This window comes from Natrix helvetica (assembly GCF_964273705.1).
Source record: "Natrix helvetica genome assembly, chromosome: 3".
Classification (NCBI taxonomy): Eukaryota; Metazoa; Chordata; class Lepidosauria; order Squamata; family Natricidae; genus Natrix; species Natrix helvetica.
Window position 1 is genome coordinate 117,616,861 of NC_138549.1, and position 72,089 is coordinate 117,688,949.

Consider the following 72,089-nt stretch of genomic DNA (forward strand, 5'->3'; position numbering starts at 1 on the left):
GTCATGCACTATTGATTCCTAGTTGCACTTGAGGGGAAAAGGAGGCAAGCACATGAGTTAGGCCTGACAGCTGCAGGCCAGGGGTGTCATAGTCCTCTTTTGACATGTATCTGAAAGAAGATGAATATTCAAAAGGGGAGGGGAGGAAGCAGCTTTCTATGTAGCAACAGGGACCTCAAACCATTAAAGAGTCAGAAAGTTGGAGCTAGCTTTTCGGGCATAGCAAACTTTTCCCTTTTCGGGAATAGCTTATAGTGTTGATTTATTACTAAATAGTCTATAGTTTGATTTATTACTAAATATTTGACTTTCGTATTGCCAAGGACTAAATCACAATCGTGAGTTCCTCCATTTCCAAAGAATATTCTGAGTATATTCTGTGTTGGTAACAAACTAGAATTCTTTGATCCATATATATTATGCATAAATACAGGTGTTTTCTATTTTGCATAATTTATTCTACTAAGAAAATACCATTAGTAGTTTTTCAAAAAACTTCTCTGATAACGCAACTTCTTATTCTATATACATTTCTGGCTTGGAGGTCTCACCTCAGTTAATTCTCCCAACCAAATCTACTCCCAGCTATGGGATAATAATGCTTTTTTAAAATAACCAGCATTTATTTAGCTCGTTGCTTCAAATGTTCAATGGAACTGACACAACTGTCATATCAGACAGCCCTTCTAGATGGTACAAAAACTGGGCCATCAACAGCATTACAATAAAAATGAGATCTTCACATTTCTCAATATCTATGCAGAACACGGGATTTGCTTCTAAGCAAATAGGAAGGATTGTGCTATGAGGATCCTTAAGAACAATTATTTTATACTGACTGGAAATCCCAACCCACTTGGAGTTAGAAATGGCTGAGCCAGTGTTTTACTAAAGGTACTTATACACTAATCTGACAGATAGTAGGTGCTATAATAGCAAAAGGAGTCTCTCTCAGTCCAGCAGAGAATGATCTTAAAAATAATTGTTATTGCAATGTATATTTGCCTCACCTAACTGTCAAGGGGGTAAAAATTCCTTGCTTTGAAACAGTAATTTCTTTAACAAGTTGAAACCTTGGGAGAACAATTTAGGTTGTGAGTATCCCGTAAACTGCCTTGCTAAGCCACAGCGAAACATATGCCAACTTTATGAGAATGGGAGGAGGCAGTTGGAATTACTGCTCAACCAGAGATCAGTTTTCTCCACTGATAACGTGGTGCACAGCCCAGGCCCATTCTAGCACAAAATGCAACCCCAATTCCTGTTGACACAGGAGTCTATCCTCCTGCCCTTCCCTCTCAATGACTATGATTCTGGAACAAGAGATTGTGGATTCTATATTTACATCATTTACAAAACTCAGGAATAGGCAAAATATACAATAAAATCACAGCAACAATCAATTCAGGATTTTGAGCTTGACTCTTCTGTACAATGGCAGTAACCACCGTTCTTCCTGATGTAAGTAAGGGCAAATTAAGTCCTTCAACATAATGGTCCCAACTACAGTATGGGGAGACATATCCTCCTTGCACCTCCTTCAGTCAATAACTTGATCCTCCAAGATCCTGAATTTGGAGCATCATGCTACTTATGGCTTCTTCACCTTCTTGACAGATGAGGAACTGGAAGCAGATTCCCTGCGCTTTCTCTGTTCCAAAAAGAAACAAGAAGAGGAGTCAATTTCTCAGACAAAAATCCCTGATTCAATTAAAAACCTTGCAAAGCACATATATTCAGGTAGAAAATACAGGAGAAAGCCTTACAAATCCTAAGTAGTTAAAAGAACATAACAGATGGAATACATGCTTACTTGAGCCCAAGAACAGGGAATTGTTCATTACAATGACATGAAAAAAGGACAAGTACAATTCTGATAGACAAAGCCATAGCACAAAAAGATGTTTACTTGTGGCTTGTACATACTGGATAATGGAAGGCACATATGACATCAACTTGCTTAAGGGCGGAACACGATACATCTGGAAGGCACATAATTTCCTTGGCTGATCCATGTTCTCCCCCTTAAGCAAACTGCATTTCCAAAGGATACAGGAATTCTACATCCACTGCCCTAGCAAGGGCTTGTAGATATTTCATTTGGACTACCAAATGCCTCAAATAATATTTCAATAGCTCATTACCGTGAAGTCAAGAGGCCAGTGGGAAGAAACTGAATAATTTACTGATATGACCAAGAATTATAGAGCATGTTAAAGAATGAATGAAAATCATTTTCTAAAGAAAATCAGTGATTGTAATCAAGGAGAGAAGAAATTTATAATTGGGTCCTTGGATCAATCATTCATTCATTCCTACCTAGGATTCTTTTAAATGTCTGCAATATAAATGATTAAGAACTTCAGTAAATAAATCCCATCCTCTCCCAATTTTTTCTTCCATTCAGTCATGCCTGATTCTTGGAGACTGCTTTGACAAATCCCTGTAGTTTTTCTTACGTAGTTGGCCTCTGTCTCCTTTCTAGGGCTGAGAGAAACTGACCAGCCCAAAGTCAAACAGTTGGCTTTATGCCTAAAATGGAACTAGAACTCACAGCCTCCTGCTTTCCACCCTGATCCTGTAACCACTACACCAAACTAGCTCTATCCTACCTCTTAGGAATGCACAAGCAGGCTCCTGGTGGTCTCACAAAGCAGCCTTTTATTATTTTGTTGTCTAAGCGGTACCTGCTAGTATTTGAGGAAATGAGGTCAAAAGATAGGCTTTAAATAGCCAGCACAACCTGAAAACAAAGGAATGGAAACTTCAGAGCTATTCAGTGAGGCTGCTGAATTAATGGGGATGAGTGCATGTGTTTGATAATCTTGATGTGGCAAAAGAGCGATCTTTCAAATATGTCACAAATTCATATCAATCACCTTCTCTAGCTTGGCTTTTCCTATCGCTATGGGCGAAAACGAAAAGCGCTTAGAAAAAAAAAGTTCTACGTTATAATTTTAAAGAATCTGGGAGCCTGCCTCGCTGTTAATGGAAAGGAATTATTTTAAAATGAGAACACATACATTCCCCCCTCCCGCCATGACAGAGACACACGTTTTATAGAGACACACGAGTGAGCTTTTCTAACTCCATCCTTAAAGGAAAGATTTTTGATGTTAACAATGTAACTTTGCACTTTCAAGTAGGCTCAGAAAACAAGGAGCCAGCAGGAGTTCAGATAAAGGCAGCTTAAAAGTCAAATGATTCTGACTCTGAACCCAAGACTTCTTACAGACAAGGTCTTTTCGTTTCCCCATTAATAGGCTGACTTGTGAGCCTAGGAACAAAGAGTGCTGATGTGAGGAATTCTGAGGAGAGTCAACTCATTATGAATGGGCAAGTAGAGTCTGAGTTGTGCAAATCAAAGGCCCTAATCTGGAGTAACTGGCTGTACTTGTGCTTGGAACTAATTTGTTCCAAGTTATAGCTCACCTTTTGCCCCTTCAAGGCCCAGAGCAACATCCTTTCCTGGGTCAGCCGGAATGAGGGAGAAAAAGACCATCATTGGGGACCACCAATAGTGGACCTTGCTCCCAACTAAAATATCTGAATTGTTCTGGGGAGGCAAAAGTCACCCTCAAAATGTTGACCTCCAGCCAACTAAAATCACTGACTGCAACCATGTATGGCTAAATTTGAGAATGCATCTCACCTATTGGTTAGGCACAATTTCTTTCAAAAGTTTTAGGTTGGAAAGGAAGTCTTGTCAAATGAAGAGAACAAGAAAAGATATAAACCAGAACTTTTAGACAATATAATCCAGATAAATTCAAGTGCCTACTTCAGATATTGTGTGCACCAGGATGTCTCCACTGCACGCATCTGATGAAGCAGACTAATCCATGGATATATGTAGCAATAAATATCTTTGATAAAAGAAGGGGTTTTGCCATGTTTTCCTCAGAAGACAAACAGCTAAACATCTGGAATCCCAATGATGCTATACGTAGATGTAAAAGACTCATAGTTTATAGCCACCATCTGTCACTGAACGTTTAGCAATATGAACTATATACTTTACTTCTACTACTTAAATTCATTCCAGAGACTCATCTGGAATCACAACCAGGATAAGAACCTACTACCATGGCCATCATACTCTAACCATAACTACGTAGGTCCCATGTAAACAGGGCAAAACATTTGGGGGTTTGGCAGTGAGACTATCATCGGTAACTGAGTTAAGGGATAAACACATGACCATCTTCCAACAAAAAATAAAATAAAAATAATAAAAAATAATAACTAAATAAATACATCAAAAAGAAAACAAATAACAAAACTCAAAGGGCAGACTTGGTGGATCACTAGTTCCTTTTCTACCATTGGTTTTCTATGTTTCTATTTGCTCATTGAGATCTATTTCAGTCAAATGTCTATTTATTCACTCAAATCTTATGAAATTATACTGTCATTATTCAGGTAATCCTCATTTAGCAACACTAACTGAGACTGGAATCTGTCATTAAGTGATATGATAGTTAATTCAAAAAGCCATGTGACCTCACTGCTTAGAGTTCCAACAGTCCAAGCTGCCATTGTTAAACAAAGACCTTATGGGTCGCTAAGTGAGGATCTCGTATAACTACAATTTTCAATTTCCTGCTAGTTTCCTATTGACTTTACTTCTGGGAATCCCATGGAGAAAGTCATAAATTGCTATCACGTGACACAGGACATTACAGATGTTACAACATCTGTAATATGAGGTTGTAACTATCACCTGTAGTAACTTTCTCCCACACTAATCCATATTCTTTCTACAAGAAAAAATCAACCTGGTTTTCGATATTAGGAATTGGCCATCTCCTCAACCAGACGTGGTGCCAATCCAGATTAGGTGCCAATTTTACCGAAATGGGTAGTCCAAACAATTGGACTCATGGTGCTTACCTAAAGTAAAATATGGTAACTCTCGGCAACATGCTATCTAAATAGTAGAATGGACATCATTGCAGCATTCTTTCCCCCAAATTCATAAAGGAGAATTCCTCTCTACCCTCCAACCAATGTATGCCCCTCCTCTCCATCCTAAAAATAACAGCGAACCTTCCTGAGCTGCCCCCTCTTTTTGGGTGGAATTTCTTTCCTTTCCAAAGACAGTGTAAAGGGGTCACAGTGTGAATGCGCTTGACCTTTTGTCTTGAACTAATCTAATTGTGTCGTCTTTGTGTAACCAGCTGGTAAAGGTCAGAGCTGTATTTAACAGGGGGGGCCCTTTAGGTACCAAACTTGCCTTGCAGTGAATTAACTGGATTATATTTCTTTCAAATACATCACAGTCCAGATCATGTTAACCCTCTTGGTGCTATTCTCTCTGTACCTATTCCAAGTCCAGAATGAGAAAATACAGCGCCATGCAAGACACCAACATTTTGTAATAGAAAATTGCTATACAGAAAAATGGCTCAGTACTGGATAATGGGAACTGATTATGAGATTGGCTAAAACCCAGACGTGGATGGGATTTAGAGTTTCCCCAAAAGGGCACGGCAGGGCAGTGGTGCTCAGCGTGACGACCATTCCCAGTAGTGACTTCTATCCTCCCCTTAAGAATGGGCTGCTACATAAAATTCCAATTTAATCTCCAACATTTTACAAAGACTGTGCATGCCATTATGCCAACACCCTGGATAGCTGCACTACAATGAGCAAGAAGGGAGTAATGGCTAGCTGACTAATAGCCTGATCACAAATGTAATTAATAACTCACTGACCTGATTACGACAAAGTTTGTATCTTAGAATTTAAACTTAGCAGTTGGAGATTTAACAAAATGTCAGTTTAAAGAGCAAGGTGATGAGGCCATAGATTGAATTGGTGGCATGGGGGGGATTGTATATACTGAGTGAAACATCCTGGAAGTCTGCCCTTGAGAAAAACTTCCATGTCTCTCTATGATGCCATCGGGTGAACCTGGTTCCAGGGGTTCGTGACTGCATGAACAAATTCCTTCTTCCTTAAAGTTCAGCAAGCAGTTCTTGGGTAGACAAGAAACAATAGATGGAAACTATTCAAGGAGAGAAGCAACCTGGAATTAAGGAGAAACTTCCTAACAGTGAGGACAATTAAACCAGTGCAATGGCTTGCTTTCAGAAATTCTGGGTGCTCCATCCCTGGAGGTTTTTAAGACGAGACCAGACTGCCTCTTGCCTGAAATGGTTTGGGGTCTCCTGCTTGAGCAGGGGATTGGACTAGAAGACCTCACGTTCCCTTCCAGCTCTATTCTGATTGATTGTATATTGCCTGAGAGGGAAAATAAGCTTCTTTCCCAAAGGCCCCCAAGCATCCTGTTATTTCAAGTAGCTCCCCAAAGGCTGTAGCTTCATGTGCTAAAAACCAAGCAATGGCAAAAAAAAATCTTCCGAATTAATACTCACCGAATTAGGTGTGAGGGGTGCTCCCACCACATCAATGATCTGCTCCTTGCTGTCACCTTTGCCTTCTTCTGTGCACAAGCCTGACTGTCCATCGGGATGTGAGCCACCGTCTGTGCTAGGTCCTGTGCTACCTGCTTTGGCTAGTGCCTCATAGCGGTGGCGCAACATCTGCAGCTCATATTCACAGTTTGCAAAGGCTTGCTTGAGCTCGTATAGTAGCACCAGATCACTGCGCAACTCGTTGAACATCTGAACAATTTCTTCTGTCGGCATCGGGTTCAAATCTGGAGAAAGCAAGGGAAGAAAACTACATGAGGGAGACCCAGAACCTGTGGTCAGCTGTGGGGTTGCTGTAATCCTACTTCATTCCCAGTCAGATACAGAAATAAACCCAAACTCTTGCCCAGGTCATTGGACATTCAAGGAATTTGCCTTCAGATTCCATCCAAGCCTCAACAGTATGAGAAGAAGGTTTGGATATTGGTCCATCTTGCAAGGAAGGTACTAACTCAAACACTCAGATAGCTCATTATTCAAGATAACTGCTAGAGCCAAAGGTTCCTTAGACTCAAGGAGGTTGCTATTCTCTGGATGTAAAGGTGGCAAAATCCAGATACAGCCTTGCCACTTTGTGCTTTGGAGGAATTGGCAACATGACAGAAAGACCCTCGTGCTGACCATGTATGATCTGTCCAAAATGAGAGCTGCAAGGTACCAAAAGGGGGTCAGAGATTTTTGGACAATGGTCACTCAACTCTTTCTTAAGTACTTCTCCCTACATGATGAGACTTACCTCCTCAATACTATTGCAGGGCTTCTGATGCCTTAAAAGTACCCACCCAAGAGAGAAAACGACAAAGACTGTTCAAATACTTTTCTATTGGAAAGATTTTTTTTTTTAATCCTATGCATCATCTTTTGGGTTTTTTTTTACCCCTTCTTTTTTTCCTTAAACAAAATAAGTATTATTTTCAAACCCATTCGCATATAGTGTTATTGAAGGAACTGGCTGTATTACTAGGGGGAAAAAATAGCCCATCTTGACTACAAAGGCACTGCTCCATGGGTCTCTCCCTCTCCCTGCCCTCTTTACTCACCTACTCCGAGTTCCATCAGCATCTGCTCCAAGGCTTTAATCTTCTTCTGTCCCACGGAGCTTGGCAGTTTCATCTGGAATACAAAGGTAAGAGCCACACAGCTCTGAGCTAGCCCTCACTCACAGCCGCCTAGTTCAAACGGCATGGGAGCTTTGCTTTTTATAGTGCGCGGGGGAAGAAAGCCAGCCAAAGAAAGAAAGAGAAAAGGGAAATCAAGTGCTGAGAACCGGAGGCAGAGAGAAGGCCTGAAAGTTTGCAGACTAGGGCCAAGGGCAGGGACTGAAAAGGCTGCTTGCAAGGGCTTTTCAGTTCTCTAGGCACCAAGATGCAGAGATGTACAGCTTTACAGCTTCCATGGGTGACTGAATTAACAACAAAAGTTCTGCTCCGCTTGGCACCTTCTCCTGCAGTGCCCTGACCATCAAAGAGCTCAATTACACAGTAGCTAATGTGTGATGCTGCCCTACTTTACTGGCTCTTGCCAGCCTGATTAGGCTCACGCACTAACAGACTTCCTTCTTCCTTTACCTGCTGAGCCCAGAGCCGTGGGATTCATTTACAGAGCCAGTTTCCTAACAAAAGATGCAAAGAGTCACAAAGCATGTACACTCTTACTCAATTCATAGAAGTGTGAACATACATTCACGCTGGAGCCAAAGAGGGCACAAAGTAGGGGCTGGAAACCTACGCTTGACATGAGATCATACTTAGCAGGACCCTCATGCTACAATTCAATGGATAGAGGCTCCGAAAAAATGTTGAAGATAAGAACCTAAGTATAAAAGCAATTGCAGACGACTGAACGGCTCATTTTATGATGGTTTATTTTTAGATGTTAATCATTACTGCCTCTTTTTCACCCAAATCTCACAAAGTGGCATAGTTGTTCCTTTGGAAGTTAATAATTTTATAGCTTAAAATTTGGGAAGGCTCTGGAAGCAAGTTTTCTACCACCCAGTTTACTAAAACCTAAAAGATCAGTGGACTTCAATATGGTCTACCTTTCTATCATAAAGCTCACATCCCATGAACTATAGCCTGACATTTGTCAAGTATTAACCAATCAGCCTGTTGAGTATTCTCAGCAAACTACACTACATATTGTTTTATGGCAGGGGTGTCCAAACTTGGGAACTTTAAGACTTGTGGACTTCAACTCCCAGAATTCCCCAGCCAGCCATGCTGGCTGGGGAATTCTGGGAGTTGAAGTCCACAAGTCTTAAAGTTCCCAAGTTTGGACACCCCTGTTTTATGGAAACTACTGGACTGGTCAAGATGCCAATAAAGTCTTGAAAAAAAGATGACTGGATTCTAACCATGTCAGTCCACCTGGAATTGGTATTGTAATTATCATAAAAATACAAAGGCTTGCCTGAGTTTTCCTATAAGTAGAATACATGGATTTTAAATCAGTCTTTTATTCCATCTCTACAGAGATTCTCTAGAACAGTGGGTCTCAACCTTCCTAATGCCGCGACCCTTTAATACAGGTCCTCATGTTGTGGTGACCCCCAACCATAAAATTATTTTACGTTTTCCATATTTTTTTGAAAATATGTATTTTCTGATGGTCTTAGGCAACCCCTGTGAAAGGGTCGTTCGACCCCCAAAGGAGTCCCGACCCACAGGTTGACAACCACTGCTCTAGATGATGGTACCGTCTTTGGTACCTTCTCCATTAAGCCATAATTACTTCTGCTTTTAAAGCAGCTTTATAGTAACATTTTTATGGTCAGATGTAACTTTCAGGAACTGCTATCTGATATAATACAGACAGCAGAATAGTCTAATCTTGATGTGTTCTAACTCCATAATTGTTTAAGGTTTGCATTTATTCATCAGTTGCAGACTTTAATACTTTTCAATTTGATTTCCCCAAAATAGCCAGCCAATATATTTCAACTTCAAATTTCAAATATCATTTCAGAATTGGGAAGATATATTATTATTATTATTATTATTATTATTATTATTATTATTATTACTACTACTACTACTACTACTACTACTACTACTACTACTACTACTACTACTATACGATTGTATCACAGCAGCCAGTTGATTCGCCGGATTTGGCATTGATTACTAGTTGGGCCCCACCCAGGGGCCTAGGATGTCGTAACATATTTTCGTAATATACGTGCAGATCCAAGCAGTGCAGCTTTTTGCATTTGACTGATGGTGATTTTGTCAATTTTTAACTGTTTTAAATGTAATTCCAGTGCTTTTGGAATAGCACCCAGTGTGCCGATTACCACTGGAATTACCACTGCTGGTTTGTGCCATAATCGTTGGATTTCAATTTTTAAGTCCTGGTATTTCGCGACTTTTTCATGTTCCTTCTCCTCAACCCTGCTATTATTATTATTATTATTATTATTATTATTATTATTATTATTATTATTATTATTATTATTATTATTATTATTATTTTATTCCAAAGTTTTATAGCAATAAGAAGAGTAATCTCAATCTTAGTTTTGTATGATAGGCAGGAATTTCTGCCCAATAATTAAAACAATACCAAAGTGAAGAAAATGTCATACACATGGAATGTCACAGACCCAGTTGCAAATATTTGCAAGGAATTATATTCTTTGCAACAGATTTATGGAGGGCAAAAGAATGCCTGTTGAAGTACAATAGCCACAGTTACATTTTCTTAAGTAAAGGTGAACATTATATTACAGCAGCTATCAAAACTATAAAACTCCAGCTCAATTGCTATCTCGGGTCTGTTCTTTCCAAAGGTCTAATCAAAATTTCTCTAGGCTGTTTCAGTAGCTTCCTGTGTGACAAATTCAGCATCACAACTGGAAGCAGAACTGGGGATGAACCTAGAGCTTTGCCTTTTTTTAAAATCAACTACTGATTTAAGCTAAGCTTATTATTCGTAAGGTTCATAATTTCTCATCTTGCTAGATTTATTATCATTCCACGTGGCACAGCAATGTAACATCTAACTGTGTTTCATATAGAGTTTCATCCAATGCTTTATTACCTCTGAGGTTTGAAAAGGCTAAACAGAACATTAGAGAAAAGAACATTTCCGTAAGATCATCAACCAAATTTAGCTAAGTTAAAAGGTATCGCCTATCCCAGTGGAGTTTTGAATCTTTCCCAACCAAGCACATACCTAAGTTATTTAATTACTCGAAGGCAGCATAGGGCCTGTATTAACATGCCTTGATATTGTGCAATTGGCAATCTAAGAAAGCAGATATAGTAATATATGGAGGATATTATGTCACTTGTCGTTATAGGGCAAGAGAAATTGAGATTTTAATATATATTTTATTGTAGTATTTATTTTAGGAAGGTCATTTTGCTGGCTGTATTATAATATAATGTGCAGTCCTGGTTGTGTTCTGCATTCTGGGAGCTTTTAGCCTTTTGTATTCTTCTTATGTTAGTGCAGCAGTTTGAGTTTTGCATATACTCAGATAGTACCCACTATTAGGATAGAGATAGCCCTGCTGTGTCCCCAGCCCCCCAAATTTTGGGGAGAAAGAATCTGAAAAATTTTGCAACTCATCTCAACCTCTCGAAAGAGATATATTTTAGAACTGATTCACAATTGCATCTTTCATAGTTATTCTTGGAACATAAACAAAAGCTCTACTGTCCCCACATTGCACAGGTTTCATATGAATGGACCAGTACATAATAGTTACATCATCCTGAGAAAGGAGTGTGAAAGCCTCCTAAGTCCTATGTGGGTTCACACAAGCACACAATTACTATCACATAACACCAAAAATGAGGCCAAGTCCTTGGGATTTATGCTCAACCTCACAATGTGACTGCTGCCACTTTGACTTAAGAAGCTCCGTCTACAAACAGGATTCTCATGTTCTAGGATTCCAAATCGACATACTGAGAAGGGCCTTTTAATGCAAATCATTTTTCCCACAACGTAGACACAATGCAAGTAGAAATGGGAAACTGGGGAGTAGAGCCAGAAGCCAATGAGTTTATTCTTGTTCTGCCTTCAGACGAGATGGGGCATAGAAGCAGTTAATTTAATTTGGCAAAAGATGCAGTTACAGATATGTATAGCTCAGTCCTATGATCAGCTGCAGCAACAGAACGAAATTTCACTTCTATTGGCTGCCAAAGAAGAATTTATGTAGATTTTATATCTATGTCACCGTGAAAGACCGAAATTGGTGAATGTCGACATTCACCGGTGAATGTTGGTGAATGTCGACATTCACCGGTGAATGTCGATACATACCAATTTCGGTCTTTCACGGTGACATATATATAACGAGTCAGCGTAACGCTTTACTTTTGCTTTTCAATTCGCGGTCCTGGAAACTACTCGTTCTAACCGCGCAGGATCGCAGGTTTTTAAAAAAAAGAAGTCCGCGAATAGAAGACGCTTAAAAGGAAGCGAGGAGCCAGGGTATTAGGGTAAGGGTATTAGGGTAAGGGTGTCGAGAGGATAAGGGTATTTAGCAAATATTTCGAACATACACCAAGCGACTATGTGAATGTCGACATTCACCGGTGAATGTCGACATTCACCAGATTTCGGACTTTCACAGTAACATCTACACTCTTAAAACTCAAGCTTGCTACTTTCTAGCCAAACCTTAGGAGGTAGGAAATAATATCCTCCTGGTATGTGGTCTTCTGTCTCCCTCTGTGTCCATCAATCTCTCTTTTTTTCTGCCAGGCTCTCTTGTAGAGTACCTTGAACTTTGTGAGATTCTCCAATCTTCTCTAAACTAAATGAGAGTATACTGAAGACGCCAGCAAAAGTCAACAACGCACTGTGAGAGCTTCACTTTGTATTGCTTTGTTTGGTTATATTGTTCCTAACCACTTAAATATGGAAATACTGGTATTCTTTTAAGGAAATGCCATAGCCTCATAAAAACATTACAGGTAGTCCTCGACTTACAACAATTTATTTAGTGATGGTTCAAAGTCAAACCAGCACTGAAAAAAGTGACTTATGGCCGTTTTTCATACTTATTGCAGCATCCCAATGGTCACGTGATCAAAATCCAGACACTTTGCAACTGACTCGTTTTTATAACGGTTGCAATGTCCCGGGGTCATGTGATTCCGTGGGGAAGCCAGACTCACTTAACAACCGTGTTAGTAAATGAACATCCGCAGCAGTTCACTTCACAACTGTGACAAGAAAGGTCATACAATGGGGCCAAACTCACTTTAAAATGCCTTACTTAAGAACAGAAATGTTGGGCTCAATTATGGTCGTAAGTCAAGGACTACCTGTATTTGATCTTCATATCCTGATTGAAGGTCTTGCCGTGCACTGACCCATTTGTCTTCTTTTGCTTCCAATGCTAGGGCCCACTTTCATTATGTAGCCCTCTGGCTCAAACAGGAGTTTAGAGCATTGGTGTATCAAAGCCACTACAAGAGTGAGTTACAAATCAGGAAGTTTCAAATGCAGAAGTTAGTGATGTCATAGAACCATGATGGCGAACCTGTGGCACATGTGCCACAGGTGGCACGCAGAGCCATTTCTGAGGGCACGCGAAGTGTTGCCCTGTCAGCTCCTGTGCGCATGCATGTGCTGGCCAGCTGATGTGCGGCCATTTTTCGCCTCCAGAGGCTTCCCTAAGCCTCCTGAGGGCAAAAAACTGCCCAACGCAAAAACCGGAAATTCAGGAACAGACTTCTGATTTGCGCGTTGGGCTGTTTTTCACCCTCCAGAGGCTTCAGGGAAGCCTCTCTGCCCTCTGGGGGGGGGGGGACATTTTCACCCTTCCCAAGCTCCTAGAAAGCCTTTGAAGCCTGGGGAGGGTGAAAAACAGACCTACTGGGCCCACTGGAAGTCGGAAAACGGCTATTTCTGGCTTCCGGGGGGCGGGGGAGGACATTCTCGCCCTCCCGAGGCTCCAAGAAAGCCATGCATACATGCGGGGGCAGCGGGGGATCAAGTGCACATGCGCAGGGGGCATGGCACGGGGGGCATTAAATTATGGGGGTGGGCACGCAATAGCGCACATGCTTTTGGCACCTGAGGCGAAAAAGGTTTGCCATCACTGCCATAGAATGTTAATTAGGCTTTTATCTTACTTTTTCCACAACTTTGGATATGTTCCCTCTTGTAATTTTTTCAAATGTACTAAAATAAAATGGAGAACGGCACAGGAAAGATGCCCCTCCTAGGCCAAGCAGAGATTTGTCAATGGTAAATGATTTCCCTTATCTAGGCAATAAAATGAAAGACTGACAGCCCAGGAAAGACACTTGCATATTGCTTTCATGCTGGCAAAGAGTAGAAGTGATATGGATGGATTTATACATGTTAATAGAACACAGAAGATATATAGGGACAACGGAGAAGAAATGTTACTGTTTGGGTTGGCTTTGGAAAACATCAATTAAGCTTCCCTTTAATTTTGGGGGAGGATTTGGCCTGTGAATATTAAAGCTCCATTGGCTTCTTCAAGCAAGAGTATATTTTAATTTTACCATCATTAAGAAAACGTTATGATTTATGTGACTGCTGTTGGACTAATATCTTTAAAATTTAGCTGGCTAAGCCAATTTATCTTTAAGACTGATGAAGGTTGATTGCTCTCTATGCAAAATGTATTAAAACTAAATGAGGAGTCTATTACTCACAGGGCGCTGATAATCTGTTAGGTAGGCTCCGTTAGCCTGGCGCTCTCAATGGCAGGGAAGGCCTGATGTTCCATTTGCCTCAATACCAGAAAGCACAACGCAGCTTAGACAGCTGCTGTTCGGAAAAAGCAAATCTGACAAAAACAATAAGGCTTCTCGCCGATAAGCCTACGGGCTTGTATGTTATACCATTAAGGTGTTTTTGTACTGCTTTGAGAGTTGGGGGTGTTTGCCTGCTTGCTTTAGAAACATATTAGTGTTTGAGGGTGGGGGCAGCATCCAATATCACTTTCTGTATAAAACAACTCGGAATAATTTTGCAAACAGCACTTCCATTCTGATATCTATGGAGTTCATTAAAACGCTCTGGAGTACTGTATGTGGACCAAATTATAAAATCTGTTATAACTGAAAAGAAAGGAATGATCTTATATTGAATTAAATTAACTACCAGACACAGACCTACTGGATAAACTGAAATACCCATCCAACGTAACAGTAGGAGAAAATCTTGTGCCCTGACTGAATTTCAACAAAGGGGAAGAGTATGGCATTAAATCATTATCAGTGAAGAGCATGTACCTCATCATATTTTGATCAAGTCTCACATCATGATATGTAGCTATTAAGGTCTTCCAGAAAATCAAAGTACCAAATCACAAAAATTACTTCAATTCCTCTGGGAAACCAAAAATGTCTAATAATTTAAGTAACAACACCGGAGACAGAGGTAGAAGCATTCTTGGTATGTAGTATCTACGTAAAAAAAAATCCAACTGGTAGCCTCAACTATGCAATTAAATCTCCATCTCATTTTAAGTGGGAGCAGAGTTCTGATTATCCACCCGTGGCTGTGATCTTGCCTTTTTGACCAGCTCCCTCTGGATCAGGGGTGTCAAACTCAAGGCCTGGGGACCAGATCTGGCCTGTGGGATGCTTAGATCTGGAAACAGCAAAGGACCTAGAAACAGTTGGCCCGCAGTGCCTCTGCCAGTGAAAATGGAGCTTCGTTTTCCCTGGCAGAGGCACTGCAGGCCTCTGAGGGTTGCATGAGGCCGTTGCAGCAAAAAAAGGGAGCTCACAAGCCCGCTTTCGCTGACAGAGTACTCAGGCCTCCATAACGAGTGTCATCAAGCTGGCCTTGCCCACTCAGGCCTCACCGAGGTCAAACTCAACCCTTGAATTGGAAGTCAATGAAATCAAGTTTGACACCCCTGCTCTAGACGCACTGGGCAAAAGTCACATCAGCCAAAGTGATAGCCTAGCACATCTATTGAAGGTAATCCAATACAATTACTTTAACAATTCAACCTGAATAATCTCCCAAAAGAAAAAGAAAATTAAAAATCCAGGTGATAAGAAACTAGTCCAGTAGTTTTAACTTAGAATAGCACTCCATTCTTGACATGCTAGTTTACTAATAGCCAGAAGCAACCCCAGAGGAGTCAGAAAACAAGAAAATGGTAGCTGCCGTCAAAACCTCATTTCCCCTTTAATGTGCCCTTAAAAATGATGGGGTTTCTATTGTATGATCATAGTGCCATACTGACCACTCTTATAGAGAGTCCTGCTATTAGCTATCATTTTGATCTGTGGAGCATTCAATTTGATGATCTTTAGATTAGATAAGAGCAGTCATAGCACATAAAATTTCTGAATGAATGGTTTGACCCTAAGAACCCCCCAAAACATGAGATAGATTAGTGGAAAAGAAAAACTTATAATAAAGATAATGCAATTTTTTTAATGCTTATATGCCAAATCTTAACTTGATCAAAGGTATGTTAAGGTATTCTACATGAATATTTCAGTAGATACAGTATCTTTCGTCAATTAAAAAGAAAGATCCAGCTTTATTCTGTTCTCATGTCTTGAGCTTCTGTTTTGGTAACTTTGAATGTTTGCTCATTCATATGAAGAACGGCACTACACTGTGACTGTAAAGGCTTGTCCACATCCTGTAATCTCTGGTTTTAATTCTAAAATCTTATGGGCTATAGGCAAGCCTTCACAGTTACAACGTAGTACAGTTCTTCATTCTTTTTCAGGGCAAGACAGGGTCAGATTAATATAATCTTTCAGCTGGCTCATAGTGGGGGGGAAATGAAATATGAAGCAGAATTGAAAATATAAATCAATTTGGTCAAAGATCTGTCTAAAAATGTTAACAGAAACCAAAAGACAAGTCCGTGGCCTCTCGGATGGAATCAACTGATGACATGTCTGTATCCTGATCCCTTATCGTTCAACTCACAAAGGCCATTAGAGAATGTGGTCTAATAGTACTTAACCTTATTGTGTTTGATTAACAACTACTACTTTTTTCACCATGTAACAAAAGCACTTCTTGACAGCAGTTCAGTACAACGTACGGAATACTTTCATTCTAAGTAAGTGCAATAGCCAACAGCTAACCTTCAGTCCTTCTTCTTTGTAACAATCTACCAGAATTATTTATTATTGCTCAGGTCCCCAAATAACCATATGTCAAATTTTTAAAAAATGGATTGCTCAAGCTGAAGAAGTGATTAGCTAAGATCTTTTGGGTTAATATATTGTGGGTGCTTTCTTCCACTGACAACCTCTCCCTGCAGCCCTCTTTGCAACGCCAGCTTGTGCTTATAATTATGCCAACATCGCTTTTGATTTAAGGACTCGGAGTCTTTGTCCTCACTATAAACAACCAGTAAATGTATGAACTGTGCAGCAAGAGAAAAATAAATAAAAGGACAACACATCAATATATGAGTCAAAGCCACATGACTAGATGAGCAGAGAGATTTGCAGAATGGCAGCAATCTGGAGGTTTCTCTTGCTTAGCTACTAGTGAAATACAAGCTGTCCAGTAAGCAAAAACTTGAATGGTGGTCCTAGGTTGACCCTAAGAATAATAAAGACTTGTGTTTGATTCACTTCCATAACCCCTTCTCCATCCCTGAAACTGAAAATGCTTGCAGTACCAGATCACATGGTCAGGAAAGGTAACACTACCCATCTCAACTCTAAACATTCATCTCTTAGAAATAGATTTCATGGGTAAGAACAGATAAGTTTCTAGTTGAACGGTTGTCGTTTCTAACATTTGACTTGCATTCAACATTGTATCAGAAATTCTTTCCTAGTAAGTAATCCCATCACTTTATTTTGTAAACCGGTGTTATGTAGGAAGTAAATAAAATAAGACCTGTTTCTCTGAGGATTTTCCCAGCAAGAAGTCATACTTAATTTTCATATCCCAATGGACAAGCTATTTTCCAAATACTAACAATCAGAGCACGCTTCAGAATAACATAGAACTGCCATATTTACAAAGCCCAATGTTTGGCTAATAAGAGATGCAAGCAAATAATTACTATAAATGAATGGCATTAACAACAACTATTTATCTTAAGTCTATCCTACATTTAGATATACTGCAAGTCATTGCCTGTACTCGTGAAACTCTCCAAGAGGAATACCAATCTGAGTTGAGTAAAAGCCACTAGGAAAGAGCCAGATTCTTCTTACAAGGTCATTGGTCCACATTTCTACATCATTCGGAGACAGTAATAATCTCCTCAGGGTTGGATTTTTATACCCTATTACTTATCCAGTTAGTTGAATTGCTCTTCATTAAAAGAAATTCTCAACTATGGTTTAAATTCCACAAAACAATCTGTGTCTCCCTTATGCTGGAGGACATGAACAAAAAAAAGGTACACGGAGATGATCTACAAAAGTCAAACCTAACCTTTTTGGTATTCAATGTCATCATCTAAGACTGACTCTCAAAGCATGATTTTTAAAAATCCACCAGGTCCTACCCCAGATTCCACACATTTACCCGCCAGAACTCACTTGCCATCTCTTCATGTGAGCTGATGGTCAGCTGGCAAAAACCTTATTAATCCATAGCCCTCCATGTACCCTGATACTTGACCAATATCCCTAAACTTCTGCTTCTTCATACACAGTTGACTGTCAGCTGATAAGAAAACATCTGCTGCTTCAATCAACACAAAACAGACAGCAATATAAGATCTAACTTTCAAAATTCTGAGGAATGTGAACAGGTCTTAATCGTGATTAACCAACTGTGATCAGCATGTGCTGTATTAAGTGAACTTGTAATCTTGCACAAATAATTCACTCATCTCTCACCTCTTCAGGCCCAGATATTTCTACAGAAGGATATTCTTACATTGGCAAGTCTATGTTAAAATGCCACAAGTTACATAAAATAATTCAAGTTAATAAATCAATAAATACATGTAGGAACAACCAAATTGTGGCACCTCAATTTCAACAATCCTAAAATGCTTATGAAACTTCCAACACATTTTAAAGTGTCACACTCCAGTCAAGTAATTTCCTTTGAAACGTAAAGTAAGTGGTGACACAGTCTGTATTCAGATATGGGAATAAAATAATTAACAACATTAGGATATTTTTCCTTCCTTTATGTAATCCAACATCTGCTTGGCATTTCCTAATCACAGGTGCAGGTTCAGTACAGTTCTTTTAAAGTTGGAACATGCACAACTATGCAAAGTATTTACCCTATCCAGCTGTTCTTTCTCAAGTCTGGAATCTAGAATGTTATTTTTATAATAATGTTTTTAAGGATTTTCTTTCATTCACACCTGATTTTAATGATATGTAACTCTTGATACCGTTACAAAAGTGATTTCAAGGACTTGTTAAGCTGAAGTAATTCTGGCAGACAATCCTCTCCTACGATGGTTTTGTCATTAAATATGCCCCAACTGTTGAGCCAAATCCAAATGAAGTTATTCAGAGCTTCCCTTGCTTAAAAATCAAACCTCACAACTGCACTGTAAGCAGAATTTATGAAACAAATGTAAACAATGCTTGGTAATAAATTTGACTGTTTTTCCTTCATTATCAAAGACTCACTGAAATCAAAGTTCATAATCATGTCCTAAGTAGCAACATCATGTCAATCATTGAAAGATCCTATTCCAGTCCATTTCTATGCCAATTTTTTTTTAAAAAGAAGACGACGTAGTAATCAAGAGCAATCCAGTCATTTAACTCTCAATCATTATAGACAGATGAATATACTTAATCCCTTAATACCTGGGGGGAAAACCTGGTCTTCCAGGCCTTATAAAAGGCCAACAGGGTTTTGGAGCCATAGAAATATTGAGGATTATCCAGAGGACAAGCGCTGTGGCAGGGCAGGCATTCCTGCCAAAATCTATCAAATGAAAATGTTTTATTAAGGAGACTCAGAGCATTCCGTGTAGAATGTGTAAGTTCAATTGGAGATAGGCAGTCTTTTAGTAATATAGCCCTATGCCTGTGATGCAAACCTATGGCCTGCGAACCTATGACCTGCGTGTCACAGGTGGCACTTAGAGCCCTCTCTGCAGGCATGCCAGACGTCACCCAAGCCCAGCTCCACCACGCATGTGTGCGCGCCACCCCTGGCCAGCTTGTGTTCGGATCTCTGCCATGCATACATGGGAAGCACATGTGGGGGGGGGATTTTGGAGCCCTGTGTGGCCCCCACACCATGTTTTGACTTCAGGTTGGTGCAGGAGGTCTTACAGGCCCAAAACAGGGTGCGGGGGGCGCATGCAGTAATCCTGTTTTGGGCCTGGAAGGCCTCCTGCACCAACCTGGAAGCCAAAAATGGGAGGGGGGTGCATGCGGGGGTGGGGTCATGTGCACATGTGGGGGGCACGTGCAGGGGGCACACGTGCAATGTATTATGGGTGAAAGTGAGTGCTTTCAGCACCTGATGACAAAAAGGTTAGCCATCACTGCCCTATGCCATGAAGGACTTCATAGGTAACAACCAGCACCTTGAATCACACCCAGTAGCTACTGGAAATCAATTTAGCTTGTGAAAGATTGGGGTTACACGAAGGTACTATTGTGCATTCAAAACTATCTATATTGCTGCATTCTGGACCAGTTTTAGCTTGCAGAGCCTCTTCAAAGACCGCCATATGTAGAAAGTATTATGATAGTAGAATAGGAGTGGCCATGATAATGGTTATGACAGTAGAATAGAAGTGAGTAATGCCTTACAACTCAGGAAATAGTGCAATTAGTGCACCTGATTGATTTAGGTAGCCTCTTGGCCACAACTGCCACCTGCTTTTAAATAGGAGCCAAAAGTCCAAGAGGGCTTCCAAATCGGGCAATAATGCCGTATCCAGAAGCAAAGATAGGAACTCCCTTAATGCAGGAGCCCTAACATACACAAACTACTTGGTCTTCCTGGATATAGCTGGTTCTTCTCCAACCTGACCCATATAACCTCCAGAAATTGGGAAGGAGCTTTGTCAGCATCATTTGGTCAGCCAGTGATAGAGATATATAGTTAAGTGTCATCAGCATACTGGTGGTATTTAACCTCATAGTGATAGATAATCTCACCCAGTGGCTTCATGCAGATGTTAGATAGAAGCAGAGAGAGGAAAGAGCACTGAGGGACTCCACAAGGCAGAACTTTAGGGCTTGATAAATTTATTTCTTAAACTTATACTCCGCTGCAATCTAATAAATCTCAGTTGCTTGCGTAACTTTAAAACATCTACTGTATGATTATTGTGATGACAAATAATATCATAAAATCCTCCAAGTAAAAGAACGCAAGTGAAAAATAAAAAGTAAAAGTTGGTACAGTGCTGAGTAGAGAGAATGACCTCTGAAATATTTCCATTTTTAATGTTAACAATGGAAGTCTATATAAGTGTGGTAAAAAGCTATCTCCATTATGACCAATATTTAAGTCCAAATAAGTACACACATGCTAAAATATGCATCCTGACTGCATAATGATGCTAACAGAAAGGAGAAAAAGCTATGATTTATGGGGTACTACCAAGTAGAAGAAATAAGAACAAGAAAATTAACTACCACTGTTCCTCTCAAAAAAAAAAAAAACCCTCAGGAACCCAGAGACATTGCCTTCCTTTTTATAAAGCTTACCTATGTTATTGTAAGGTTAAAATGAATTCAATTTATTTTTTAAGATGAATAACAACTCTGTGCTCAAAGGCATATAGATGGATAAAATTTATAGTAATTAAAATAATTATAATAATACTAAATGTATTCACTGGCTGTAATTTAATCTATCAGAAAATAGCTTTTTAAAAATAATTATAATTATTTATAATTGGCTTTAATATTTAAAATATATGAATATATGAGCATATTAAATTATACCTATAAAGAAATTAGAGCTTGCCAATACAACAACATTTGACATAATCTTTTCCATGCATGTCTCTCTACCACATAAAAATTCATAATCGGTCACCTTTACTAAAAGGCTAGAGGGCCACTGCATTATGAGCTGATGAACTGGAAACCAACCCCTTTTATTGGATTGCATCAAGGCTTACTACTTGTGAGTAACTCAGATGACATTCCATTTATGCATATCTCCCCATCTAGCCACATGCTGTCCCCCTAGCTTCATTAATATAGTGGACTCTGGCTCTCACTACAGTTACTACACGAACATGACAGTAAAAACAACTAAAGCACTTCGTCTTTCTATCCATCAGAAGGTTCCCCCCCATAACAATGCACAATTTCCAGCTAATAAAGAGGTGCCGATTACCATTAGCTTATCTCACCAAAATGCCTTGTAACACCATCAATACTACAGAGATAAATTATTAATTGTCCCAAGTCATTAAATTTATCAAATCCAAATAAATATTACTGGTATTTTATGTAACTGCTTTGAAGGCTCAGCTTCTGAAGGGACAGTATTGATCAAGCGAAGAAAGACAGATGTTTCCCCTGTTAGCAGCTGATGAGGTCTGGCTTTGCATTAATGTCAGAGGGAAGGCAGCTGACAAAGAGCCTCTGCAGAAGAGCAAACAGGCATCCCATCTAGCCATTTCATGGGGGGACAAGTCAAATATTGAGAAGGCACATTTAATACATACACATATTCAAGTGACCCCCTTCCCTTGTGCCTAAACACAGGCAGAAATGCACTTTTATCTTGAATAGTCCTAGTCCGCACCTTCCTTCCCTGTGCTCAGAGAAAGCAAGCACCACAGTGGATTGTACCTCATTAATCAATGCTAAAAAAGTGCTCGGTTGGCTAGTAAATATTTAAAAGCCAGTGAGGCTGGATATGTGAATCAATGGGAACGAAAGCTCCCTCTCCCCCCATTTCTTTTTAATTGGTCTGACCACCAATTTGTCTACAAGATCCTAGTTAGCAGGTAACAAGTAACACTACCAGCTGGAAGCCTTTCTTGGTGGAAGGTGTCCAGCTGTGAACTAAACAATTGCACCTCAGCATTCCCCAGTGTGCTCCATGGATCTGAGATTGCTAAGAACTTTCTTTCATCCTACTGTTTTTCCTTCATTATCAAAGACTTAGCAGGTTAGAATCCAGCCCTCTTGTCGCATGCCATACAAGAGATCCATACAATGATGCAACTTTGAAACAGAACACACACACACACACACACACACACACACACACGCAAACACACACCCAAACATACTTTTTCTCTGATAGTCTCTTCAGAAGGGTGACAGAGAATCGCCTGACAATATACATTTACACAGGGGAAATCATGTCTTAATAAAAAGATAAAAAATAAAATAAACAAATTTATGAACTCCTAACATGAAGCAATTGCATGTTTTCATTCTAGTTTGAGCTGATACTAATGAGAATCAAAGGAACACCATTTTAAAAGCACCTCTAGCTTTTTAAAGATTTTAAGTAAATTTTGCATTTAAAAAAAATTATCAAAGTTGGCACACAGGAAGCTATACAAACGTTTTACAAAATGGCTGCTATATCTTACTATCGCAAAGAGAAATAAAAGACAAAGTGCCTAAAGGGGAAATGTAAGTAATCTACACAGGAATAGCACCCAAATTTTGTTCTTTAACAGTCAAAGGCAGCAGTTAAATTTTAATTGGAAATTGGCTGCAGCAAAAAATACTCATCTCTCTTCAAATTTCTCTAGGCAGCACATTTCCACCACAAATGAAATGTCTGTATTATAATATTACTGTTGCCCTGGAAGTGAGACTAGCATGCATTTCTCCAAAACAGAAGGTCCTTGACCGGTGCAGCTTCACCAAACCTGAATTCAGCTCTGCACATAAGAAATGTTTCAACATGTATGCTGATCTTACTTGGGAAGGGTTTTACTAGAGTGCACCATAGTTGCATAAAATATGCTGTGTTTTATAGTAAATACACCTATTAAATTCTATAATCACCATGAGCCCAAAAAGTAAAAAGCATGATGGAGGGGCAGGAAGCCTAGGCATTTTTTAAAAAAATGTTCCTTCTTCTTAAGAAATACACCTCATGCTGATTTCTCTACTGCATTAAATGGAAAGATGGAATATGAACTTAAAGAGGATTTAATTTAGGCAATTAATAAATCGCCCGATTGTTCTCCAGAGCTTCCATATCTATCTAACTTTGCATGTGTTCCACAATATTTCTAAATCTTGCCAATAAGGAACAGAAATAGAAAGAGGCTAATATAGGTGACATGTTAGCAGAAATGGGAGTCCAATAAGCTGAATTCATGCTGAATTATCCAAATATGCTAGATAAACTGGCTGGACATGACAGAAACAGTGTAAAACCTGTGCATGAAACCAGTCAGACAAAGCCTAAGAGCAATGTTTTTCAACATTGGCAACTTTAAAATATGTGGATTTCATAGAAACTCTCCTATGAAGTTAGAAAACCAACAGTATCGTTTCAAAATTCTAAGCAGGTCTCCTACCCTAAAGTTGACTGTAAATAAATTTACCTAAATACATTTAATTAGGATAACAAAACATCAGTTTCAATTTCAGTTCAGAAGGAGAAGCTTATTAGTAAAAGTCCTAAGATTGCCATAAACTTAAATCTGGACTGCCCACTTGGACTAATCAAAATCCTTGCCACATTATACGCTGATGGTGGAGGCATCAGACAGACATCTAAATTAGGCCGCATATGTGAACCATAGGTGATTCATGATGTTGTGACACGTGCAATGTCACTTGTTATCTCTTGTTGGATGCCCATTGTGAGAGGGGAAAGATGTTGGCTTTACCTGAACATCTAGATATATTAGGCCAGTGGTTCTCAACCTGTGGGTCGGAACCCCTTTGGGGGTTGAATGACCCTTTCACGGGGTCGCCTAAGACCATTGGAAAGCACATTTTTTTGAAAAAATATGGAAAACATAAAATAATCTTACGGTTGGGGGTCACCCCAACATGAGGAACTGTATTAAAGGGTCGCGGCATTAGAAAGGTTGAGAACCACTGTATTAGGCTGATCCTTCTTAGCTCACACATTTTTAATTGTTTTTAATGCACATTTTAAAATTTTTCTTTAAATGTTTTTGTCTAATTGTGTTTGATTTTTTGTAAAATTTCCCTTTGGGGGAGGGCGAGTTTGTATTTTAACTTTCTGATTAAAATAAAAATGTATATAAAATAAATAAAAAATCATTGAGTCTAATGTTCATATTCTTAGTAACCCATGATTTGTTGTAAACTCTTAGGAGTCTGACTCCAAAACCGAACCAGAGCGTTTTCCCTTCTGCAACAGCAAAAAAATTGGCCACACACAACTAGCATTCCAAATACGTGATTAAGAATTACTCTGATTAATCTCACTTTAAATATAAGATTCCATATATTTCCCAACCTTACATCTGAAAACAAATCATACACAACCACTCTTAAAGCTTTGGAAACATAGCCCACAACAAAGCTATACCCTCGACAACTCTACTGTGAAGGGGAGGGGTTACGCCACTTCAAACATGGTGCTCCAAGACCAGACTACGTGGCCTAAGGACGGAGCAGTTTATTCTTCTTCTCTAATGTGATCTGCAGAACTTCCTGATATACAACAAATCTGATTGGTGATATACAGTAAGAGAGTGATTGGTGATTTTGGGGCGGGGGGGGGGGGTGAGTGGGAATGGGGAGGAGCATTTGGGATCCAGCTGGGTGGCAAAGCAGGCCCAAAGCCTAAGGAGATTGCAAGGGGTGAGAAGCAGAGCATGGAGTTCCTCAGAGTGTGGGGGTGCCTTGAGGCCCGGGGCAGGGCCTGAGCTAGGCCTTGTAGAGGCTTCACTGGGGCCCTTAATGCACCCTTGCTCCACTTAATGACCACACCGGGGAGAAAGGGATGGGGGTTCATTAAGGAGGTGATCATATGGATGCTTCACCTGTCAGTTGTGTTACTTACGACTATAAGGGGCTGGTTTCAGTACATTTATCGAGGATTACCTGTACTGATTTTCTACAGTGCAACAGCCTGCACAGGAGGAGCACAAAAGAGTTTATTTAAAGCCCCTAAGATTTAATAGACCCATTTCATCACTTAAGAAGTCCTCAAAAGCATAAAATCTTTTACCCTAGCTTATGTCATGAAATAGCCCTCCAAGAAAAAAAACACTAAATTACATCTCTTTGTACACATTCCCCAAATGAACTACTCACACTTCAGAGGAAAGATACACAGTCTATACTCCAAAAATTAGTTGAAGCTATTTTACTACAGTATTGCAGTTCATGCTCCAATAGTTCATTAACAGGAAAGGAACAAGAAATGAAAAGGGGGAAGCAGGTATCCCTTTAGATACGAAAAACTAGCACATTAACTTACCCTTTGACTCCTCAGCGTAACACCAGCAGACTTGAAATCTGGAAACTTGATGCCAGCTGTTTCAGGGACAGCCTAAAACAGAAAGACAATTCGAGGTGAAATGTGAAGGTAAGGCAAAAACCTAACCAGAGTTTCTTGCTAGAAAAACACTTGTCAGAGATAAATTTGAAGTCAGATGAAAATCCTCCCGAGTATAATTAGATGTGATGGATAGGAAATGAGAACTATTAATTTACCATGCTGCTTCTAAGCCTATCTACTATTCTAAATGTAATTGAAGTTGCAACAGTATGGCTTTGGTATATTAAGATAACAGCAATCTGCAGTATCTAGTACAATTAGAGTTATCTATTCAAAATTCACAGCAATTGAGAATGTGATATAACAATGAAATCTGATTATATTCAGTTCATTCAAATAGTGATACATGGCATCTATGTAGTTCCAACTACATGTCTACACTATATTTCCTTCTGAATTTGGTGTTAAGACATTCATTCCTTAAATATTTCATAAACTTTCCTCAAAAACATTAGAAATGAAAGTGAGAACGATGCATAAAACTAATAGAAGTATTCCTTATGATGCATAAAACAAACAGAAATATTCCTTAACAAAAGCTCAAAAGATGTGAACTCCTGGACTTGGATCAAGTATCATACTTAGGGATACTAGTGTCCATTCCCACATAAATGGACCTGGAATTGGCTTTTCAACAAGATAAAGCAGGTACATTTCACTGCAGAATTTTCTCACATAGACTAAAATTAAGCCCTATGGAGCTGTCTAGCTTTCTTGTGACATTATGAACCTAACACTTTTTGGACTGTATCAGTAGCAAAAAAATAGAATTGGAAAGTGTGATATACTTTCTTAGTAGAATCAGAATCATGTAACAACACAAACATACAGCATGCTTAAAAATTAACAGAAGAAACTATTTTTATTGAACTGAAACAGAAAACTAATTTTAGAATGACTATTATGGATATTTTCATAAAATAGGATATTTTTTCAAAAAAAAATATTTTACTTGTGTGGGATGCTTGCTTTAATTCCTCTTTCTTTAATGTGCCCTTTCTTTAATTGCTCAAAACTAGCTAACATCTACCAGATAAGGTAAAACATCTGAATCCACCTCTAAGGGGTTTTGTTTATATTAAAGGCAGCACTATTCCTATAAAGTAAAATCCACCAGGTCTCACATTAACCAGGCCTTTAAAATCTGGGCTCAACGATCTTCAAATATTATTTATTTAGGGAATTAAATGCATTATTTCAAAATGTTTTGATTTGGGCACCTTAACTTTTTACTTCAGTTCCTAACTAGAAGATTCATTATCAAATCCCATATCAACCTACATGGTATGACACCTATTGTAAACCTTTTTGCCTCATACCTATTATTGTCTTTTTATACTTTCCCAAGCAAATAATAACTCAAAGGTGTGATGTACATGATTGTGTAAACTAAGAAAAATATGCAGAACATCTGCTATACAGAAAAACATGAATTTTCCAACCTCCAGAAAACGAGTATCTACATCTGTTATCCTGTTATCATTTAATTTCTGTATTATTTGCACCAAACATTCAACTTAATCTCTCCTTATGCTTTACACTGCATCAAATGTACCCAACTCATTATTCCTCACATTTTTCACAAAAAACATTTCCCTTCTAGCCATATATTCCCAATAATAAGCTAAAAATATAATTTATCTGCTGTTTAAACACTGCAGACTCACAAATGTTTCAATGTCATACATTCTTACATAATAAAACAACAATTTTAAAAATATATGGTGAATCCCTAGCACAGAAAAATAAATTCAAGAGAAGAGGCTCCATCTTTTTTATTCTGTTCCTCTTTTGCAAGCAAATTCTACATCTGCTAAGATAGCTATGGAATTTTCATCATTATAGAAATCCAGACTTTTGTGTATATCAAATATGATTTTTAAAGCTACAAAATAGGGATATATTCAGTTCATTTGCTAACCATCTACTTTACCATCTTTAATGTTACAGTGATTCTACTCTGACATAATGGGGCATTCCAACAAAACATTTATATTCCAAATATAAATAATGACGGTAAATACACTTGTCTTTGCAAACCTTTTTCTTCAGCCTATGCCAGGACCAGGACACTTAAGCCACAGTTTATCTTTAATTTCTGCATGTGGAAACCATGCCATTTAACTATCTTCTATTGATCGGAACTAGAAACTAGAACTAGAAACTAAACCTATCTCCAAAACATAAACCTTTATTTTGAACTTCAGAAGTGATAGAAAAGGAACTGCAGAGCTTCTACTGCAAAAAGTGTACAAGATAAGAGTGCACAATCACATTGCTCGTTCACATTTTAACAAACGATGATTTCTTGGGAAAACCCTATTACATCTGAATGGAATCAGAAAGAAAAATATGGTGCTGTTTCAATGGGCTGATGGATCTTATCCACTTTCTTCACAGCTGGGTGATCCAATTTTTTTTACTTAGAAACTGCTCAACGGTATTAAGGACAGAAAAGCTATCAAATACCACAGACTTGCTTATTGGAAAAAGAAAAGACAATCCCCGCCTCCAGAAACCCTCATAGCTCACTAGAAAATGGGGATGATCTAGAAACTTCATATATGTTTCTTCAAAATAAAAACTATTATCAGCTCTTGATCTTCCTTTTACTCCCCCTGCACACCTGTCTTAGAAGGTGTGTGAACTATGCATGAGCTGCTTCATATATTTGCTAAAATCAAGTATCCACTGAAGACAAATCCAACGGTCCAAGGGAATGAAACACACAAGAGAATTTCCTGATATCACATTCAGACATTCTTACTTGTATTGGACAAAACCTATGCTACTAAAGACATCAAATTCAATTTACTCAAGCTGCAAGGAAAGGAAAACCTCATTTTCTATGCAGAAAGCCTGCCTCAGTAACAGCAAACCAGTTATTATGTCCTTGTGAATACTGGAGAGTAGCTAAACTAATCCCTTTTAATACCTGAATCTGTATCAGTAGGCAAAACATGTTGGTGTTAATTAATTAAATTTCACACCCAGGACAATTTGCAGTCAAAGCCAAAACAATGTATTATAAAAATAACAGGAAATATCAAATCACTTGCCATGCACGTTAGATCCTGTATCCTAAGCACTGTGGAGGCATCTAAACTTTTTTTTAAAAGCCCTGATTTATTGGGTTGGAGATAATCTCAGAATAGTTTTAGGGTGATTCTTACTATCTCCTTTCAACAATTTCCCACTGAATCCGTAACAAAACTATAGGGCAAGTTCACTCCCTCCCCACTGCACAACCTGCTTTTGCCACATCAGAGCAATTAAATAAGTTGCTGTACCTCACATGCAAGCATGAGCTGTAAAAGCTTCAACCTCAATTGACTCTTTGGTAAATGACTTCCCTTTGTTAAGATGATGCTGATACAGCCCTCAATTCAAATTGTTAGTTAAAATGCATTTTTTTTTAAAAAAAAAAAGCAGTTTCCTGCTAGAGTTGATAATTTACTCCTAATGGACTCTGTCATGGTTGAAACAGCACTTTTGCCACAACATAAACTGCCTTTAGGGAACCTGAGGTGTTTACTTCCATTCAGGCATAAGGACCCCAGGCAATACTATGCGAAGCAGCCAGATATACCTAAAGCAAGTTGAATGGCTACTTAATTTTACATGTACTAGAATAGAATAATCTGTCTAGTCAAGGATTGATGACCAAGAAGCTAAGAGAAACTGAAGCCATGGATTTCAAATTTTCGAGACTTTAAATCAGGGGTGTCCACGCTGGCTGGGGAATTCTGGGAGTTGAAGTCCACAAGTCTTAAAGTTCCCAAGTTTGGACACCCCTGCCTTAAATCTTGGTCTACCTGGAGGATTTACAGATACAAAGCCAGTCTTGTTCACACAAAATGATGCATTTTCATAGGAAATTTGTGCTGCGGTCCCATCTTAATCATTGAAAGGAAGAATCTTTTCCAAATTATATGGCGCATTGCCATTCCACACTATTTAAAAAAAAATCTAACCACCATTTAAGGTTATAAGTGAGATATTTAAGAGGGACAGGTAAAAAGTGTTAAACTGGCAGTCAAGGTCAAAGTTGCTCCCTAAGTTATCCAATCTTGTCTACCATCTGCAATTTTGAACAAAGCCTCATTCTGCAACGGGGGGGGGGGAGGGGGGGACATGCTCAGTAGCCTATGGGTGATGGCTTCAATTATTCTTTAACCCTCTCACTTATCCCGAATCTTAGAAACTGTCAGCACTAAGAGGAGATAATGTTTTCATTATTAATCATCTAACAGTAAGTTTTCTACCTGGCAACAAGCTAGATGCTTTAGCAGTTCAGACTTTATAAATTCCAGTGTGAATTGTTCTGGTTCTCCCGAGTTGATCAGTAGAATTATCTTCTACTCAACGTATCTTACTGTGTGGTAGTGAAGAACCTATTATTGCTAAGATTTATAAACACTGTTGAAGTTGAATTTGGAAAGTGAATATGTATGATTCAGTGGGCAAGGAACTTTAGATATAATGTAAAGCTTGAACAATGGGAGAATATGTGGATGAAAGGTTTACAATTTACACTAAATTACAATTCAAAAGAAAACTTTTATAAGATGATGTATTGTTGCTGTGTATTGTTAACACCAGAGAAGTTAACAAGAATGTATAAAGGCATTTCAAATGAATGTTGGAAAAGTAAATGTAAAGAAGGGACTGTCTATCATTTGTGGTGGACATGTGATAAAGCAAAAAAAAAAAAATGGAATAGGATTTATGTTCTAATACAGAAGATTCTTAAAGTGAATATAAAGATAAAACCAGAAATATTTCTTTTGGATTTAATGGAAAAAGATTTGGAGAAAAATGGAACTTTGATGTTATATATGTTGCTGGCAACAAGATTAGGTTATACACAAAAATTGAAGGACCCCCACAATGGAAGAATGGTTGCAAAAGTTGATGGAGTTAGCAGAGATGGCGAAACTGACTGCTTTGATTAAAGAAAAAAACACAATTACTTCTGCTTCTACTTGGAAGCCGCTATGGGATTTTGTGCTTCAGGTGGAAAAAACGGAAACTTTGATTTTGGGTTTTACCGATTATATTGGTTGACATAGAAATAGCTAGTTTATACTACTACGTAAAAGTAAAAAATTGAGGTTTGATGTCTTATTTTACTGCACCAAATGGAATCGGGAGAGAATGCCTTTTCTTTCTTTTCCCTTATTTTTTACACTCTTTCCTTCCTCATTCCCTCCCCTATTTTTCCTACTGTTTTTGTATTTTTTGTATTTTATATTATAAACAAAAAAAGAACAATTATCTTCTGCATTTCCTACTTTTATGGTGCACTTTTTACGGAAAATCATCTTTAAAGAACATTAAAGTCTAGATTTAATTATACATTTAAGGATGTAATTAAGATCACTTCCGGTTCCTGCTGGCAACGGACGTGCTGTCCGCCGCTCGTCTCCTTGGTTGGCTTCGTAAGGAGCACAGGGGGCCTTGGAGGGGTCTTCTGCCAAAGGGCGGCTCGCTGAAACCCCCCCGGAATCGGCGGCAGCCGGCGGGGGTGTTTTCAGCCTCGCCTAGGAGCCCGGGAGCGGAGGGGGGATTTGGGACAGCTTCAGGCTGTTCGCCCTTTCGCCGAATGGGCTCCAGAAGGAAGGAGTTTATCCAAGGAAGAGCGGCTGAATGCTGGTGGTGGGGGAGCCATCCTGATCTCCTTAATCGTCATTAAAGGATAAGCAGCAGACTACTGTAAATTCGTGTTCAACTTATTTGAAACTGAAGATTAGAGGGGGGTGTTTCTTCTCTTTACCCCCCCCTCGGATTAAGCGGCATTTGAACCATCTCTCTCTATATTGGAATGGAGAGAGAACAAAGGCTGACTCGTCACTTGAACTAACTATGTGAGAAAGATCGCTATCACAATTGCAAGAGATGATTGCTGAGCTGTCTTTTAAAAAAAAAAAAACTATGGAGATCTCCGTTCTTCTCCCTGTGAAAAGAGGAGCCAAGATGGCTCTCTTCCGTCTTTGTTTTTGCACTTACAAATGAAGTTTGCCTTTTGAAACTACCTTAGAAAAAAAAAACCTCTGGTATTGTTTTATTACCCTCTCTGAGGGAGACCGGGACCTCCCCTGTTACGTGGTCTTCCTGGACTTTGATTATCTGACCTTCCCCTTTCTGGTATGCCTCGGTGCCTTGGAACTGTGAAGGAGAATTAACTCTTCACTTTCGGATTTGCCTGCCTCCTTGGACCGGCACAGCTGCGCAATCCGCTGATGCCATTTTCTTTATAAAAGATTTATGCACATCTCTGAACTTAGACAAATGGGGCCTAAGAAACCACCAACGGGCAAGTCATTTTCGGCTCCTGCGTCTGCCACCTCCAGTACAAGCATGCAGCAAACGAAAATTACTTCATTGTTACAACAAGAAGGGTCTGGAGAGAGCCCAAAAGAGCTATCTGTTTCCCAAATGTTTCAAGAAATTATGAGGGGTCAAAATGAGTTGAAAAAAGAGGTGACAGATCTCAAAGATGAACTCAGAGATGTTAAACATCATATTTCAGAAAATAAACAGAGAATTGTGGTGTTGGAGGAGGCAGCGGCTGGGCTGGGGGAGGAGGTTAAGGCAATCCGGAAGGGAAATGTAGACCTGGAAAACTTCATGGCAAAAATAGAATTTGAAAGAATGTCCTTTTTTCTCAGATTCCAGAACCTACCAAAAAATGAAGACCTTAAGGATATTATGAGTACAATTTTAGCAGAATACATTAAGAGAGACAAGGAACAGCTGTGGTGGGATATGGATCTGGCTTACAGGATTAATTCAGCATATGCTAGAAGCCATAATGTTCCAAGGGAGGTACATGTTAAATTTCTCAGGAGGACCACAAGGGATGAGGTGCTTGGGGCCCAAAGGGAGGGACCACTAAAATATAAAGATGAACAAATCACCATTCTTAAGCAAATTCCGAAAAAGATAAGAGAAAGGAGGAGGAAGTATTCCTCCTTATCAAAGAAATTGTACAATAAAGGAGTTTGGTTTAGATGGTTATTGCCAGAGGGAATGTTGATCTTTTGGGAGGGAAATAGAATTAGAATTAATACAGTGCAAGAGGCTGAAGCCTTCATTGAAAAACATTTCTCTCTTCTAGAGGACGAACACAGGGAAGGTAGTGAAAAGGGTAGCAAGGTACAAGATATGAAGGAGGGGCTGTGGCTCCACCTGGGGACAGGGAGGAAGGAGCAATATCGAAAAGGCTCAGGTCACAAAAATAAAAGTATTTGAAATATTTGTAATTGTTGATATACTAGAAAGTGACAAAGGAAAAATGATTGAACACATGGTTGATACAACATAGAATAAGATTCTGTTTTTTGCTTATCTTTTATACGTTGTTTTTAATATTGTAAAAATTGTGAGATTTGGAGGGATTTCTACCACTAGCGTGGGAGCTGCCAAAATTTTCTATGTACCCCTTTACCTTTTCCCATAAATGTTTAAAAAACAATAAAAATCTTTTAAAAAAAGAGGATGTAATTAATTCTATATTAATATTAAATGAATATTATATGGTTCTTCTTATTCTTTCCTTTTGCTAAATTAGCTTTTTTCCATTTTTTTCTGTTTAGTTTATTTGAATTACTATAATGTTCTTTTCTCACTGCATAGTCACTATTTATTTTTATGAGTTGGTGCCTTACCTCTATTTCAATATTAACTTATTTAAAAGAAATGTTTGTATTTATGTAAAATATTTTATCTGTGTTTACTTTAAAAGAAAATACATTCCAATTTTAAACAGATATTTGTATATTAATTTTTGGAAACAGGAAAGGAAATAACTGAAATCAATGATCAAATGCAGTTGTAAATAGATTGTTCCATCCAACTTTAGTATTCACACTTACAGCTTAAAATTGGCATTTTTTCACTGACTATGTTTGTTGTGCAGAATGACACAGTGGAGAGATACTTCCTGTCTGTGTATTCACAATGTCCCTTGAGAGGGTTTGTCTTAAGCCCACTTTATCTCCTTTCCAGCCTAGCAATTTCAGTTTCTTTCCTTCCATCTTAACTGTGGTCATACTGCGGCTTCCTATATGACTGCTTCAAGAGATATTAAGGTCTGAAAAGAAACAAAATAAATTGCCCAAGCAAAACGCATACAGACAACTAACCATTCCTGGCACTGAAATAGTAAAATAGCATCATAAGAAAATGAGCAAGGGAAGTATAAGATGTTTACAGGTTTCTCAGTCTCCTTTTTCTGTGGCAGCTTTTTCTTAGGTGCCTTGCGCTCTGCACGTCTTTGTTCAGTGGTTGTGTCAGCAGCTGTAATGAGTTTTTGCAAATCTTGTGTCCGCTTCTCCCTCTCTTTCTTCCTAGCTTCAATTTTCCGCAACTCCTGGATTAGATATTCTTCTTCTGCCACCTATAAATGAAAAAGAGGTAATGCAACAGGATTACATGATGAGTAAAGCAATATTGGAGAGCCACCTAATGGCAAAAAAATTATATCTAGATTAGAATCCCCTGTCCTATGATTTTCCAGGGAATATGTGTCTGTCTGTCTGTCAGTCAGTCAGTCAGTCAAGCTAACTAAATATATGCTGCCTCAATAAAAAAATTGACTCTAGGGTCAAACTATTTGAAAAAGATGGCCTGCAATAGACAGGAATATGTGTCTGTCTGTCTGTCTGTCTGTCTGTCTGTCTGTCTGTCTGTCAGTCAATCATATATCTAAATTCATACTGCCTCAATGACTCTAAAATGACTCTATGGGCAAACTATTTGAAAAGGATTATTTGCAATAGGCAGGAATAAAGTGGCAAGCAGAAGCAACATGCATTTCTAATCATATACACACAGCTCTCAAAGCTGCGACAGAAACCTGGCAAATTGGAAGTACATTAACAACTTAAAAAGAGGTGTTTTCTATGTACTCCAGTGCACTGCGAAGTACTGCTTTCAAATGCTCTGTATGCCCCTTGAAAGTAATGATGCAAAGATCACATGACATATTCTTTTCCATACATAGTTATAGGTTTAGCTATCATATTAGTCTCCTTTGGTGTGAGCAATGTTATATAAGGCACATAAATGGAACAACAAATAAGTCAAATAAATTAACAGCCTCAGTTAAGAAAATAAATGAAATATATAAACTAATTGAGTAGATACAGCAATATTCATTATAACCTTGAATAGTCATTAAAACCATACTTGCTTCCACATCTACTCTATCCATACACTGTTTCATGCACTACCATTTCTACTTTCTATGCCTTCTCAGTCTTGTTTTTCCTTTCATTCCACTCACTCTTCCTATTTGTTTTATGATTTCATATTGTAAGCTGTCTAGAATATAGAAAATATAAATTACTGTACACATAAATAATTTTGCTTTACATTCTTTCCCTCTATATCAGGTGTCAAACTGGTGTCGCGCAGGCCAGATGCTGTCATACGCAGGCCACGCCCACCCTGGCTCTGCAAAGGTCATGATACGTCACGCGGTGTGATCAAGTTTGACACCCTTACTCTATGTGATGAAACAATTGCATTTAACTTGTTTTTAGGTTTCTAATAATATACCCAGCTCAATACATCCACATAACAGTGTGAGCAGAAGCTTGTTTATTATAAACAACATTTTTGCTTTTCTCTAAAGATTCATTCATTCATTCTTCACAACAGATCCCCATACTATCCACTACCTTTCTACTAGCATTTTGCATATGTTAAAATTTCTTAATCGACTTTTTTGATCCTCAGTAAGCATTAGGATTCACAACTCATGCCCTTGCTGTAGTATGTAAACTATCTTAATCTTTGCTACATTTTCAGGTCCATCCTCCTTGTTGCATCATACAGTCTAGCAAACATTGACTGCAAATCATTCAAGTTGTGAACCAACATGACATTCTGTACATAGAGAAGTATTACACACGCACACACACTGAAACATACCTCTATTATCATGAAAAGTACTTATACTTTTTCCAGAAATGTACTGAACACCAAAGAGACATCATACATTTTGTCTTATTCTGCTCAAAGAACAATCATTTGATAAGCATTCTATTTATTCTAACACATTATTCCCACCATATATTGCTCTTATTGTATTGGTAAACCAACTTTCTACTCCGCAATATTACAATACTTTCCATAATTCAAGACTTTTAACTTTACAGCTTAGAATTTTCAATGACTTGTCTAGGGTAAGGCAGTTGCCAAATTTTGGTCATGTTATCTCATCTACTTTTTTGATCAGAATCCTGCCAAATACCTCTCAAGCACACTAATTCACAGGTAGCTTTTGTACTCTTGCTTTATTTTTCTTTGTATAAGTAAACAATAACAGCACTATCCCAGGTGTCAGGTATATATATATTAAACATATATATATTAAACAAGGTACATGCACCAACTAGATAAGGAAACCGTACATTTTAACATACAACATTTTCACAGAATTGATGACTTCTTTGTCCTCATTTTTTTCTGGTACACTAATCTCTACAGGGTTTGCTTTAATGTCACTCTTTGATATACCACTTTTATTTCCATACAAATTTCTACATACTTTTTCCAATCAGGATTGTTAGTAAAAGTAACTGGTTCCAGAGCAGGTAAGGGGTACAGCAATCCAGTGAGAGATTAACCTGTTTGTGGCTGTTCTTCCTGCCATGGGACGCTCCAGAAAATGGCGGGAATGGTCCTCCACCTTAGTCCTTGTCATTGCAGACTCCTTGGGTGAGACTATTTTGCTGCCACATCTCTCTTGTAACATGAAGCCCACCATGGCCATACATTAAAGGTCACTAATTTTATTTTTTGTCTCAGGATAGACACAAGATGATCTGAAACTTCAGTGTTGAAGTTTAATCTTTTATGGACAGATGACTTTCTGACAGCCATGAAATTTGATATAATAACCCCTCCTCTACAGAGGAAAAGGGCCCATTAGGTACTACTCCAGATACTTAATGGATTACACAGGTTTTCAGAGAACACTTAGAAGTGCAGTACATAGTTCAACATACGTTACCAATTGAAATACCGTATTTTTCGGAGTATAAGACGCACACTTTTCCCTTTAAAAAGAGGCTGACAATCTGGGTGCGTCTTATACATCGAATACAGCATTTTTGTCTCCCAAAGCCCCGCCCCTTCACCAAAATGGCCATGCATACCCTTATGGAAGCTTTCAGAGAGCTCCTGGGGGCTGGGGAGGGCAGAAATAAGCAAAATACGGGCCGTTTTTCCCCCCTCCCAGCACCCAGCAGCACTCTATTAAGCCTCCATAAGGCTATGCATGCAATCATTTGACAAAAAACGGCCTGGTTTTCACAAAAAACGGGCCATTTTTGCTCATTTTTAAGTTAAGTTTGGGAGTAGAATTTAATGGACAACATCCATTATGAGAGCTTTCTCTTCTGATACAATTTGAGTCTGTGAATCCTATGGAAGTAGAAAGGGCCCTGTGCAGTGTTAATTCTGCCACTTTACAGTTGGACAAGAAATGTGGTAGAATTGCTGACCCAGTACCTGGTGATTATCAGGGTCTGCATGGAAAGGAACAGATTTAACAGAGTGGCTTCAGGTTTATGAGCCTATATCTCTTTATCTCTGAATGGGGTTATATTTCCCATTCAGAAATTGTTCACAATTTGTGAGTTCCTATTGACTCACAGCTCCTGCTTAAAAAGCGGGTGATAAATAGGACTAGGAGGGCTTTTGCACAATTCCATCTGGCCCATCATTTGTATGAATTCTCATTGAGAACCCTTGCTGATGATCACTTCCCTGTTGGACTATTGTAATGTGTTCTACATGGGGTTGGTTTTGAAGAAGATCTGGAAGCTACAGCTGGGTACAGAATGTGGCAGGCCAGGGAATGGTCAAAATGCTCCAATATATTTGTATAACTCTTCTGCTTTGGAAGTTCCACTAATTACCAATGGGCTGCTGGGTACAGCGTAAGGTGCTAGTTGTCATCTTTAAGACCACATATACCGCTGAACCTGGTTATTTGAAAGACTGGATCCTGTGGCATTTATTTACCCTACCAACCAAGTTTCATGGGGTTAACTATCTCCAGTTCCTGTCTCTCTGTCATCTGACAAGGCCTCAAAAGTGGATTATTTCCATCACTGCTTTCTTTCTTTAATGGTTGATTCATTCCTCCTGAACTTTAAAAAATTAGTAAGAATTTCCATCATCTAGAGAATGGTATATGGGTGAACTTATCGTTACCTGTTAAAAGTGTCTTAAAGAAACCATAACTTCCCTTCATTTACAAAGTAGACATTCACATTTGCAGTACTCATTATTACCTCTTAATATTCCACTAACCCAGTGGTGGGCAACCTTTTTTTTCAACTGAGCCAAATCTCGCCAAAACCACGATTGAAATTTATTTTGAGAGCCACATTTTTAAAACCGAAAATACATAGGATGGTACACTGTTATTTATCTGTGGATGTTATATATTGACCTCAGAACCTGGCCACTAACTTATTTTGCTGGCTCCTAGATTACGATATTCCGCAATTTTATGTCCACACACCCCTTTTCACATCAACCCTTTTTATGTCAATTCCACAATGTCACATTTCTCCCCTCGTGTCACATTTCACCCCCTCATGTCACATTTCTCCCCCCTCATGTCACATCCCCCCCCCATGATGGCCATGGAAATGGAAAAGAAGGAAAGGAAAAAGGAAAGGAAATGGGAAAGTAGAAAGGAAAGGATGAAGAAGGGAGGGAAAGGGAAGGGAAAAGAAAAAAGGGAAAAGGAAATAAGGAAAAGGAAAGGAATGGAAAAGACAAAGGAAAGGAAATGGAAAAGAAGGAAAGGAAAAAGGAAAGGAAAGGAGAAATGAAAGGAAAAAATGAAAATGAAAGGAAGATAGAAGAAGGACAGAAAGGGAAAAGAAAGAGTGGAAAGAATTGGTACTGCTCAAAAGTCCGGTGTCAAGATCGCGTGGACCCCTTTGGCTCAGACAGTCCAATTCCAAGCTGATTCCTCTCTGCCCAAAGCGAAGGGATCGCAGAAAGATTGCCCAGTCCAGAACGGGCTTCAGACGATGCAATGCCTTAGAAACCCCAGATATGCAGAGAAAAGCTGGCTACTACCAGCGAATCATGTTTTCCCAAGAACCAATGAAGCCCCATAGGACCAATGGGAATTCTCCATTCTGCAACGTCATCGGTATCCGGGCAGAATCTTCCTTGATTTCACCAATCATGGAAGAGAGAGTTCGGTGCAGACAGAGAGAAGGGAGGGAGGGGGGATATTTTCACTCACATTTTAAAACTTCTGCGCGGCGTTTCCTTGTTATCTGCGCAGCTTAGAGGAAACATTGGTGGCCGCCCGAGGAGGGAGGGGAGCGGGCGCCCGGCACACAGAAGAGCCGCATTAAAGTGTGTAAAGAGCCGCATGTGGCTCGCGAGCCGCGGCTTGCCAACCACTGCACTAACCCAAATGCTTACTTCCTTGAGACCTCAAGCAGTATTTCCTGCTAATGCTAAGAACCATATTAATCTGTTTGAACACCTGGCCAGTGTGCCACAAATACAACTAAAGCACAATTTTAACCAAAGCACACTCCCACTATTCTACGCAAACTAGGATATCTAATCCAAAGATTATTTTGCAAGTTAACATGTATTGGCTGCATTCCACTACCCAGATGTTCACATACTTAGGATGCTTTAGACTTTGGATTCTTTTCTATGGAACATTTAAAGGTTAGGAAGCCTTTCAACCTGCAGATCTTGCACTATATGCCATGGTTTAATGACCCATCGCCTTCCCAAAGTTCTCTTATCTATATTCTTGATAATAATACATGCACATTTGATGTCCTTATACCAGATCAATCAACTGTTACCTCATGCCTAAATCTCTTTAACAAAAATATAAGTAAGATGGCAGTGCTTTATAACTGCATAATTATGAAAATGTTCATCTTTTAATGAGAAAATTATCCCAAATTAAGAAGTCGATTCTAGTAAGTACCGTCGGCACCTTATTCAACAACCTATTTCAGGTCTTCTCAAACAAACACTGAGTAGCATGTTTCAACAAAGTATATTCATATCCATATAACCATTACTGATCTTCAAAGAATGGAAGTGCATTATATAATGTTACTAATTATTATCAAGAGGAATCCTGTTAATGATTTCAAAGGATAATAGAACCAACAACCATTGGCCATTGTGGCACGAATTCATTACCTGTTCTGGTGTTCGGTTGTACAGCCTTTCTAATTGTTCCTTCCGGCGCCTCTCATGGCCAGCATCAAAGACAGGGATTTTCAGGTCTGTACCTGGAGCTGCACGAATATTGGCTAACTTTGCACAGATATGATAATAACGCTCCTTTAGGTCTTCTACTGACCGTTTCTAAGTTCAGAACAAGGGTTAAAAATAGAAATGATTAAGGGATTAGGGACAGAGTAACATATATATTAATTATATAACTATAACTAGCACCAATACATTATCAGAATAAGATTTACCTGTTGATAGTATAAAGTTACATATTATCCTTACGTAGAATGTGAATACCATTAATTGTGAAAAGAATATTATTTTCAATGTTCAATGTTATTAAAAATTTACCTTTACAAACATATTTAGCATTTAGCATTTGTTCTTAGATATATATATCTTCCATTAAGAAAAATATAACATTTTATATATAACATGAAAACCTATAACATGGACCGTTCAAGGAATCAGAGACAAGAATATGAACCTGCTAAGGCTTCCATATTTGATTAAACAACCATTCTCCAAAATTATCTAATCTGTGCAACTCTTGTTGATGCATAACATTATCCAATATTCTCCATGACCATTCAGTTAGGATGGGTCTAAGTGCCCTAAAGTGTTTGTGTAAGTTAGACAACGTCTTTTCTGTAGTTCATATGCTGTGTTTGCAGGTTGGGCCCTTGGGTCTGTTTTTTGCCCTCTCCAGGCTCCGGAGGCTTTCCTGAAGCCTGGGGAGAACGAAAACAGCCTCCCCCGCCCTCCAGCGGCGTGGGGGAGACAGTTTTCGCCCTCCCCAGGTTTCAGGAAAGCCTCCAGAGCCTGGGGAGGGCAAAAACTCCCCCCTATGGAGGAGAGCGTGCGCATACATGGGGGGTCGCACGGGCATGCGCAGGGGGAGGGTGGGCACACCCACACACGCAACAGCGTGCACACACAGACAGTTTTGGCACTCCTTTGGAAAAAAGTTAGCCATCACTGCTTTATACCATGCTAATTCCAAAGTTAACGTTAAAATTTGGATTATAGTTGAGCGCAACTTGGAGGCCCAAAAATAATTAATGGGAATATGAATAAGTTCTCGTTTGATGTTCAGTATTTACACTTCCAAGGCATGACCATTGGACAAATAATGGATTCTTAAAATTTTAAGTCACTTGGCACACTGCCCTAAAGCAGCATTTATATAAAAGGTATTAATCAAGAGAATCCTTTTCATGACATCCTCCTTACCTATAAACTCTACTCATAAGGAGAGCTGTAGTGATGTGTTAACTTCATATTTTTCTTGTCATTATATCTAAAGACCAATTATACATCAACACCTTCTAAAGTGTCTTTGTAAAACTAAAGGTCTCCACAGTTATCCCAGATAAATGACAATGCGAACAGTAAGATAAAAGAAGTGGAGCTAGCAAACTCATCCTGTTTCATCTTTTTACAAGCAGCACTTACATGTTAGAATGACTGAATGAGATTAGAGGCTTACTTTGAACTGCTGGTGATCATAGCGGTCATGAATGACCACAAAACGGAGGTCAAAGCGTCGTGATAAGTCAAATAGGTGGTCTGTTTCGGCTTTTGTCCAAGCATCATCGTGAAGGTACATTTGATACTCTTGCTCTGAATAGACTGGAACTTGTACTGTCTATCCAAAAAGATATAATAGTTCCATCAAGCAGGGGACATCTTGAGGCATGTAACAGAAATTCATGTACAAATCCAATTCTTCCAAAAACAAAAGTTCCTCAAAATACCCTTTTATATCTTTCCACCATTTTTTTATAGTTGCTAAATTCAGTCATCGTTTTGACTGAACTTGAACAAGCTGGCTAAGCAATGCCTCAGATTCAAAGACAAAAAGACAATGGGGAGCATATGTGGGAACAAATGTACACAGCACCCATGTAAATTACAGTAGTAGATCACTAAAAACCTATGTGGGAGTTAAGACTAGACATTGCGAGTAAAAGAGCATTGGGGACCAATTTTTAAAGATTTTTATGCAATTCTATTATGCACACCAATCCTACACATACAATATAACTCTTAATAACCCGCCATACTTTGTTGAATCTGGCAAAAGGGTAATCCTTGCCCTCTTCTGCCGCCCTTCTCCAGTGGTAGAACATTGCACCATCCTTTCTAGCAGGGTTTGTGAATGGCATCCACTTCCAAGGTCTCACTTTCTTGGAACCAAGTTTTGCCTTCACTGTACGATAACCCTGTGTTGTGTCACTTGGTAAAAGAGGGGGTGCATCCCTGAAAGAAAAATACAAGGCCTAAATCAAACCAATTGTTAGCATAAGGTTCAATGTATTGTCCAATCTATATTTTCAGAAGAAGAATTAAGGACATCTTGAAGACAAGACAGCAATACAGATTGTCACATTATTTTATATAACCTGTACAAAATGTAGTTAGGGGAATTGGGAAGTAATTTATTATTATGTCCTGAAGATGTTATTTTATGCATAGACCAATCAAGAGAGTTTAGACGAATATTTTTATCTGAATAATCTTGATGATTTCACTCATACAGTTGAAATGTATCTGTGTTATAAGAAAATAAGAGATAATGTAAGAAAACAAAAATGGGGAGGATAAATGTGAGAAAACCCAGCTATACTGACAATGCTATTTATAGGAACAAGTTTAAAAGTTACCTGATTGTATTATTTGTTTTTATTATACCCTAACAATTCATTCCCATTTTATTTTATATATTTATATGATAATACTATGGCTTTTTTTCCTGCCTTTGAGTCAGTTTTGAGTTCTGGTGTATGTCTGGATAGATTCCTGCGGTTTTCTGGGTAGCATTTTCAGAAGTAATTTGCCACTGCCTACTTCCTAGGGCTGAGAGAGAGAAAGAGTTTGTCTAAAGTCACCCAGCTACCTAAAGGTGGCCTAGAACTCTCTATTTTCTGTTTCTTGCCTGGTGCTTTTAACCACTATATCAAACTGACTCTCTGTAACAACTTAGCAGAGTCCAAATTCACAGTATAGGAAAAGCAAGTCAAATATAGTCCTTCTGAAGTAGAAAGTGGTACACTTCACGTTTCTTCTTCAGGGATATCTTCTTGATTAGGACAAAATTATGTTTAACATATCTACAAATGTTTTTGAGAGATTAGCTCTTGCAAAATTACAATAGCTTACCATTCTTGGAAATCATGTCCTTTTTCATAAAATAAAAAAGCCTAATATTTAGGCGATTTGTTCTTGACTAAAATCAAGTATTGAATAGTTATATTACCCATGAGGCCAATATAATCAATATTAAAATATAATGTTCAGCATTATTTTTATAAGAGCCTTGCTCTTAAAAAACTTAACGCCAAAAAAATATAAACAATATTTACATTTTTACAAAAAAACTATCACTTTGCATGCATACATTTCAACTGTTCTTCCCAAAACACATGTATCTCAAAAACAAACTCCAAATTTCCTTGGTCACACAAAATGAGTTGAGTTGGTTATATATACTAAAGCCTTACTTTTTATTATAATACGGAAGAATTGTATTTTTTACTTTTTAGTCAATTGCTGTTTTTCTAATTAATAAATATATTCATGTAACTTAAGACGACTAGTTTGGGAAAAAATAACTGATTTTTTTAAAAAATTGATTTTACATTTTAAAAATACCTCCCAAATTAGTTTTATCAGGCAAATAAGCTATACGCTTAATTAAATAAATTCAGAAATTATTGTAAATAATATATTAGATGTTTCAAATTTCATGTATGCCTTGAGGATTTCATGTTACATATGAATCTCTCCCTGCATCTAATTCAGAAAAGAACAGGCTGTTCCCCACCAAGCCCCAGAATCTCTTCAAAAGTTGTTATTGAACTGTAACATTTAATGTAACAGAAAGAAAAGAATGTTACATGTAAAGGGAGCAGTCCTAACAGTTAATAATCTCGTACATGCATAGGGTAGAAAGATGGGAAGCAGAATTGAGTGTATATTTAGGTAGAGCAAATGTATAGCAAAACACTTACTTTTTATCAGAATACAAAAGTGCATAGACCTCTCGGTGCATTCCTTCTGGTCTCTTAAATGTTAGGGTCTCTGATGATTTCTTGGATTTTTTCTGAAATAAAAAAAATATTTATTTAAATCCTTTGTGGAGAATTAATGTCAATTTCTAGAAGCAGGTTTGGTTATTCTGCCTTTTGAGTTCTTACAACAATATTGTTTTTTTCTTATGCCTGTAATATTCTAAAATAATGTTCTGATTTTCCAAGTTCCCAAACCCTGTACTATTTCATTATTTCCTCAAAAGTAGAACACAAGGATGCAGGGAGTTAGTGTAGATTCCAGATGCAGCTGACTGACGAACAAACAAGACCAATCAAATTCCTTCTCATTCTAATATCATTACCCATTCCTTTCATTGTGCTGTGTAGCTTTGTTCCCCTATTGCCCAATAAGATAAACAAAGCTACAAAGACAAAACAGGAGATAAACATACAAATGATACACTGGGAAGTGTATATATCTCAAGTGTTACATGAATTCCAAAACTATGATGTAAAAAAGTACAGACTTTATGGAAAAAACCCAGAATAAAATCTTTAATCCAGACTGATAAATCAATCAGAGGCCATACAAGTGATACATTCTAGTTCTAAGTACGTGTAATATTGCACTGACTGTATTAAACAAAATGAAATACAAAAACAGTATTTTCCTTAGCTACCCAAATACACGAGGACTTTAGAATTGAAAGGCTAAAACTGTATCAATTTTTATTTTAAAAAATCCATTTCATTTTTATATTGTCTTTTAAAGCCCATCAAGGAGAGATGTAGCAAGAGTCCTCCAAGAAAAAAATCATGCTGGCAAGATCTCGAATAACAATACAATGTCACATATTTAAAGAAAAATTCTGCTTTTTTGTGCCATTTTCTACATAATTTCTGAACAGACAGCCCTTGAGCCCAAAATTTCTTTTGCTAAGCGAGACGGTTTAAGTCTTGCCCCATTTTATGACATTTCTTACTACAGTTGTTAAGTGAATTACCTCAGTTGTTAAGTTAGTAACATGGTTGTTAAGTGAATGTGGCTTCTCCCATGGACTTTGCTTGTCAGAAGTTCACATGATGACATGACTCTAGGACAGTGCAACTGTCATAAATATGAACCAGATGCCAAGCATCTGAGGTTTGATCACATAACCATGGTGGTTCTCCATTTGTTGTTAAGTATGAAAAATGGTCGTAAGTCCCTTTCTTCCATGCCTTTGTAACGTCAAACTGTCACTAAATGAATAGTAGTAAGTCAGGGGCTACTACTAATTCATAGCTCACACTCTGTAATAAACAACACATGATGGAGACTATCATGCAAGTGTAGCCTCAAGTGTGTTTAAGAAGGCCTCAATGGAAGTAGAACAAAACCAAAAGTGAAATTTGTCCTCTTGAATACTTATTTCAATCAACCATCCCCATCTGTACCTTATCAGAATTGATGATGTCTTTCTTATTAATAGTTCCTATGTTTTCTGATTCTGGGACGCCCAATTCAAGTATATCCCGGACATCTGCTCCAGTAGTCATTCTGATTATCTAAAATTAGAAAAAGGAAAGATTGAAAGCAAATAATCCTTATCTAGACACCCAGTGACACTGAGTGACCTCTGCAAAAGTAACTTCACCCTAGATTCTCTACTAAATAAAAGCTTGATAGGTACCCAAACATCTATGTGAAGAATACCAATCTTAAGCATCAATATACAAGCCGGCCTGGCCTGTTAATGTTAATTTTAATTTTAACTTATTTTAAATGTATTGTTTCTTTTTTAAAAAATCGGTTTGTTTTTTTTGGAAATGGATTTAATCTTTTTTTTAACTTTTGAGATGTGTGTTTTTAATGTTGTACGCCGCCCTAAGTCCTTTTGGAGAAGGGCGGCATATAAATCCAAATAAACCAAACCAAACCAAACCAATATGTTTGCCATTCAAAACAGTAATTGGTAATTGGAATTTGGATCCTGAGTAAGTCTTTCATTTAAGAAATAGTTTCCAGGCACTATTTTATTTACAAATCAAATTTATATGGCCTCACAGCTCACAGAAAGCGATTCTGGGAAGCGTACAACAATCCAATAAAACAATTAATATAAAACAATAATTATGTAATATCATTACAATTTTTAACAAATATTAAAAACTGTAAAACAGAATTAAACAAGACACCCATGCCCTGGGGTTTGCAGGCCTGCTGACATAATCAGGTCTTGAAGGACCTTCAAAAGTTCAGGAATGATGAGGCTGACCTCATCTCGGGAGGGGGGAGGGCACGAGAAAAGAAAAGGTAGACTACAGGCAAAATATAAAAAAAATTCTTCCACAGGTATTCTTGGCTAATCCTCTGCATCCTAATTTTGAATAATCCTCCACATCCTAATTGTTACCAAGTCCAGATACTCCCTTCTTTCTAACCTTATGAAAAAAAAAATCAGATCCTGAAATTCTGAAGCAGGGATAAATATGGTCAAATGTGTCATATAGCCAAACAAAAATTTAGACATTTTGTTACAAATTCTGCACATGAGTGTTGAGTCTAATGAGAATTTTAGCCTCAAAAGAGCTATTATAAATAATGTTCAATCTACAGTGATATTTATGCTTCACAAAATTTAACAAGTCTAGTTAATTGTGATACAATAACTTTATTATTAGTAGAAGCCAAAACACTAATATCTGCAAGATATATACAACCAATAGAGTTCATGAGGAAAAATTCTTATATTCCAATGCGAAGACAGGTGTTTTTGGCTAGTTGAAATATTCTTAAATTAAAGCAATAACATAATATTGCCTTAATATAAGAATTCCTAATAAAAATAGATATTAAGCCAATTAAGAAGACCTAGTTGCGTCCAAATTTTCAGTATTCAATATTAAACAAAGAAAATATATGTCTGAAGAGGACAAAAAAGAAAAGATTATTAATATTTAATTCTTGACTAGATCAAGTTGTTTTTTCAAATTTCCCCACCATCATCGACTTTGCTTTGCTGAACATCTTCTACCAGGAATAAAATGTTACTTTCTATTTTTATTTATAAAATGAGTGAGGCTTTTCACCTTACCTTTTGGAGTTACAGATGCAAATAAATCTTTTTGTACTGTCAAGATTGACATAAAGTGTACCTAAGAATGAATAAACTATTCAGTAAAGACATCCATATAAATATACCGCAACTTTAAGAATGTTAACACTATAGTAATATCCCAAAACGAATTCAGTTTAATGAGTGCGCATTTCCATCAATTGTTTTTAGACGTATTCACTGTCTTATACCCATAATAAGGCAGTCCATGTATATTTATTTGAGAAAAAGGCTCAATGAACTCAGTGAAACTCAATTCTGAGAAAACTGAAACAAGATAGTACTGCCAGCCTTACAGCTGGTGCATAACACAATAGAATTCTTACACTTTCTTATTTTCTTCATTGTGATGTCTTTTCTTTGAACTCATGTATTACTTTGGACATTTTTTGGATTTAAAAAAAAATACATTTGCTAATCTTCGGGGGGGGTAGGGGGGAAGACGCTAAATGGAATTATAAAAGACAATTTAAAAAGCACGGCATGGGATCGACCATAATATTGTTTTTATTACAAATAATAACATGGCTTTAAAATCGTATCGCCCTGTCAGCTTGTCAGTAAATACGAAGTAACAGTGTAGGAGATTACCTTTTACCATACACTCTGATTTAACAATCTTAAGGACGGGATACTGATCCTGTAGTCATCTAAGGCTACTCCGTTTTCAGACTTCAAGGAAAAGGAACTAAAGAACTAAAACGTTGCACTTTCTGCCTTATGAATTACCCATAACCTTCTTCTTTCCAACCCCAGAGGATTATTCCTATTTTCTTGTCCTCGTCCATGTGTTACGGACTATTCTCCAGTAAGGAGTTCGTAGGTCCGCTGAGCCGGTTTACTAACTCCGTTACTTTTATAGGTCTTCAGCTGTTTCTACTTAATAATGATAAAATCCTCCGTTTACTAATAAAATCCTCCGTTCTCCCGCTCTCCCATCCCCTCAGGAAGCCCTCCGGGTCACATTTCCCCATTTATACCTTCAAGTTTATCTCGAACCGGCCCGAAATCCAAGCCTGCACCAACCATAGACCGGTTGTGTAACATCTATAATAACCCTCCCGAGGCTACTTCCGTTCTCTAGTTCTCACAGCACATTTCTCGAATAGTAGTCTTCCTTCGAGCCCGCAATGCAGTGCAGCTCGAATCAAGGCTCGGGTACTATTTGCAATCTAGTTTTGCTAGTTCCGGAGTCTATTTGCACTATTGCCATCGGTGCCCTTGGTGGGCTCTTTTAAAAAAAGAAATCTAAACGAAGGTCGATGGCGGCTATTTAATTAGCATCAAATCCACACACTATGTTATACGAGTTGCATGACAAGAGACAAATTTGGCAATTAGTATCAGGAATCTTTAAATTTATGCTTTCTAATAATAATGAGGTCCAAGAACAGAAATTCTGTATTTGTATCATTTTCGTTCCAGAACACTTTCTCTCTCCCACCCCGTTTCCTTGCAGAAAATGTTGCATGTATTTATTTATCCTTAAATAATTCATTCTTTGAAGCAAGCAGATCAATATTGTTTTCTGAAATGAAATGTCATAAAACCATTGGGCCATTTAGGCAACATTGTCTCTCTGATGAATCCAGATTAAAGCAATCTAAACATTTGTATACATCTGATGAAGTTAAACTCTAAGAGAGCAGTGTTTTTCAAACACTTTGGTCTTAGAAACCCTCTACTTTTTTTAAAAAAATGATTCTTGACTCCAAGAGCTTTGGTTTATGTGAATTATATCTATAAATGTTCACTATGTTAGAAATTAAAACTCAGAAATTTCAAAACATATATTTGATTTTGTGGATCCCTTGAAAGGGCACATACTTTGAGAACCACTGCTCTACATAATGTAATGATGTAATGTAATATAAACATCTAACATAAACATCTGTTTCTATTGTTGAAAACTGATTTTCAGACAGATTTTCCCCAAATATTCAGCTATAGGGCTCACCCTCTTGTGCTGCTAAAAGCAGCAAGATGTCTCATTGCTTTTTTAGTCATATCCTATGATGTCACCTTTATAGCAGAGACAATATAAATTTCAATTTAGCTTTTCCAGTTTAAAATAGTACAGACAGCTGCAACTGCTGATCCCATTCTGAGCTTTATTGTCTCTGTTTTTTTGTTATTCAATCAAGAAACTGTTGAAAGAAATGTCCTTCTGGGTTCGGCTCCAAGTGGGGAAAAAGACACTGGAGACATGGAAAGATGGTTTTAATGGTGGACAGGACCACATGGCTTGAGTCCTGAACAGAAAAGGTGATCACATGCTTCACTGTTGGTGGAGAAGAAGAGAAGGGAAGAGAAGAGAAGAGCAGGGAAGAGAAGAGAAGAGAGTGAAGAAGGGCTTGCAGGACTTTTTATAATCTGTTCTGCCCCACCTATCTGTTTCCTGTTCCTGTGTAAGAAATGTATTCTGATTGGTTGCCAGACTCCCATGGGCCCGGGCAAGGGCAACCCTCTAGGCTGAGTTTTGAATCCAGGTTTGGTTGAGTTCTCAGATGCCATGTGGTCAGTTGAGTAAAAGGCAATATTATCCTGCCTTAATCCCATCACTCTGGAGCTGAAGAGGAGAACTCTTTATTATGTAAAGTAGACTAGCTTGGCCTTCTTAATGGCCCATTGACAAAGTGGGGATGGGCCGGAAGCTGCAGGAATTTACTTTGTGTTTAAAATGTGTTTCTCCCTTTTTCACATCCAGGAAAATATAATATTCTGCCTTTTCAATATTTCCTAGGATATTTCATTTTTCTGGGAGAGGGCTGGGTGATAACTTCCAACAAAACTATGTTTTGCTTATGGAAGGGAGAGTTTTAAATATCAAGTTGGTTTTTGTATTTCCAAAAGTACTTTAAATTAAATCCATATTTCTTGGGTTGAACATTCATTTACTACTGAGTGAATTTTATTTCATTTTGAGACTGAAATGTCTTTATTCATTTGTTTGCCTGCTTGTTTGTTCTACTGAATTTAGAGGCTTCTTGACTCCAAAGGACTCTAGGCAGCTTACATTTTAACAAGTGGAGAACAATGAAATCAAAAAGAAAAAGATCAGGCATGGGGGGGGGGGGAATGTACCAAAAGAAAATTATCAGGAACTAACCACATACACAATGCTTTGTAGAAAATCATCAGGGTGGGAACCATATGGATGTCTGGGAGATGCTGTTCTAGACTAGAGGCAGTGATGGGATTCAAATAATTTAACAACCGGTTCTCTGCCCTAATGATTTCTTCCAACAACCAGTTCACCAAACTACTCAGACAGTTAACAACCGGTTCTCCCCAAGTGGTGCGAACTGGCTGAATCCCACCACTGACTAGAGGGCAATTGCTTCAACAGAGAAGGAATGTTTCCTAGGACCTATTAGATGGCATTGTTTAATTGATGCCAACTCTGCTCAATCTTACTGAATAAGTACAAAGTATTCGAAACAGGTGGACCTTCATATAACTAAGCCATATGCCCTAAAAGCCTCTATAGATAACAACCAGCATCTCGAATTGCACCTGGAAACCAAGTGGTATTCAGGGGCAGCCTTGATGTCAATAAGCTGACATCACTCATCTTATTACAGTCTTAGATCAGCACAAGCCCCATGTAAGGAACATTGCATTTTATAGTCTGCTTGTGAGATGACTATAACCAGCATGAATGACAATCTGAAGGGCCTCCCAATCTAGAATTGGGTGCAACCGGTACACTAGGTGAATCTGTGCAAAGGCCTTTTGGCTACAGCTCCCATCTGTATTTTGAACAGTAGCTTGAGTCCACTGTGATTCCCAGATTATGGATCCATCTTGAATGGGGAAATGCAACACCAACCAAGACAAAGGATGGAAACTCCCCAGATCCAGGTATCCCAAATAACCACAACTTGGTCTTATAAGAAATGAGTCTGAATTTACAGTCTTCTCCTACAGTCCACAGAGGAGTGGTCATATGAACAAAATTTGAGCTGACTTGGGCCCACCCACCTTTAAAAGTCGGTTGGGAGACCGTGGTTGCTGGTTACACCCGGTCGCTTGTACCAACCCCCGCGTTCTAGGTGGTCAAGAGTTACAGACCCAAGGCCTGAGGCTGTTGTTATGCAATGCGAGGTCCGTTGTTAACAAGTCCCCCCTCATTCACGATCTAATTTTAGAGGGGGAGCTGGACCTCGCGGGAATAACGGAGACCTGGTTGGGCCACAAGGGAGGTCTTCCCCCTCGTGGAAATGTGCCCACCAGGCTACCGAGCATTTCACCAGCCCCGGGCCCAGGGAAGGGGCGGTGGGGTGGCAGTAATTATTCGGGAGGACTTAGAGCCGAGGGAGTCTACTGTGCCACAGACGTCCGGATGTGAATCCCTTGTTGTGAAATGGGGCCCTGGGAGACAGTTGGGCCTGCTGATAGTATACCTGGCTCCTCGCTATACATCAGCGGCCCTGCCCGAACTCCTCGAGCTGATCGCATCGGTGACGGTTGAGACCCCCAAACTTTTAGTGATGGGGGATTTTAACCTGCCATCGATGGGAGAAGCATCAGAGGGGGTTCGGGAGTTCATGGCTTCCATGACAGCCATGGACCTGACTCAAATGATTCAGGGCCCGACACATGAGGGAGGACACACTCTGGACCTTGTTTTTGTCTCTGGCCAGTGGCTGAGTGATCTGGGAGGAGGGGACTTAACCATCACTCCCCTGTCATGGTCAGATCACTCACTCCTTCGTCTTGACTTCCCTGGTGCTACCTCCCGCTGCGGGGAGGCGGAACCAGAAAGTACCAGATGGTTCCGCCCCAGGCGCCTGATGGAACCTGATAGGTTCCAGACGGAGCTTGGGCCACCTCCTGTAACCTTGACCCGCCCCCGGGTAGAGGACCTGGTGGTCGCGTGGAATAATGCGACTACCGGGGCCTTGAACCGGGTGGCGCCTTTGCGGCCTCTCCGGCGGCAACGATCCACCCTGGCCCCTTGGTTTACCGAGGAACTAAGGGTGATGAAATGCCGCAAGAGACGTCTAGAGAGTCGTTGGAGATCCTCTCGCTCCGAATTTGATCGAACACAGGCACGAGCCCATTTAAGGACGTACCTTGTGGCATTGAGAGTGGCCAAACGGCAATATTGTGCCACTCTCATTGCATCCGCGGAGAACCGCCCTGCCGCCCTGTTTCGGGTGTCCCGCTCCCTCTTGTTTCAGAGGCCGCGGGAGGCCCCTCTACAGGGCAGGGCAGAGGAATTTGGTAAATATCTGCAGGATAAAATCGCTCAAATCCGGAGGGATTGGGTCCCTGTCAGTGGTCCAATGGAGACGTCCATGGCGAGTCTTGAGGAATCGATCTGGGAGGAGTTTGACTTGGTTGCCATCGAGGATTTGGACAGAATGCGTGGACGACTGCGACCCACCACATGTTTATTGGACCCGTGCCCCTCCTGGCTTGTACTGGCATCCTGGGAGGTTACACGAGACTGGCTCCTGGGCCTAGTGAATGCTTCGTTGAGCGAGGGGTCTCTCCCGGCCGCCTTGAAAGAGGCGGTGGTGAGACCCTTGCTCAAGGAGCCTTCCCTGGACCCTTTGGAGCTGGCCAATTATCGTCCTGTCTCCAACCTTCCCTTTTTGGCAAAGGTTGTAGAGAGTGTGGTGGCCTACCAGTTTCCACGTCATCTGGAGGAAAATGATTATCTAGACCCGCGCCAGTCCGGCTTCCGCCCCGGTCACAGCACGGAGACGGCCTTGGTCGCGTTGGTGGATGATCTCTGGAGGGCCAGAGATAGAGGTTGTTCCTCTATCCTGGTCCTATTAGACCTCTCGGCGGCTTTTGATACCATCGACCATGGTATCCTGCTGCGCCGGCTGGAGGGGTTGGGGGTCCGGGGCACCGTTTTGCGGTGGTTCGGCTCCTACCTTTCTGGCCGGACGCAGCGTGTGTTGGCAGGAGAAGAGAGGTCGACCCTACGCCCCCTTACTTGTGGGGTGCCACAGGGGTCGGTCCTCTCGCCACTCCTGTTCAACACATATATGAAGCCGCTGGGTGAGATCATCCGTGGTTTCGGGGTGGGATACCACCTGTACGCTGATGATACTCAGCTGTACTTTTCCACCCCGAACCACCCCAATGAGGCCATCGAAGTGATGTCCCGGTGTGTGGAAGCCGTACAGATCTGGATGGATGACAACCGACTCAAGCTCAACCCCTCCAAGACGGAGTGGCTGTGGGTACCAGCTCCCCGGTTCAGCCAATTAACTCCATCATTGGCCATTGGGGGCATTCAACTTGCCCCCGTGGAGCGGGTGCGCAATTTGGGCATCCTCCTGGATGCCCGGCTGTCCATGGATGACCATGTGACAGCCGTGGCAAGGAGGGCGTTCCACCAGGTTCGCCTGGTGCGCCAATTGCGCCCCCTACTGGACCGGGACGCCTTACGCACAGTCACTCATGCGCTGGTGACGTCTCGCTTGGACTACTGTAACGCTCTCTACATGGGGCTTCCCTTGAAATGCACCCGGAGGCTACAGTTGGTCCAGAACGCAGCCGCGCGGGTAATTATGGGGAGTACTAGGTACTCCCATGTGACACCGTTCCTGCGCGAGCTGCACTGGCTTCCTGTGGTCTATCGGGTGCGTTTCAAGGTTTTGATAACAATCTTTAAAGCGCTCCATGGCTCAGGACCTAGTTACTTGCGGGATCGTATTCTGCCCCATACATCCCTGCGACCAATCCGCTCGTACAGAGAGGGCCTCCTCCAGGTGCCGTCCACTAGACAGTGTCGGGGGGCGGTGCCTAGGAGTAGAGCCTTCTCTGTGGCGGGCCCAGCCCTGTGGAATGACCTCCCTCCGGATATTAGGAATACCTCTGACCTCCGCTCCTTTCGTATTAAGCTTAAGACCCACCTATTCCAAGTAGCTGGCCTGGCTCAACTTTGATCTAACCAAATCGCTCCTGACGGGTTTTTAATTGGGTATTTTAATTATATTTAATTATTTAGGGGTTTTTAATCACTGTATTCTAATTGTTTTTTATTCATCAGCCGACCTCCTCCTTGTGTATGTCTCGGTATATGTCTCTGTTATATGTTTGTTTTGTCCACATATTTATTTCATATGTTTCATTGTACGCCGCCCCGAGTCCTTCGGGAGAGGGTGCGGCTAAGAAATAAATATTTATTTATTTATTTAAAACTGTCTTTGGGCTGCTTGCTTGCTTACTGCTGCCAGATGCTCTGCAGCTCAGCCTTGCCTACAATCCCACAACCACTGCAATGCACGTCACTACTGTACTGTCTGGAACCCCCCCCCCCTTTTTTTTTTTGCATCACCCTCTTTTGCATTAGAGCAGCTAAAACTTGTCTTGCATCCTGCCCAAGGCCTCCATTCATACCTATGGGGGAATTTAAAAGGAGGCAGAGGAGGCAGTCCCTTACCTTACTGGGACAGAGCTGGAATGAACCAAACCAGAAATGGCTTGGTTCAGGGTGGATCCTCACCTAGCCATGGATCCTCAAGAGCCACGGTGGCGCAGTGGTTAGAATGCAGTACCACAAGCTACTTCTGCTGATCACCGGCTGCCAGCGGTTTGGCAGATCAAATCTCACCAGGCTCAAGGTTGACTCATCCTTCCATCCTTCCAAGGTGGGTAAAATGAGGACCCAGATTGTTGGGGGCAATATGCTGACTCCGTACGCTACTTAGAGAGGGCTGTAAAGCACTGTGAAGCGATATATAAGTCTAAGTGCTATTGCTAGCCACTGGTAGGATTTGGTTAACAACAGCAATGGGAACTGCCAGGATTGCTGTAGTCATATGACATTATTTACAACTGCATTGCTTAATGACAAAAATTATGGTCCTAATTGCCATTATTAACCAAAGATGACCTGCAATCTGCTTCCTGTAGCCAATATTATTATGCACCAATGCTGCTGATTGTACATGTCTGTTGGTTCTGATCATTCACCCTTCTTTCTCCAGAATCAAGTAAGTAAAGACAGATCTACTGTGTCTTCATCTTTAGTTTGCTATGTTGAAAAGTAACTCTGAAAGTAATATTAAACAGATTAAAGAGATTTATAAAATCCAGCAATCTCACTGGTTCTCTAACACTAACCAGTAGAGGGCAGCATTGACCACTGAATGGAATCATTTCTACTCCCCTTCTTAGCTGTTCTCCAGAAAACTGCCAGCTCACATATCCTAAGACTAAGTAATGATCTTAAACATGCAAAATTAAATACTTAAAAAAAAAATCTTACAAGAATTGTTGTTGTTAAACAGTCGTGATCATTTGCGGTCACTTCATATGACTTCCCCAACTAACAATTAGCAGCTGATTCTATGGAGAACTAGACACATAACATTTGAACACATTGGATATACTGTACCTAACCGTGTATAATCAGGCAATCATTAATAACAATAAGGTCCAAAATGATGTCATAATTGGCAAATCATAGTATGTAAGAGCTATGGTGGTGTAGTGGTTAGAATGCAGTACTGCAGGCTAACTGACTGCTCATTCCAGGAGTTTGATTCTGACCGGCTCAAGGTTGACTCAGCCTTCCATCCTTCCGAGGTCGGTAAAATGAGGACCCAGATTGTTGGGGGCAATATATTGATTCTGCAAACTGCTTAGCAAGAGCTGTAAAGCACTGTGAAGCGGTACATAAATAGCAATAAGTGCTATTGCTATGTATCCAGTTTTGGAACTTTTACTTAAATATATCCAGCAAGTGAATGATAAATTTAAAAGAAATTTTAATGTTATATTCTGAGCAGATAGAACTCAGTCAGAATACATGGCTGATATTCTTGCTGTAGAAAGAAGTGAGGAAAAGTTGTATAGCCATTTCTATCATTTTTAACAATACTTTTAAAGGTGAAAGTTATTCCTTGATCTGCTGAAAACTGCAGCCATTAATAACTAATTTTGAAAAAGAAAGTATAGAGATCTATAGATACACGATTGCTGCTGTTAGGTGCTATTCAATGAATTGTTATCGTGGTTTCACAAACTAGATTTTAACAAACACATCTATGTTTCTATTGTACATAAGATGAATATGTGCAATATGTGTCCATCTTTCCATCTAAAGTTATTAATGTAAAATACATTTTGATTAACTTTATGTAATTGTAAAGAGTGTAGGAGTTGCAATCACACATCTTGATGATGTCACAAATATTGGCCAATATGGCTTTAAACAACAGTTATTACTTGCAAATGTGTACATGCAACTTCAATTCTCATTCAAATCTATGGGTTTTGTAGCCTATGATTTTTACTGGAGTTTTTGTCATTATTTTTTCCTGAATATATGATATGAACTCTGATGTTTTAATGAAGTTTAGTCACTTCTGAATTTCTAAATTTTCTTCATCACGAGCAAAAGTATATTTTATGCTCTTTTAGGTTATTTCTGTAAAGGTTTTCACGTGATTTGGGAACATATCATTAAAATATAACAATTGGTGAGAAGAATGAAACCGATGTCATCATTCCAACAATAACAGCAGCATTGATAAACCCAGATGGAAAATTCACATAGACCTAACAGTGAAAAAACTGCAGGCAGAGCTGAACAATTTGAAAAAAACTAAGATGAGGAGAATTGAAAAGGAACAACTGAAGCTGGGCTTTAAAAAGTGATATAACATTGGATTCGCAATCATAGTTGGCGATGAAGACTTAAAACCGATATACTATGAGGAACAAAATGAGTAAATCAATGCTTGTATAAGCAATACAGGTAGCCCTTGACTAATGGCCACAATTGAGCCCAAAATTTATGTTGCTAAGCGAGAAGTTGCTAAGTGTTGCACCGTTTTATGACCTTTCTTGCCGCAGTTGTTAAGCGAATCACTGCCGTTGTTAGTAACATGGCTGTTAAGTGAATCTGACTTCCCCATTGACTTTGTTTGTCCGAAGGTTGCAAAAGGTGATCACATGACCCCAGGACACTGTAATCACCATAAACATGAGTCAGTTGCCAAGTGTCTGAATTTTGACAATGTGACCATAGAGACGCTGCAATAGTCTTAGTCACGTTTTGAGTGCTATTGTAACTTCAATCAGTCACGAATAGTTGTAAGTTGAGGACTACCTGTACAATCAATATTTACAGTTTAGAACAGGGGTGTCCAAACTTGGGAACTTTAAGACTTGTGGACTTCAACTCCCAGAATTCTCCAGCCAGCATGGCTGGCTGGGGAATTCTGGGAGTTGAAGTCCACAAGTCTTAAAGTTCCCAAGTTTGGACACCCCTGGTTTAGAACAAATCAGTATCAGTTCTGCAGGAATATTGGCTCCAAGCACCATTAAAGTGAAAAAAATATTACGAAACCTGACAATGAAGAAATTTCTCAGCTTTGTAAGGATAGTCAGATCACCCCGCAGAATAAAACAAGATAACTTTAATGAATTTAAACCACACAAAATCAATGGAAAGGGGAAATGATGAAAAATTTAACTGTCACATTTCAAAGAAAATCAAGAATTAGGGTACACCATGAACTGAGAAATTACATGGGTTTTGGTTCAAATATCTAATTAGCCTACATGCATGGTTAGCTGATTAGTTATGTGGCATTAAAGAATAAAACAAAGTTTAGATGACAACTGGAAGAACTTTTTAAGAATGAACGATACAGAAAAAGCGCCATGCCTCAAAACTACAGACCAATAAAATTCGAGCGTCTTTCATGCTTGAAAGTCTTAATGAAATAATAGCAAATTCAAAGGATGTTTCTCTCAAGGACAATTTTCTCTATTCAGAGAAAGCTAGAATTACTGGATCCATGGAAACCCAAATGGAGTTATTGAAAATGACACAACAAAAAATTTATGAGATTTTAAAAACTAGGCTAATTGACACATAGAGCATAACACTGCTATTAAAAAGTAGCATATTTGGTATATTGATGTAGCCATCCAAGATACAATAATGTTGTAGAAAAGGAACTGGAACAGTAGTGGGGTTCAATTTTTTTTTACTACCAATTCTGTGGGCGTGACTTGGTGGGCATGGCGTGGTGTTGTGGGCGTGGCTTGGTGGGCGTGGCAGGGGAAGGATACTGCAAAATCCCCATTCCCTTCCCACTCCTGTAGGAAGGTTACTGCAAAATCTCCCTTCCCTTCCCACCAGCTCCATTTTCCTGTTCAGGGCAACAAAAGAAGATCAGCTGGGAGGCAGCAGGGGTGTGGCCAGCCTATTTGCCAGTTCTCCGAACTACTCAAAATTTCTGCTACCGGTTCTCCAGAACCTGTCAAAACTGGCTGAACACCACCTCTGAACTGGAATAGGTTATAAAATGTCAACATGCAAACAGAGATTACAACATGTGGGAGAAGACAGTGGCACCAACAGGTATTGAGACAATAAATGTGATACTTCAAGAATTTAGTAAAAAATTTAATTGCCTAAATTTGGCACATCATACAACCCAACCACAAACAGCAATGTTGGGCACCTCATTCAACATAAATGGCTACCTTTATGATTTCCAAGTCCTTGGAAATGCTTTAAATCATGAAGAAGAAATATACAATATAACAACACAAGTAGTGGATTTGGAATAAAAACACTACAATATCATATTTTCTTTTATTGAATGCTGATTAATATGTAAAACATTTTGAACCACAAAATACAATTATTGTTTTCTTTACAGCTCAGATGCCTGCTTCTCTTATGCTCAAGATAATGTTACTAAACCTCTTAGACTTACAAGAACAGCTTTTAAATGGAGTGACATTGAGTTGGGATGTACCTCTTCTCTGGAATAGTGTTATTCCACCATTATCCTATAGCACTATTATTCCAGAAAACCTGAGTCCTAAAGGAGCTTGCCTAGATTTACTGTGAACGTAGCTCTGCAAAACACTTGCACAACACCAGAGCAAAGTTTGAAAGGGGGCTAAATCTGCCACTCTAGCCGACTGTCAAAGCCCACCTCCTCCTCAGTGCTTTCTCATATTAAGGACAGTTATTAGTGGGTATTTTCTGGCAGCTGATTGGTGGGAAAGCAGATTAAGTCAGGGGAATCTACCAATCATCTTCCTTAACTTGCTCCATATTAAAAGAACTACAACATTTCCTTGATACTTTACTATTAGAATTCTCCACACCATTATATTTGCATTATTCCATCTTCTATATATAATAGTCTCAGTCCAAGGCATATTTAAAACCCAAGAGAGGGGGAATGGGAAGACTACTGATGTATTCTTAGATTTAAAATTTATCCTCATGAAATCCTCTGTTTTCAAGACTTTGTTAAGGAAACTGCATAATATGTTACACTTAGTATTATTCAAAGTTTCATTTTATTTTTGATCCGAATTCAGAGAACGCTCCCTGGCAGGATCTTTTTAGCCAGGACTTTTCTCTATACAGAGGACTTTTTCTTTTGTCCCTTTCAATTCCTCTGGCACAGCCTATCCTATTTGGGAGAGTCTGTCTGTGATATAGATAATATTCTTATGCATCAATAAACAAAGACAGATACTTCCTGCCAGCCACTAAGCAAAGTCTCTGCTTTGGCTCTGCTCCTTGAATTTGCAAGAAACCACCTCAAGTGAAAAAAAAAATCTTCCAAAAAGTTGTCCCAACTTCTAGGTTTTTTTTTTTTTTTTTGAAAGCTTTTCTCACAAACGTTTCCATCCATTTGTTTGGCTGCATTGCCTGGATGGAGAAATATCCAAAGCCTGGGTTCTGCACATGTATGGAGATTCTCAGTCCTCCAGGTCATGGTTGTTCCAAGAAGCTTCTTCAGCTCTGACTAGATGGTGGGTAATGGAAGGAATAATGAAAAGAAGGACTGGGGGAGACATGATAGCAGTGTTCCAATATCTCAGGGAACAAGAGGGAGTCAAACTATTCTCCAAGGCACCTAAGGGTAGAACAAGAAGCAATGGGTGGAAACTAATCAAGGAGAGAAGCAACTTAAAACTAAGGAAAAATTTCCTGACAGTTAGAACAATTAATGACTGGAACAACTTGCCTGCAGAAGTTGTGAATGCCCCAACACTGGAAGTTTTTAAGAAGAGATTGGATAACCACTTGTCTGAAGTGGTGTAGAGTTTTCTGCCTAACCAAGGGATTGGACTAGAAGACCTCCAAGGTTCCTTCCAACTCTGGAAGGGGACCAGAGTTCTCTTCTCTTCTCTTCTCTTCTCTTCTCTTCTCTTCTCTTCTCTTCTCTTCTACTCCTTGCAGACAGCTGATCTGCAAGGAGCTTCTTGAATGAGAAGCAAAACATTTTCAAAGAAAAAAAAAATAGAAAGTCCAGTTGGCTCTTGAAAAAGCACCTCTGTGTTCTGGACCTGCAACTTTGGCTATCACAAAAGCCTATATCTATATACTTTCCTGAACATATACATACATATATGCAAACATACATACATACTTAACATTTATTTCCATCTTACAATGTATTCTGAAAGTGCTATGTGTACATCATAGGACAAAAATGCTAAATAAGATATTAACATGATTCACATAGCATGCTAAGAGAGTTGTACACAATACAATTGCCAAAAAACATATGAAGGAAGGCGGACATACGGTACTTGAGATTTCATTAGGGATTGTCCATGGGCCATTAAGATGCATCACAATGTTGAGGATTATGAGGTTTTTTTCGTGTAGGAATGTTGAGGATCATAACCCTTTTTTAAAATGAATGCTATATCTATCAATTTTGTAGCATGACCACAGAATTTCACTCTGCCCATCGCTATGAAATTCTCTGAATCCTTTATCAGGTCTATTGATCACTAGTTATGCACTTGGCTTGGCATTACTCACTTCGTGCAAGATATTGGTGGCAGTGGACACCAAAACACATTGATATACATGAAGTTAGCTTTGGGATCTTTTCAGTATTGAAGTATAAATAGGGATTGTAAAAAAAAATATGTGGAAAAGGATGCTAAAGGCTTTGGAAGATGATACCAAACTTGGAGAAAGTATACTATATTTCATTAGGAATAGATATTCTCTGCTCACATGAAGCGCTATAATTGCACACTCGATTTTGCATAAGAGATGCTGGCAACTTGTAGTTGGCGCTACCAAACTGTTCCCATGGCATAGAGCCAGTTCTTTGCCATCTGTGGTTAGAGGTTAATGAACAGCCTACTGTACACACCAAGAGAGGTCATTAAACAGCAGGATGACAAGCTAGGCAAAACAGAAGGATCTGGTTCACTTGTACTTGTCTAGGAATAATATTTATCTGACAGAGAAGAATTGTTTGTAAAGAGTAACCGTGGGGAAGGAGAATTTGAGAAGCTGATCATAGTGCTAAGTCCAGAAATGGCTGTTTGTTTAGCAAATGTAACCACCCACCAACTTGGCTACATCATCAATTGCCAAGAAAATGGAATTTTGATAGATAGGAAGACATGACAGGAAAATATTATGAGTGTCAGAAAGAACAAGCATTTACCAAAATGGGGCACTTAAAAATGCACAACTTGACAACCTATGGAATGTCCTTCTGCTGGAAGTCCTTCTGTCTCCAGCACTGTCTACTTTCCAGAAAATAATGATTATATAGAGCTTTTCTGGAGGGTTGTTGGAACCTGATGTCATCTATTTCGTTTGGATGTTATTTATTTTAGTCTTATGTTTTTATATTTAAGCTTTTGTATCTTGTTAGCTACCAAAAGCTCTATGATGGCTACAGCAGAGAAATGTGAGTAATAAAATAAACTTACTTATTTTCTGGGAGTCCTGCTATGGCTGCAACAATTGTATAAGCAGAAGTTGGAGAATTGAAATATTTCCTGTCCTGCAGGGTCAATGATGAGATATGTCTTAACTTATTGAATTTGGTTTAAAAAGTCTCTTAAGCATAGCCTCCCTAACAGAGGGGAAAAAATCCATAGCAGCATTTATACATAGAATGATTATGACGCGTCACTATTTCCTTAGGGCTGGCAAATAAAGCAGAACAATGAGAAGCAGCTGAATTCCTATTTGTTTCATTAATTCAATTGGTTATGCGTTTGGTTGCTAGGAATAGAATACTTTACATACCTTCTGCAAAAGAGCATAATTAAATATTAAACATTCTCTATTAGGAAGCAGACACTCATCTGAATCCAAAATCCAATTAATGAGGATGAAGGAAGGAAGATTAAAGTGTGATTTTTCTGCCTACCCTAAAAAAGGCCTTGTGTTTTGAATAATGAATTCAGGACAGTGATCTTAACAATTGTGCTTCTTATTACTGGGCTTTTACTGAGCTTACTTCCCTGTAGATTTTTGCTACCTTTTGACTTTTGTAGGATAGAGTGATCAAATTCAGACATATTGGGGAGTGTGAATCCCAGTGCTTCCTTCCCCCTATGATAGGTATTTATCTGCTTGAATGTTGCATCTGTCAATGTTATGTATAAGCTTTGAAAGGAAAAGGTTGGGAGATGAATATAACTTCTTATAGGATCTTTGTTAGCTGGCCACCAAGGACAACTGGCCCAAGATCATACACTTAGGGTTTTAGACTCCTTAGATCTTGGTTGTAAGAGAGAGCACAATGATTTTGGAATTTCCAAGTTAACACTGTATTATTGGCACTGTATTATTTTTTTAATTCTGAGTTTTGTGTAGTATTTAATTTAGGGTTTTAGATATGGGAATTATTAACATTTTGGAAAATAACATAAGTTACATAATTATTCATGTCCAGCTGTGTGTGATTGCCCATTTAGCATTTTCAAGATTATTATGTCAGGGAAGGGCTCAGATGTTTTCAAAACAACTGTACATTGTGTTATTATTTCCATTTGTCTTCTCCTTTCTAAGCCTAGGAAATGCACCAAATTTTCCAGCTTTTCCAAGCAAACATGTGGAGACAAGGCTAGAAACACAAAGATCATCTATTTTTGACAGGTGGAAAAATATACCTGTGATCCTTAAAAGGAAGAAAAAGCATACAAACTTTTGTTCACATGAAGCAAGATTTTAAGTTCTGTCAATTCTGAAGCCATTTATAATATTAACCAAGAAGAATGGAACATGGTGCTAAAGGCTAGTTCTAGAGAAATGCTTCTCAATCTTGGTGACTTTCAGTTGGGTGGACTTCAACTCCAGGCATGCTGGCTGGGGAACTATGGGAGCTGAAGTCTGCACACTTTAAAGTGTGAAGGTTGAGAAACCTTGGCCTATATTACAATGGAAGTTGATCTCAAAGTAGCTATGGGCTGTGGTTTCATTCATTCATTTTTACTATTTCTAAACCATCTCCTTCAGATATGAATAATCTTGATATGATTGTCGGTTTTCCAAAACCTACTTGTGACTGGAATGAAATCAGAGGTTATCTTTGATATACTTTTAGGTCTATGAATTCTTGAAATATTTGTTCATATGGGATAACTGGTATGATGCAGCCTTTAAAAAAAATAAACTGCTATAAAAGCATTTCATGCATGTGGTATAAATCTAAATTCATAAAGTGCTGCTATATTTCTTTCTTTAAAACATTCATAAAGTATTATGAAAGTATGTAATACAATCAGTAATCTTCAGAGCTACAGCATGATTTGTGTTCCTTCTAGACCAGTGTTTCTCAACCTTGGCCACTTGAAGATGTCTGGACTTCAACTCCCAGAATTCCCCAGCAGGCAAATGCTGGCTGGGGAATTCTGGGAGTTGAAGTCCAGACATCTTCAAGTGGCCAAGGTTGAGAAACACTGGTCTAGACTCTCCCCTCTCGCCAGTTTAAGGCTAGCTTATGTAGATAACAACCAAAACAAATCTAGATGGGTTGGGGCTTCATGCTTACACAGTCTGTACAGTTCAGAACAACTTGGCAGAGGTGGATGATCACACAAATTTGGCTGGTTCTAGAAACTAAGTTAACATTATAACTCTACTATAGTGTTCATGTAAAATTGCACCAAACCTAGTTTTACTCATTGATAGAACACCTCCTGCCTCTTCCTGGTATCCTCACACATACACAGCCCTCATCTGCCATTGTTCTATCTGAAAGAGAGAAAGGAAAGTGGGGAGATGATGGAGGTGATGAAATGGTAACCTTATCCCAAGACTTGCTGGTCTAAGGCTGAAAATCTTGCTTGAATTTTAGTATGGGCTCTTTTTAGCAGGCACAGCGGCTTATGATTTTTTTTCCTACCAGCTTCCCCAGTGACTTTCTGGAGAAGCCAACTTGGAAGATTGAAAATGCCAATCAAATGATTGCGGAATGCTTGGCAACTGGTCATAAGTGCGAACAGGTTGCCAGGTGCCCAGATTACAATCATGTGACCATAGGGACACTACAACAGCTGTAACTTCAGGCATGGAACATAAATCCTTTCACTTAGCACTGTCATAATTTTGAATGGTCGCTGAACAAATGGGCATAAATTGAGGGCCACCTGTACACATTAATTAATTGTAGGCTTGATTTTATTCTCATATCAAACTTATTTAAATATATAATTAACATTATTATCCTAATTAAAATATAAGGAATCAATGTGATTATTTTTAACCAGAATATTTGACTATGATAATCATGCATAATTAAGGTATAAAATAATGATATTATATTTCCCAACCCTTTTCATTCTAGGAATATCTATCTTTGGTTATTGCCATTTGAGGCTTAATTGCTATCATTCCTCCAGTACACCAGGCCCTCTTGTTCCCATCTTTGGGTAAATCATCTGGTTTTCCTTTGTATTGGAGGTCTGAAAACTCCAACCATAAAAATTGAATTTCCCTTTTTGAGATGTTTGATCTCTGAAGAGCTTATGGGATACGGCTTTCCCAATGGCCGTGATCTTCCTCCTCTTCACCACTGATAAATCAGGTAAGCTGCCATTGGGCCCTCATGCTAGAAAATAGTTAGACTTCAGAAGGACTTGGCAATCATAAGCATTTGCTGTTTGTGGTAGGAAAAAAAGCAAAAATATGTAAGGATGGGTCGATAGTGTGTGGTGGTAGCCAGTAGCCAGTTCTTTGCAGTCTCTCATTGGTCCTAGATGAGAGCTTGGTCAGTTCAATACATATGCATGATAACAGCCATATGCTGTTGGAAGACTACTCCGGAGGGAGCATTGTGGGTAGTAAAAGCAGAAGTTGTGTAGAAGTATCCCTTTTCTACTCTTTGAGTAAAATCTATTGTATTTTAAGACCTATTGTGGCATATGAAAAAGAGATGACTGAATATAGTATAAAAAATCAGAATAACATATTTTAAATTTCATTTCAACATACAATGTACAATAAAATATTAAAAATGCAAAACAGAATAATGAGAGAGAAAAAGAAATCATAGATGAACAAATGTTAAAGAACTAAAAATAATTTATAGTCTTAAGGAAACAGCAAATTAACCAACCATATTCAATGCTTCTGTTTCAAAATATATTTATATAGATATTGTAATCTGTAAGGAAAAGTGGAAAGATGGCTGAGTGGCTAAGACGCTGAGCTTGTTGATCAGAAAGATTGGCAGTTTGGCAGTTTGAATCCGTCGTGCTGCGTAACGGAATGAGCTTCCATTACTTATCCCAGCTTCTACCAACCTAGCATGTAAAAAGGCAAGTAGAAAAATAGGGACCACCTTTGGTGGGAAGGTAACAGCATTCCGTGCACCTTCAGCATTTAGTCATGCTGGCCACATGACCATGGAGACATCTTCGGACAGCGCTGGCTCTTTAGCTTTGAAACGGAGATGAGCACTGCTAGATACTTGCTCTAACTACAGTGGTTTCCACCAAGGTCCTCTGTTCCGGTGGGAACAGAGGTTTAATCCTATTGGTCGAAGGGTCTGACAGCTCCCTATAAAAGGGCTGCTGTCAGACTCAACCTTCGCTGGATTGTTCTCATTTGTTGTACTTAATAAAGAGCTGTTGTTACCGTTAAGCCTGTGTGTGCCTATCCATTACCCAATCTAACAAGCCCCACTCCCTAGAGTTGGAAACAACTAGAACAGCGATGGCGAACCTTTTTTGGCTTGCGTGCCATAAGTGAGGGGTGCACAGGGGGGTCGTGTGTGGGCGTGCCGCACCCATAATGCAATGTGCTCCCCTCCAGTCCGCATGCGCGCACTACAGGCACTCTCCCCATTTTTACATGCTTTTTTCGCCCTCCCCAGGCTCCAGAGGCTTTATAGGAGCCTGGGGAGGGGAGGGCGAAAACAGCCTCTCCCGCCCCCCCCCCCCCGGACGCCCTCCGGAGGCATCAGGGAAGCCTTTTTTGGCTCGTGTATCATAAGTGGGGGGAGCACAGGGGGGTCATGTGCAGGCATGCCGCACCCATAATGCAATGCACGACACTCCCCCAGTGGGCATGTGCACACTACAGGCATGACCCCCTCCATTTTTGCATGCTTTTTTCACCCTCCCTAGGCTCCAGAGGCTTTATAGGAGCATGGGGAGGGTGAAAACAGCCCCCCGCCCCCCGGAAGCCCTCTGGAGGCTTCAGGGACCTTCAGGAGGCTTCCCTGAAGCCTTCGGAACACTTAAAACGACCCTCCGAGCAAACCAAAAGTTCCTGAAGCCTCCGAAGCAGTCAAAATGACCCTCTGAGCAAACCGGAGGGTTGTTTTAAGCGTTCTGAAGGCTTCAGGGAAGCCTCCAGATGGTCCCTGAAGCCTTCGGGGCACTCAAAACGATCCCCCGAGCAAACCGGAAGTGACTTCCTGTTTGCTCGGAGGGTCGTTTTGAGCACTCCGAAGGCATCAGGGAAGCTCATGAAGCCTCCAGAGGGCCTCTGGGGGGTGCGGGGAGCTCTTTTCGCCCTCCCCAGGCTCCTATAAAGCCTCTGGAGCCTGGGGAGGGCGAAAAATGGCTTTAGAAAAGGGTGAACTCAGCTGGCCAGCGTGCACATGCACGCTGGCCAGCTGACAGGGCAGCGCTTGTGTGCCCTGACAAATGGCTCCGCATGCCACCTGTGGCACGTGTGCCATAGTTTCACCATCACTGAACTAGGACATACGTGCGAGGGGAACCTTTACCTTTACCTTTAAGGAAAATGAAGCCTAATGTTGAGTAGAATAATCCTTTTTTTAAAATTAAAAAGTTTTAATAAATTTTACAATTATCACTCCCCTTACCCTTCGCTCTTCCCACCCTCCCTCCCCCCGACCTCCCAGAGCAAAATACAGAGTATAAACATTTTACAACCATATGCTAACATAAGCTAACTAATTTTAACATGTTACTATTCTTGTGCTTTAACTCCCCCTTTATTAAACTAACTTTGAATAAATTGTAACATTCTTTATGCCTTCATTCATAAGCTAACTGAAATTTTTTAGTCCGGTATTTGTTTTGAATATAGTCAATCAATCTTCTCCAGTCCAGCTTGTACTTCTCATCTGAATGATCCTTCAGATACGCTGAAATTTTGGCCGTCTCTGCTAAGTTTACTACTTTTAACGTCCATTCTTGGATAGTGGACAACTCTTCCTTCTTCCAGTATTGCACCACCAACAATCTTGCTGCCGTTGTTAGGTTCAAGATCAGATTAGCCTCTATGACAGTACAGTCTGAAACTATGCCTAACAAAAACAACTGGGGTGTGAACTTTATCCTCTTTTTCAAAATATTTTGAATAACCCACCATATTTTTATCCAAAATGCTTTAACTTTTTTACAAGTCCACCAAATATGGTAGTACGTGGCACCAGCACAATCACATCTCCAACATTTAGATTGTAGATTCGGATACATACAGGCTAGCCTTTTTGGATCTAAATGCCATCTGTACAACAAATTCTCTCTCAAGTTCTGAGCTTGTGTAAATTTTACATTTCTTACCCAAATCTCTTCCCATGTTTCCATCATTATTGGTTCTTCAAAGTTTTGTGCCCATTTTATCATACAATCTTTAACTAATTCTGTTTTGAGTCTATTTCTATCAATACATTATACAACCTTTTTATGTGCATTGGACCCTGGTCCCTGATTTGTTTTATCAAGTTATCCTCATTTTGGATAAAACTGGATTTCTGGTCTTTTTTCCATCTAGCCTGTAACTGACCATACTGGAACCAGGTTTGAATTACCCTTTCATCTCTTAATGCATTCAAAGATTTCAACTGCAGTGCACCTCTATCCATACTCAGGAGTTCTGCATATGTAGTTACATCTTGTTTTTGTTCTATACTTATATTCTCTGTAGCGTGTCTAGGCACCCGCCACATAGGTATCTTGTCGTTTAGCCTATATTGATATTTTTTCCAAACACGCATCTTGTCGGCCTTCTTGTCATATATTAAATAAGCATGCCAGCCATATACCAAATCATAACCCTCAATATTCAATATTCTATCCTCTGTTAGGTTAATCCAATCGCTAATTGTTGTTAAAACTGCTGCTTCACAGTATAATTTTAAGTTAGGCATTTTTAAGCCTCCTCTTTCACGTATGTCTTGCATTATTTTAAGTTTTATTCTCAGTTTCTTTCCTGCCAAACAAGTTGTTAACACCTTTCTGCCATTCTTCCAAATTTGTGTCTTTTTAAAGTATTGGTATCATTTGAGTAGAATAATCCTTAGCCATAGAATTTGTTCATTTTTAGTCATTGCAATTTCCCACATATCTAAATATCATTGATTCAAATATGAGGCTATATCAGAATTAATTAATTCTCAGGGTTGCTGAGTAATTTTTTTCATTTTTTTAAAAAAAGAAAGTGGAACAGCATGTATAACCAAGAGAACCAAATGCTACCAGATATAGTAATATGTACTAATTTGATTACAACCTCTCCAACACAGCTTAGAAAGATAACTGATATCTGCACAAATGCAAAGTAAATAATTACTTCAGTACTTAAACTTTTGCCTCACAAATGTTGGTTGACTGTTTTTCTACAACTAAGACCTGGTAGAAACTTTATTCTTAAATTCTGACACACACACACACACACACACCGCCAATATAAATGCTTAATTTAAGAACATAAAAATTAGAGGGAGTTGAAAATTAATTTATATATTTTATATAATGAAAATTATTTATATATAATTTATATATTAATTTATATACTTTTATATAAAAGTTTTGCTAAACTTTTATATCATTTCACTACAATTGTTATTGTTTGATTCTTTAAAATCCCTTCTGATAACCTTTTGGGGACATGTTTCTCTCTGTGTTTGTGCATGGGCAAGCAAAATGTAGAGGTTTTCTAATGTTAAGTAATTTCTCCTCCTGTATTTCCAACTTACAATGTGGGAGGAGATGCCATATTCTCCTTGGTTTAGAGACCTTCATGTTGGGAAAAAAGGTAGTATGTTCCTCACAAGGGCAATCTCTAAAGCAATTGAAGCACAAATGAAGTCTCTGTTCTGTGTAGAATATAGGCTTTAGTTGTCCTTCAGGTTACAAAACTGAAGAGAAGATACCAATATCTTTTGAACTCATTCACAGAAATACATAAAACTATGTTTAGTTGCATATCCTGGACAACAAAATTCAAGTGGATCCTTGGATCAGGCACTTTTTACTACACTCTGAAACAAAACATTTTCCTATTGTTGAAAGATACATTGTGTTGGAGATGACCTCAGTATAACTTGTCCTTCTTCCACCATGAGGTTTTGGCAGCAAATCTGTTCCTTGTAGAATCACTTTCAGAAAATAAACAGACACCACCCAGAGAGACTGGGAGAGTATACTAGATTTATTTCTGGCCAGAAGTTGGAGAAGCACAGGAAGGTTGCCCTTCAGTTCACCTTTTGGCTTGTTTAACTGTGTTCCTGATCAGCTTATAATGTTCCTAATTGGTGCATTTAAAGCCTCTGTACTGGATGGCAGATCTTAATTTCAATGACATTCGGAAATGGTTAAGGGGAACCTTTCCATTATTGTATCAGATAACTTGCTGATTTTTTAAATTTCAGATTTGTAAAGGCATCTTATTCTAAATAAAACCCCTAATAAAGCAACCTAGGACTAATAAAATGTTAGTAGTAATTCATAAATATTTATTAATATTTAAATTTAAATTTAATCCATTATCCCCTTTATGGTTATACAACACTCAAGGCAACTTATAACACTTAAGTATAAACTATGAAACATAAAATGAAAAGCAGCACAAAATCCAAAATTAAAAGGAAAGCAATGATGGATGAGATGGATTTTTGTCATTTTCTTGAATTGAGAATTTAAACCAAATGAATCTCTTTGACAGTGCATTCCATTGCGTTGAGAACCATGAAGGCAAAGGCCCCTTCAAAGTGCCACATTGACAGGCCTCTTGAAGCACAAGAATCTTCAAATTATCTATGATGGCGTGATGGCGCTGTGGTTAGAATGCAGTACAGCAGGCTATTTCTGCTGACTGCCGGCTGCTAGCAGTTGGGTAGTTCGATTGTCACCAGCTAAAAGTTGACTCAGCCTTCCATCCTTTCTACGATGGTAAAATGAGGACCCAGATTGTTGAGGGCATTATGCTTAGTCTGTAAGCTGCTTAGAGAGGGCTGCAAAGCACTGTGAAGTGGTATATAAGTCTAAGTGCTATTGCTAGTCTTGCAGATCTAAATAACCAGAAATTCCATAGTGGCAACAGTGGGAGTCCATGAGACAGTTCAGTTCTAAGTCATTTGGGATTGTAAATATTAATATCAGCTCCGTTATTCTCTGTAAGGCATTGGCAACCAATCAATACAATACGATACAATACAATAGCAGAATTGGAAGGGACCTTGGAGGTTTTCTAGTCCAACCCCCTGTCTAGGCAGGAAACCTTATACCATTTCAGACAGATGGCTATCCAACATCTTCTTAAAGACTTCTTAAAGTGTTGGGGCTTTCACAACTTCTGGAGGCAAGCTGTTCCATTGATTGATTGTTCTGTCAGGAAATTTCTCCTCAGTTCTAAGTTGCTTCTCTCCTTGATTAGTTTCCACCCATTGCTTCTTGTTCTACCCTCAGGTGCCTTGGAGAATAGTTTGACTCCCTCTTCTTTGTGGCAACCCCTGAGATATTGGAACACTGCTATCATGTCTCCCCTAGTCCTTCTTTCTCTTAAGCTAAACATACCCAGTTCCTGCAACCGTTCTTCATATGTTTTAGCCTCCAGTCCCCTAATCATCTTTGTTGCTCTTCTCTGCACTCTTTCCATAGCTTTCCATACAGACATCACATGATCCATAATACTTTCTAACCATTAGCAGTTTAACCACTATATTTCACACTAACTGCAACCTTCAGACATGTTTAAAACCTTCAGATATGTTTAAACAGGAAGTCCTGTTTAAAATGTTGCAGTACACAAGACAGTGTACATAATTGTTGATAAGACTCAGGAAGGGTTACAGTCAACACACCAGCCATAGTTGTACAAACATGATCCTCACCACAGCCTTACTTACAAGGTCCGGTGGCAACTAGGAATGAAGGAACGTCCTGAAATGGTGAACCTGGAAGAGTCCAGCTTTGTCCAAAACAGGCTTTATTTCAGTACCCAAATCCAGCTTTCTTTTTACCAAGCACACCTCCATCTTGTTTAGATGCAAATTCAGTTTGTTCTCTGTCATTGAAGCCATTTTTTAGCTTATGGGATCATATGATGAGAAAATTTTAGTTAGGAAGAATAATTCTAATTACTAGGAGGAAGGAGGAATAATATCAACAGTAAAACGTTTGGCCATATGAGAAACCATAAGATCACTTATCACCGTCAGAGAGGGCTGGATATTTTTTGCTTTTTTTAATTTGTTATTTATTATTTCAACTTATTGCCTTCCTATTGAAACCAAACCAGTGGATATACAGTAGTGCTTAAAAGTTTGTAAACCTTCAAAATTAGCCCCACTTAATTTTTTTAGTCACATTGTTCTGAAATACCACAACAACAATGTAAAGTAAAATTTTCTGCCTAACCATCATGCAGATGGCATCATTGACTATAATCTTAGAGTTCTTAGAAAGGTGGATTT

At 39.1% G+C, this 72,089-nt stretch overlaps 1 protein-coding gene across 1 annotated transcript; it reads right to left on the reverse strand.

Annotated features, from left to right (window-relative positions):
* Nucleotides 1-1,324: 1,324 nt before the first annotated feature.
* On the reverse strand, nucleotides 1,325-48,282 carry DMAP1 (DNA methyltransferase 1 associated protein 1). The gene is made up of 12 exons (XM_081946338.1): nucleotides 48,171-48,282; nucleotides 47,170-47,230; nucleotides 45,530-45,640; nucleotides 44,072-44,163; nucleotides 42,125-42,320; nucleotides 41,548-41,706; nucleotides 40,023-40,190; nucleotides 34,018-34,203; nucleotides 25,722-25,793; nucleotides 7,478-7,550; nucleotides 6,381-6,664; nucleotides 1,325-1,651 (listed from the first exon to the last, which is right to left on the reverse strand). Exons 3-12 carry the CDS (start codon nucleotides 45,629-45,631, stop codon nucleotides 1,592-1,594), a joined length of 1,392 nt encoding a protein of 463 aa, XP_081802464.1. The 5' UTR covers nucleotides 45,632-45,640; nucleotides 47,170-47,230; nucleotides 48,171-48,282; the 3' UTR covers nucleotides 1,325-1,591.
* Nucleotides 48,283-72,089: the final 23,807 nt, after the last annotated feature.

Excerpts from the sequence above, each read along its gene's own strand:
- DMAP1 (XM_081946338.1), bottom strand. The coding sequence starts at position 45,631 with ATGACTACTGGAGCAGATGTCCGGGATATACTTGAATTGGGCGTCCCA. Across the intron at positions 42,321-44,071 it reads CTTTTGTATTCTGATAAAAA|GGATGCACCCCCTCTTTTAC; the intron begins GTAAGTGTTTTG and ends TTTTTCTTTCAG. Across the intron at positions 40,191-41,547 it reads ATGATCACCAGCAGTTCAAA|AAACGGTCAGTAGAAGACCT; the intron begins GTAAGCCTCTAA and ends TTCTGAACTTAG.